At 44.3% G+C, this 70,720-nt stretch overlaps 6 protein-coding genes across 7 annotated transcripts; 2 read left to right on the plus strand and 4 right to left on the minus strand.

The window, feature by feature from the left end:
• The first annotated feature begins 16,117 nt into the window (after positions 1-16,117).
• LOC127293278 (uncharacterized) lies at positions 16,118-19,994 on the plus strand. The gene is made up of 4 exons (XM_051322859.2): positions 16,118-16,790; positions 18,176-18,290; positions 19,376-19,571; positions 19,702-19,994. The coding sequence occupies exons 1-4, from the start codon at positions 16,207-16,209 to the stop codon at positions 19,854-19,856; spliced, it is 1,050 nt and encodes a 349-aa protein (XP_051178819.1). The 5' UTR covers positions 16,118-16,206; the 3' UTR covers positions 19,857-19,994.
• A 3,561-nt stretch (positions 19,995-23,555) lies between these two features.
• Positions 23,556-24,683, minus strand: LOC127293302 (MAPK kinase substrate protein At1g80180-like). The gene has a single exon (XM_051322886.2). The coding sequence runs from the start codon at positions 24,333-24,335 to the stop codon at positions 23,961-23,963; it is 375 nt and encodes a 124-aa protein (XP_051178846.1). The 5' UTR covers positions 24,336-24,683; the 3' UTR covers positions 23,556-23,960.
• A 1,547-nt stretch (positions 24,684-26,230) lies between these two features.
• On the minus strand, positions 26,231-29,346 carry LOC127293267 (zinc finger CCCH domain-containing protein 34). Its single transcript, XM_051322852.1, has 3 exons — positions 29,098-29,346; positions 28,844-28,954; positions 26,231-27,944 (listed from the first exon to the last, which is right to left on the minus strand). The coding sequence occupies exons 1-3, from the start codon at positions 29,200-29,202 to the stop codon at positions 26,655-26,657; spliced, it is 1,506 nt and encodes a 501-aa protein (XP_051178812.1). The 5' UTR covers positions 29,203-29,346; the 3' UTR covers positions 26,231-26,654.
• Positions 29,347-31,704: 2,358 nt separating this feature from the next.
• On the minus strand, positions 31,705-35,222 carry LOC127293286 (uncharacterized). 2 transcript variants are annotated; one of them, XM_051322871.2, is made up of 7 exons: positions 35,049-35,222; positions 34,878-34,936; positions 34,704-34,767; positions 34,403-34,600; positions 32,869-32,940; positions 32,169-32,329; positions 31,705-32,080 (listed from the first exon to the last, which is right to left on the minus strand). In XM_051322871.2, exons 1-7 carry the CDS (start codon positions 35,184-35,186, stop codon positions 31,963-31,965), a joined length of 810 nt encoding a protein of 269 aa, XP_051178831.1. In that variant the 5' UTR covers positions 35,187-35,222; the 3' UTR covers positions 31,705-31,962. The 2 variants fall into 2 exon arrangements, with proteins under 2 accessions (XP_051178831.1, XP_051178838.1); XM_051322878.2 differs by having other exon boundaries at positions 34,704-34,772; positions 35,049-35,219.
• Positions 35,223-35,351: 129 nt separating this feature from the next.
• On the plus strand, positions 35,352-38,905 carry LOC127293322 (uncharacterized). The gene is made up of 4 exons (XM_051322907.2): positions 35,352-35,503; positions 35,588-35,682; positions 35,777-35,867; positions 38,630-38,905. Exons 1-4 carry the CDS (start codon positions 35,469-35,471, stop codon positions 38,658-38,660), a joined length of 252 nt encoding a protein of 83 aa, XP_051178867.1. The 5' UTR covers positions 35,352-35,468; the 3' UTR covers positions 38,661-38,905.
• Positions 38,906-39,368: 463 nt separating this feature from the next.
• On the minus strand, positions 39,369-42,750 carry LOC127293312 (BTB/POZ domain-containing protein At5g41330). Its single transcript, XM_051322897.2, has 2 exons — positions 41,285-42,750; positions 39,369-40,042 (listed from the first exon to the last, which is right to left on the minus strand). The coding sequence occupies exon 1, from the start codon at positions 42,723-42,725 to the stop codon at positions 41,307-41,309; it is 1,419 nt and encodes a 472-aa protein (XP_051178857.1). The 5' UTR covers positions 42,726-42,750; the 3' UTR covers positions 39,369-40,042; positions 41,285-41,306.
• Positions 42,751-70,720: the final 27,970 nt, after the last annotated feature.

Raw genomic sequence — 70,720 nt, forward strand, 5'->3', positions numbered from 1 at the left:
CTCCTTGACCTGGTTTCATCAAAGAAAACATCGGCTGGCCCAAGTTTATCGACCCAGACTCAAGCCCCTTGATTGTTGTAACAAACTTTATTTTGAATTGGTGTGAAACATTATTCTGTCACAAAACTTGTGATTGTAATAAATCCCGTACTAGCAATGTTTGCTAGTGTATCCTTGCTATGACTTTTATGCTTGCATTCTCCCGATGGGAGGTTATTTCTGCTGCTGAAGCGATACGATCCGTCATGCCTTTGACGCTGTTCTTTGCAGATTTTCCCAGTGCCTGCGTTTGTCGATGATTCTTCGGGTGCTCTTTCTGAAGGCGATCGGATCCAGCGTATGAAGGATCGGATTGCACAGATGGAAAAGGATCTGCGCAGTACCTATGCCTTGGCTGCCATTGTGAGGAAGAAGGGCGAAATTGCAGCCGACGTAGAGCGCTATGCTCTTACTGAACAGCATAAGGCCACTGAAAGTTTGAACTGTAAGTTTCTTGGTCCTTGTGCTTATTATTCTTTGTCAAACATATTGCCTGATCTTTCCATTAATTCCTTTGCTAGTCATAGCCCTGAACCGTGCTGAAGAGAACAAGCGGATTCACGAGCGCGTGAACGCATTGACTCAACTGTCATTAGCCGAAGAAATTTTCTGGAGGGAGCACTCGAAAGCTTCGGCTGTCGTGCAATTCCAAGATCGGGTCCAGCAGGTCCATCATTTCTTCGACAATTGTTACAAAGCCCTGAGGGTTATTTGGAATACGATGTTCCCCTTGAACGCAGTCCCTCCTACGCTGTTGACTCTGATGTCTGAATTTGGGAACACCAAGAAAATTCGAGACTTGGTGCGAGCTCAGGTTTTTGCAGGGGCCAGGTTTACACTTGCCCTTGTCCTTGCACGGTATCCTTCGGTGAATCTGCTGTCTATCGCCAACGCAGTTGGTAATTTGAAGACGATGTACCCGAAGGTAGTGCTGCCCGCCAATATAATTGTTGACAAGTGATACGTCTCCGACGTATCGATAATTTCTTATGTTCCATGCCACATTATTGATGATATCTACATGTTTTATGCATACTTTATGTCATTATTATGCGTTTTCCGGAACTAACCTATTGACGAGATGCCGAAGGGCCAGTTGCTGTTTTTGGTTCCAGAAATCCTTGTAAGGAAATATTCTCGGAATCGGACGAAATCAATGCCCAGCATCCTATTTTTCCACGAAGCTTCCAGAACACCCGAGAGCCACCAGAGGGGAGCCCTGGTGGGCCCAGATGATAGGGCGGCGCGGCCAGGGCCTGGGCCGCGCCCCCTACTGTGTCACCACCCCGTCAGCCCTCCGACTCCGCCTCTTCGCCTATTTAAAGGTCCCTGACCTAAAACCTCGATACGGAAAAGCCACGGTACGAGAAACCTTCCAGAGCCGCCGCCATCGCGAAGCCAAGATCTGGGGGACAGGAGTCTCTGTTCCGGCACGCTGCCGGGACGGGGAAGTGCCCCCGGAAGGCTTCTCCATCGACACCACCGCCATCTTCATCACCGCTGCTGTCTCCCATGAGGAGGGAGTAGTTCTCCATCGAGGCTCGGGGCTGTACCGGTAGCTATGTGGTTCATCTCTCTCCTATGTACTTCAATACAATAATCTCATGAGCTGCCTTACATGATTGAGATTCATATGATGATGCTTGTAATCTAGATGTCATTATGCTAGTCAAGTGGATTTTACTTATGTGATCTCCGGAGACTCCTTGTCCCACGTGTGTAAAGGTGACAGTGTGTGCACCGTGTGGGTCTCTTAGGCTATATTTCACAGAATACTTATTCATTGTTATGAATGACATAGTGAAGTGCTTATTTATATCTCTTTATGATTGCAATGTGTTTTGTATCACAATTTATCTGTGTGCTACTCTAGTGATGTTATTAAAGTAGTTTATTCCTCCTGCACGGTGTAATGGTGACAGTGTGTGCATCGTGTAGTACTTGGCGTAGGCTATGATTGTGATCTCTTGTAGATTATGAAGTTAACTATTGCTATGATAGTATTGATGTGATCTATTCCTCCTTTCGTAGTGTGAAGGTGACAGTGTGCATGCTATGTTAGTACTTGGTTTGGTTATGTTGATCTGTCATGCACTCTAAGGTTATTTAAATATGAACATTGAATATTGTGGAGCTTGTTAACTCCGGCATTGAGGGTTCGTGTAATCCTACACAGTTAGTGGTGTTCATCATCCAACAAGAGGGTGTAGAGTATAGCATCTATCTATTTATTCTGTTATGTGATCAATGTTGAGAGTGTCCACTAGTGAAAGTATGATCCCTAGGCCTTGTTCCTAAATACTGCTATCGCTGCTTGTTTCTTGTTTCTTGCATCTTTACTTCCTGCAATATTACTACCATCATCTGCACACCAGCAAGCACTTTTCTGGCGCCGTTACTACTGCTCATATTTATTCATACCACCTGTATTTCACTATCTCTTCGCTGAACTAGTGCACCTATTAGGTGTGTTGGGGACACAAGAGACTTCTTGCTTTTTGGTTGCAGGGTTGCATGAGAGGGATATCTTTGACCTCTTCCTCCCTGAGTTCGATAAACCTTGGGTGATCCACTTAAGGGAAACTTGCTGCTGTTCTACAAACCTCTGCTCTTGGAGGCCCAACACTGTCTACAAGAATAGAAGCACCCATAGACATCAAGCACTTTTCTGGCGCCGTTGCCGGGGAGGAAAGGTAAAAGGCATTCATACTTCGGTCCCAGGTAACTAAGTACTTTTCTGTTGCCGTTGTGTGTGTGCTCGAAGCTATTTCCTTTAGATCCTGCAATTGCATCTTTTTGTTTCTTGTTTACACTAGTTAGGCATAATGGACAACAATGAGCTTCTTATTCTATTTCCTGATTTAAGACATGGATGGTTTGATGCGAAAATTAAAAACCTATGGAACATATTAGTATGAACGCTTTGAACACCATTGTTGCTAATGATATGGAAAATTCTAAGCTTGGGGAAGCTGGCTTTGATGAGCATGATATTTTTAGTCCCCCAAGCATTGAGGAGAAAATTTACTTTGATGATACTTTGCCTCCTATTTATGATGATTATAATGATATTGGTCTTTTAGTACCGCCTGTTATGCAGGACAAATTTGATTATGATTACGATATGCCTCCTATATTTGATAATGAGAATAATAATGATAGCTACTTTGTTGAATTTGCTCCCACTACAACTAATAAAATTGATTATGCTTATGTGGAGAGTAATGATACTTTTATGCATGTGAATAAGAATGCTTTATGTGATACTTATATTGTTGAGTTTGTTCATGATGCCTCTGAAAGTTATTATGAGAGAGGAAAATATGGTTGTAGAAATTTTCATGTTACTAAAACACCTCTCTATATGCTGAAATTTTTGAAGTTACTCGTGTTTTATCCTCTTATGCTTGTCACTTTGCTCTTCATGAATTCATTTGTGTACAAGATTCCTTTTCATAGGAAGCATGTTAGGCTTAAATTTGTTTTGAATTTGCTTCTTGATGCTCTCTCTTTTGCTTTATACTCTATTTTTCATGTGAGCATCATTGAAACTGCTGAGCCCATCTTAATGGCTATAAAGAAAGAACTTCTTGGGAGATAACCCATGTGTTTACTTTTCTACAGTACTTTTGTTTTATATTTGAGTCTTGGAAGTTGTTACTACTGTAGCAACCTCTCCTTATCTTATTTTATTGCATTGTTGTGCCAAGTAAAGTCTTTGATAGTAGAGTTGATACTAGATTTGGATTACTGCGCAGAAACAGATTTCTGTCTGTCACGAATCTGGGCAGAATTCTCTGTAGGTAACTCAAAAAAATCTGCCAATTTACGTGCGTAATCCTCAGATATGTACGCAACTTTCATTCAATTTGGGCATTTTCATCTGAGCAAGTCTGGTGCCACTTTAAAATTCGTATTTACGGACTGTTCTGTTTTGACAGATTCTGCCTTTTATTTCGCATTGCCTCTTTTGCTGTGTTGGATGGATTTCTTTGTTCCATTAACTTCCAGTAGCTTTGGGCAATGTCCAGAAGTGTTAAGAATGATTGTGTCACCTCCGAACATGTGAATTTTTGATTATGCACTAACCCTCTAATGAGTTTGTTTCGAGTTTGGTGTGGAGGAAGTTTTCAAGGGTCAAGAGAGGAGGATGATATACTATGATCAAGAAGAGTGAAGAGTCTAAGCTTGGGGATGCCCCGGTGGTTCATCCCTGCATATTTCAAGAAGACTCAAGCGTCTAAGCTTGGGGATGCCCAAGACATCCCCTTCTTCATCGACAACTTATCAGGTTTCTTTTCTTGAAACTATATTTTTATTCAGTCACATCTTATGTACTTTACTTGGAGCGTCTGTGTGCTTTTTTGTGTGTTTTTGTTTGAATAAATGCTTGTGTGGGAGAGAGACACGCTCCGCTGGTTCGTATGAACACATGTGTTCTTAGCTTTTAATGTTCATGGCGAAGGTTGAAACTGCTTCGTTCATTGTTATATGGTTGGAATCGGGAAATGCTACATGTAGTAATTGATAAAATGTCTTGGATAATTTGATACTTGGCAATTGTTGTGCTCATGTTTAAGCTCTTGCATCATATACTTTGCACCCATTAATGAAGAAATACATAGAGCTTGCTAAAATTTGGTTTGCATATTTGGTCTCTCTAAAGTCTAGATAATTTCTAGTATTGAGTTTTGAATAACAAGGAAGACGGTGTAGAGTCTTATAATGTTTACAATATGTCTTTTATGTGAGTTTTGCTGCACCGGTTCATCCTTGTGTTTGTTTCAAATAACTTTGCTAGCCTAAACCTTGTATCGAGAGGGAATACTTCTCATGCATCCAAAATCCTTGAGCCAACCACTATGCCATTTGTGTCCACCATACCTACCTACTACATGGTATTTCTCCGCCATTCCAAAGTAAATTGCTTGAGTGCTACCTTTAAATTTCCATCATTCGCCTTTGCAATATATAGCTCATGGGACAAAATAGCCTTAAAAACTATTGTGGTATTGAATATGTACTTATGCACTTTATCTCTTATTAAGTTACTTGTTGTGCGATAACCATATTCCTGGGGACGCCATCAACTTTTTACCTTTGTTGAATATCATGTGAGTTGCTATGCATGTTCGTCTTGTCTGAAGTAAGGGCGGTTTTCACAATCAAATGGTTTGAGTATGCATAATGTTAGAGAAGAACATTGGGCCGCTAACTAAAGCCATGAATCATGGTGGAAGTTTCAGTTTGGACATAAAACCTCAATCTCTTATGCGAATATTAACTGTTGAATGCTTAAGCATTAAAAGAGGAGTCCATTATCATTGTCTATGTTGTCCCGGTATGGGTGTCTAAGTTGAAGAATGATCAAAAGCGAGAAATCCAATGCGAACTTTCTCCTTAGACCCTTGTACAGGCGGCATAGAGGTACCCCTTTGTGACACTTGGTTGAAACATATGTTATGCAATGATAATCCGTGTTAACCCAAGCTAATTAGGACAAGGTGCGGGCACTACTAGTATACTATGCATGAAGCTTGCAACTTGTAAGATATAATTTACATGATACATATGCTTTATTACTACCGTTGACAAAAGTGTTTCATGTTTTCAAAATAAAAGCTCTAGCACAAATATAGCAATCGATGCTTTCCTCTTTGAAGGACCATTCTTTTACCTTTTATGTTGAGTCAGTTCACCTATTTCTCTCCATCTCAAGAAGCAAACACTTGTGTGAACTGTGCATTGATTCCTACATACTTGCATATTGCACTTGTTATATTACTTTACATTGACACTATCCATGAGATATACATGTTATAAGTTGAAAGCAACCGCTGAAACTTAATCTTCCTTTGTGTTGCTTCAATACCTTTACTTTGATTTATTGCTTTATGAGTTAACTCTTATGCAAGTCTTATTGATGCTTGTCTTGAAAGTACTATTCATGAAAAGTCTTTGCTTTATGATTCAGTTGTTTACTCATGTCATTACCATTGTTTTGATTGCTGCATTCATTACATATGCTTACAATAGTATGATTAAGGTTATGATGGCATGTCACTCCAGAAATTATCTTTGTTATCGTTTACCTGCTCGGGACGAGCAGGAACTAAGCTTGGGGATGCTGATACGTCTCCGACGTATCGATAATTTCTTATGTTCCATGCCACATTATTGATGATATCTACATGTTTTATGCATACTTTATGTCATTATTATGCGTTTTCCGGAACTAACCTATTGACGAGATGCCGAAGGGCCAGTTGCTGTTTTTGGTTCCAGAAATCCTAGTAAGGAAATATTCTCGGAATCGGACGAAATCAATGCCCAGCATCCTATTTTTCCACGAAGCTTCCAGAACACCTGAGAGCCACCAGAGGGGAGCCCTGGTGGGCCCAGATGATAGGGCGGCGCAGCTAGGGCCTGGGCCGCGCCCCCCTACTGTGTCACCACCCCGTCAGCCCTCCGACTCCGCCTCTTCGCCTATTTAAAGGTCCCTGACCTAAAACCTCGATACGGAAAAGCCACGGTACGAGAAACCTTCCAGAGCCGCCGCCATCGCGAAGCCAAGATCTGGGGGACAGAGTCTCTGTTCCGGCACGCTGCCGGACGGGGAAGTGCCCGGAAGGCTTCTCCATCGACACCACCGCCATCTTCATCACCGCTGCTGTCTCCCATGAGGAGGGAGTAGTTCTCCATCGAGGCTCGGGGCTGTACCGGTAGCTATGTGGTTCATCTCTCTCCTATGTACTTCAATACAATAATCTCATGAGCTGCCTTACATGATTGAGATTCATATGATGATGCTTGTAATCTAGATGTCATTATGCTAGTCAAGTGGATTTTACTTATGTGATCTCCGGAGACTCCTTGTCCCACGTGTGTAAAGGTGACAGTGTGTGCACCGTGTGGGTCTCTTAGGCTATATTTCACAGAATACTTATTCACTGTTATGAATGGCATAGTGAAGTGCTTATTTATATCTCTTTATGATTGCAATGTGTTTTGTATCACAATTTATCTGTGTGCTACTCTAGTGATGTTATTAAAGTAGTTTATTCCTCCTGCACGGTGTAATGGTGACAGTGTGTGCATCGTGTAGTACTTGGCGTAGGCTATGATTTTGATCTCTTGTAGATTATGAAGTTAACTATTGCTATGATAGTATTGATGTGATCTATTCCTCCTTTCGTAGTGTGAAGGTGACAGTGTGCATGCTATGTTAGTACTTGGTTTGGTTATGTTGATCTGTCATGCACTCTAAGGTTATTTAAATATGAACATTGAATATTGTGGAGCTTGTTAACTCCGGCATTGAGGGTTCGTGTAATCCTACACAGTTAGTGGTGTTCATCATCCAACAAGAGGGTGTAGAGTATAGCATCTATCTATTTATTCTGTTATGTGATCAATGTTGAGAGTGTCCACTAGTGAAAGTATGATCCCTAGGCCTTGTTCCTAAATCTCGCTATCGCTGCTTGTTTATCGTTTTCTGCATCTTTACTTCCTGCAATATTACTACCATCATCTGCACGCCAGCAAGCACTTTTCTGGCGCCGTTACTACTGCTCATATTTATTCATACCACCTGTATTTCACTATCTCTTCGCCGAACTAGTGCACCTATTAGGTGTGTTGGGGACACAAGAGACTTCTTGCTTTGTGGTTGCAGGGTTGCATGAGAGGGATATCTTTGACCTCTTCCTCCCTGAGGTCGATAAACCTTGGGTGATCCACTTAAGGGAAACTTGCTGCTGTTCTACAAACCTCTGCTCTTGGAGGCCCAACACTGTCTACAAGAATAGAAGCACCCGTAGACATCAAGCACTTTTCTGGCGCCGTTGCCGGGGAGGAAAGGTAAAAGGCATTCATACTTCGGTCCCAGGTAACTAAGTACTTTTCTGTTGCCGTTGTGTGTGTGCTCGAAGCTATTTCCTTTAGATCCTGCAATTGCATCTTTTTGTTTCTTGTTTACACTAGTTAGGCATAATGGACAACAATAAGCTTCTTATTCTATTTCCTGATTTAAGACATGGATGGTTTGATGCGAAAATTAAAAAACCTATGGAACATATTAGTATGAACGCTTTGAACACCATTGTTGCTAATGATATGGAAAATTCTAAGCTTGGGGAAGCTGGCTTTGATGAGCATGATATTTTTAGTCCCCCAAGCATTGAGGAGAAAATTTACTTTAATGATACTTTGCCTCCTATTTATGATGATTATAATGATATTGGTCTTTTAGTACCGCCTGTTATGGAGGATAAATTTGATTATGATTACAATATGCCTCCTATATTTGATAATGAGAATAATAATGATAGCTACTTTGTTGAATTTGCTCCCACTACAACTAATAAAATTGATTATGCTTATGTGGAGAGTAATGATACTTTTATGCATGTGAATAAGAATGCTTTATGTGATACTTATATTGTTGAGTTTGTTCATGATGCCTCTGAAAGTTATTATGAGAGAGGAAAATATGGTTGTAGAAATTTTCATGTTACTAAAACACCTCTCTATATGCTGAAATTTTTGAAGTTACTCGTGTTTTATCCTCTTATGCTTGTCACTTTGTTCTTCATGAATTCATTTGTGTACAAGATTCCTTTTCATAGGAAGCATGTTAGGCTTAAATTTGTTTTGAATTTGCTTCTTGATGCTCTCTCTTTTGCTTTATACTCTATTTTTCATGTGAGCATCATTGAAACTGCTGAGCCCATCTTAATGGCTATAAAGAAAGAACTTCTTGGGAGATAACCCATGTGTTTATTTTTCTACAGTACTTTTGTTTTATATTTGAGTCTTGGAAGTTGTTACTACTGTAGCAACCTCTCCTTATCTTATTTTATTGCATTGTTGTGCCAAGTAAAGTCTTTGATAGTAGAGTTGATACTAGATTTGGATTACTGCGCAGAAACAGATTTCTGTCTGTCACGAATCTGGGCAGAATTCTCTGTAGGTAACTCAAAAAAATCTGCCAATTTACGTGCGTGATCCTCAGATATGTACGCAACTTTCATTCAATTTGGGCATTTTCATCTGAGCAAGTCTGGTGCCACTTTAAAATTCGTATTTACGGACTGTTCTGTTTTGACAGATTCTGCCTTTTATTTCGCATTGCCTCTTTTGCTGTGTTGGATGGATTTCTTTGTTCCATTAACTTCCAGTAGCTTTGGGCAATGTCCAGAAGTGTTAAGAATGATTGTGTCACCTCTGAACATGTGAATTTTTGATTATGCACTAACCCTCTAATGAGTTTGTTTCGAGTTTGGTGTGGAGGAAGTTTTCAAGGGTCAAGAGAGGAGGATGATATACTATGATCAAGAAGAGTGAAGAGTCTAAGCTTGGGGATGCCCCGGTGGTTCATCCCTGCATATTTCAAGAAGACTCAAGCGTCTAAGCTTGGGGATGCCGAAGACATCCCCTTCTTCATCGACAACTTATCAGGTTTCTTTTCTTGAAACTATATTTTTATTCAGTCACATCTTATGTACTTTACTTGGAGCGTCTGTGTGCTTTTTTGTGTGTTTTTGTTTGAATAAATGCTTGTGTGGGAGAGAGACACGCTCCGCTGGTTCGTATGAACACATGTGTTCTTAGCTTTTAATGTTCATGGCGAAGGTTGAAACTGCTTCGTTCATTGTTATATGGTTGGAATCGGGAAATGCTACATGTAGTAATTGATAAAATGTCTTGGATAATTTGATACTTGGCAATTGTTGTGCTCATGTTTAAGCTCTTGCATCATATACTTTGCACCCATTAATGAAGAAATACATAGAGCTTGCTAAAATTTGGTTTGCATATTTGGTCTCTCTAAAGTCTAGATAATTTCTAGTATTGAGTTTTGAATAACAAGGAAGACGGTGTAGAGTCTTATAATGTTTACAATATGTCTTTTATGTGAGTTTTGCTGCACCGGTTCATCCTTGTGTTTGTTTCAAATAACTTTGCTAGCCTAAACCTTGTATCGAGAGGGAATACTTCTCATGCATCCAAAATCCTTGAGCCAACCACTATACCATTTGTGTCCACCATACCTACCTACTACATGGTATTTCTCCGCCATTCCAAAGTAAATTGCTTGAGTGCTACCTTTAAATTTCCATCATTCGCCTTTGCAATATATAGCTCATGGGACAAAATAGCCTTAAAAACTATTGTGGTATTGAATATGTACTTATGCACTTTATCTCTTATTAAGTTGCTTGCTGTGCGATAACCATATTCCTGGGGACGCCATCAACTTTTTACCTTTGTTGAATATCATGTGAGTTGCTATGCATGTTCGTCTTGTCTGAAGTAAGGGCGGTTTTCACAATCAAATGGTTTGAGTATGCATAATGTTAGAGAAGAACATTGGGCCGCTAACTAAAGCCATGAATCATGGTGGAAGTTTCAGTTTGGACATAAAACCTCAATCTCTTATGCGAATATTAACTGTTGAATGCTTAAGCATTAAAAGAGGAGTCCATTATCTGTTGTCTATGTTGTCCCGGTATGGGTGTCTAAGTTGAAGAATGATCAAAAGCGAGAAATCCAATGCGAACTTTCTCCTTAGACCCTTGTACAGGCGGCATAGAGGTACCCATTTGTGACACTTGGTTGAAACATATGTTATGCAATGATAATCCATGTTAACCCAAGCTAATTAGGACAAGGTGCGGGCACTACTAGTATACTATGCATGAAGCTTGCAACTTGTAAGATATAATTTACATGATACATATGCTTTATTACTACCGTTGACAAAAGTGTTTCATGTTTTCAAAATAAAAGCTCTAGCACAAATATAGCAATCGATGCTTTCCTCTTTGAAGGACCATTCTTTTACCTTTTATGTTGAGTCAGTTCACCTATTTCTCTCCATCTCAAGAAGCAAACACTTGTGTGAACTGTGCATTGATTCCTACATACTTGCATATTGCACTTGTTATATTACTTTACATTGACACTATCCATGAGATATACATGTTATAAGTTGAAAGCAACCGCTGAAACTTAATCTTCCTTTGTGTTGCTTCAATACCTTTACTTTGATTTATTGCTTTATGAGTTAACTCTTATGCAAGTCTTATTGATGCTTGTCTTGAAAGTACTATTCATGAAAAGTCTTTGCTTTATGATTCAGTTGTTTACTCATGTCATTACCATTGTTTTGATTGCTGCATTCATTACATATGCTTACAATAGTATGATCAAGGTTATGATGGCATGTCACTCCAGAAATTATCTTTGTTATCGTTTACCTGCTCGGGACGAGCAGGAACTAAGCTTGGGGATGCTGATACGTCTCCGACGTATCGATAATTTCTTATGTTCCATGCCACATTATTGATGATATCTACATGTTTTATGCATACTTTATGTCATTATTATGCGTTTTTCCGGAACTAACCTATTGATGAGATGCCGAAGGGCCAGTTGCTGTTTTTGGTTCCAGAAATCCTAGTAAGGAAATATTCTCGGAATCGGACGAAATCAATGCCCAGTATCCTATTTTTCCACGAAGCTTCCAGAACACCCGAGAGCCACCAGAGGGGAGCCCTGGTGGGCCCAGATGATAGGGCGGCGCGACTAGGGCCTGGGCCGCGCCCCCCCTACTGTGTCACCACCCCGTCAGCCCTCCGACTCCGCCTCTTCGCCTATTTAAAGGTCCCTGACCTAAAACCTCGATACGGAAAAGCCACGGTACGAGAAACCTTCCAGAGCCGCCGCCATCGCGAAGCCAAGATCTGGGGGACAGGAGTCTCTGTTCCGGCACGCTGCCGGGACGGGGAAGTGCCCCCGGAAGGCTTCTCCATCGACACCACCGCCATCTTCATCACCGCTGCTGTCTCCCATGAGGAGGGAGTAGTTCTCCATCGAGGCTCGGGGCTGTACCGGTAGCTATGTGGTTCATCTCTCTCCTATGTACTTCAACACAATAATCTCATGAGCTGCCTTACATGATTGAGATTCATATGATGATGCTTGTAATCTAGATGTCATTATGCTAGTCAAGTGGATTTTACTTATGTGATCTCCGGAGACTCCTTGTCCCACATGTGTAAAGGTGACAGTGTGTGCACCGTGTGGGTCTCTTAGGCTATATTTCACAGAATACTTATTCACTGTTATGAATGGCATAGTGAAGTGCTTATTTATATCTCTTTATGATTGCAATGTGTTTTGTATCACAATTTATCTGTGTGCTACTCTAGTGATGTTATTAAAGTAGTTTATTCCTCCTGCACGGTGTAATGGTGACAGTGTGTGCATCGTGTAGTACTTGGCGCAGGCTATGATTGTGATCTCTTGTAGATTATGAAGTTAACTATTGCTATGATAGTATTGATGTGATCTATTCCTCCTTTCGTAGTGTGAAGGTGACAGTGTGCATGCTATGTTAGTACTTGGTTTGGTTATGTTGATCTGTCATGCACTCTAAGGTTATTTAAATATGAACATTGAATATTGTGGAGCTTGTTAACTCCGGCATTGAGGGTTCGTGTAATCCTACACAGTTAGTGGTGTTCATCATCCAACAAGAGGGTGTAGAGTATAGCATCTATCTATTTATTCTGTTATGTGATCAATGTTGAGAGTGTCCACTAGTGAAAGTATGATCCTAGGCCTTGTTCCTAAATCGCTATCGCTGCTTGTTTACTATTTCTTGCATCTTTACTTCCTGCAATATTACTACCATCATCTGCACGCCAGCAAGCACTTTTCTGGCGCCGTTACTACTGCTCATATTTATTCATACCACCTGTATTTCACTATCTCTTCGCCGAACTAGTGCACCTATTAGGTGTGTTGGGGACACAAGAGACTTCTTGCTTTGTGGTTGCAGGGTTGCATGAGAGGGATATCTTTGACCTCTTCCTCCCTGAGTTCGATAAACCTTGGGTGATCCACTTAAGGGAAACTTGCTGCTGTTCTACAAACCTCTGCTCTTGGAGGCCCAACACTGTCTACAAGAATAGAAGCACCCGTAGACATCAAGCACTTTTAGGCGCCGTTCTTGCGGGAGGAAAGGTAAAAGGCATTCATACTTCGGTCCCAGGTAACTAAGTACTTTTCTGTTGCCGTTGTGTGTGTGCTCGAAGCTATTTCCTTTAGATCCTGCAATTGCATCTTTTTGTTTCTTGTTTACACTAGTTAGGCATAATGGACAACAATGAGCTTCTTATTCTATTTCCTGATTTAAGACATGGATGGTTTGATGCGAAAATTAAAAAACCTATGGAACATATTAGTATGAACGCTTTGAACACCATTGTTGCTAATGATATGGAAAATTCTAAGCTTGGGGAAGCTGGCTTTGATGAGCATGATATTTTTAGTCCCCCAAGCATTGAGGAGAAAATTTTCTTTAATGATACTTTGCCTCCTATTTATGATGATTATAATGATATTGGTATGTAGTGGAGAAGGGAGCTTGAAGGATATTATCGCTGAAAGATTTATTAATAGCAGATTGTAGAAGATCTGCAGCAAGAACAAAGAGGAGGGGAGACAGAGGATCCCCTTGCCTGACTCCACATTTACAGAAAATTGTCTCCCAGGCACTCCATTAAGCAGAACAACAGATTTTCCAGTGCCAAAAATAGCTTGTATCCAAGTTATCCATTTCTCATCAAATCCCATTTGCTGCATGATCTTGATCATAGCACTGTGATCAATAGTATCAAAAGCTTTTGCACAGTCTAGTTTAATTAAAAGAATTTCTTGACTAGATTTTTCACATTGATATAAGAACTCAAATGCCCAAGCTAGGCAATCCTGGATTGTTCTCCCTTTCATAAATCCATATTGATTTTTGTGTACAATTCTAAGGACAATCTTCTGTAATCTGTTTGCCAACAGTTTAGTTATAAATTTTAGTACACAATTTAGTAGGGTAATTGGCCTATAATCATTGACTCCTTCTGGATTTGCCAATTTTGGGATGAGTGTGATGTATCCCATATTAATGCTCTCAAGGTTCAAGTTCCCTTCATAGAAACTGAAGCATAGTGCATAAATGTCCTCCTTGATAGTAGGCCAACAATTCTTCAGGAAGAGCCCATTGAAGCCATCAGGACCTGGTGCTTTGTCCACTGGCATATGTTTTATTACATCATCTATTTCTTGTTTAGTGAAAGGAGCAGATAATTCTTCTAGGCTAGGAATAGGTGTAATCAAGGATGGCAGGTGAAATTCCATTTGGGGTGTAGAGCAAGAACCAAGTCTGGCTTTATATGTTTGAAAAATGATTTCGTCTTTATCCTTATGTTCGGTGACAATATTTCCATCGGGCAGTAAGAGGGAAGCCACATAATTTCTCATGTGTCTCTCAGTAGCAATTGCCTGGATTTTTTTTTGAATTTTCATCTCCAAACTTAGTCCATCTGATAGTACATCTCTTCTTCTAGTAGTCCAAATTTTGAATTTTCATCTCCAAACTTAGTCAGTAGCATTTGTCTTTCTTGGTTCACATCTTGTTTCTTTGCATGGTTTAATATTTTGAGGAAACTCTAGTGGGCTTTGATTGCCTTTCTTGGTCGTACTATCAAGATTGCTCTCGAGTGAGTAATTCGGTCGCATCGTTCGAGGAGAGATCAAGCATTTGCATCCTTGCATCATCTTCTTGGGTTGTTTTTGCATCCTTGCATCATCTTCCTGGTTTTTTTTGCATCCTTGCATCATCTTCGTGGGTTGTTATTTGAATTTTATCCATACGGTGTTTTAGATCTCGTGCTTATTCTCATGACAATCTCGAGTTCATCGAAAATGGATTTCACATGAAATACTTGTTGCGTTTTCGATATTGGAGTTTTTTTCCGGTTTTTCGTATTGAGAGGTTTAACCTCTAAAATTGTAGAAAAATCTAATCCACTTGTTTTTTTATATTTTTACTCTTTTTGGGTATCTCTTATTATCTTCTTTCCAACAAAATTGGTTTGACCTAAATCAGAGTTTCCTAATTCAAGTTGTTGTGTTTTCAAAATTGAAACGAGTAAATATCAAGATAATATGTACTTGAAAATTTTATTTCATTTTTTCTGAAACTTTCAATAGTATATTTTTTTTATCTTTTTTGAGTGCGCCTACACCTATATCCACCAAATTCATGTTGGGCCCATTAGACTATTATATTGGGAGGTGTTGGGATTTCTTTCCCGGGAAAAACAATTATGGGTGGTTGCTTATAAGCACCGAAGAGCAAACGCACACACATAACGACAACGAACACGGTTCCTCCACAGAGACTCGGAACCGCTCCCAGAAAAGAGGATCAGGCGGCGATACCATATGCCGCCGAACTACAACGGCCAACTGCTGGTCCCTGCATCCTCCGTCGGCAGCTCTGGCAATGGTGGGGGGGGGGGGGGGGGGGTGGGGTACCCCGGAGTACCGACTCCGTTCAATAGTTAGGGTTGGCCACGTGTTTCCTTGGGGTCTGTTCTATGGAGAATACTGCGCCACGCCAGCATAAATTTGCCTATACTCTTTCTCCATCTCGCCGCCGCTCCAACCGGTGGCGTCGGGGGGCAGGTGGCCTGATCTTCTCGCCGGCCTCCAGATCCGGTGAGATTTCTGTCGGGTGGTTGGCGTTCGGCACTCTCGCGGGTGACGGTTGCACTGGTTGTTGCTGTTATGTGTGTCGTCTTGTAGTTGGGTCTGATGATGATGGCAGGCAGCGACATTTCTCTTCTTCGACTGAGTCGGGGGAGGATGACAGGCGTTGGGATGTGGTGACCATGGGGAAAATCCTTAACCGGCGTGCCATAAAGTCTCAGGCTCGTCGCTTGCGACAACACGGTTCATCGGCTCAAAAAGCATCGTTGAATGCGATGATGCTCTCTAAGATCCAGGTGTGGCGGTTGTTCGCCTCTTTTTCCAGCGCTACCATGATGATGATGAAGGATGATGGCCGATGTTTCGGCGAGGCACAAGTTTCTCAAGAATGGAATTGTAGTTTTACTTCTTATGGATTTTCTTGTGCAAAGTTGCTTGACACGCACGGTAATCTCACGTTGTCTCACGAAATGCTACATAAAAAAAACGCGGAGCAAACGCAGCCGTAATGCTGTATCAACCAGCACACCGCTGTACCCAAAATCCCCCCAATTCGACAGGTCTGCGAGAAGGTGAATCGAATCCAGAATCCGATTGCTGGGCGGAACAATGGCATCGCAGCAGGAGCCAAGACCAGCCCGTCGTACTTCGCAGCCCTCAACCATGGATTCCGTTCGATCTTCGTTTCCCAGGAACCCTAATCGATTTAGCAACCCAGTGTCCGTCTTCTATCGAAGGCGTTCTCAGCGTTCGACTCAGCAGCAGTTACCAAAACAGCCATCCGTCAATGCCGTGGAGGGCGTCATGGATTGTACGGAACATCGACCCTCCATGATTGCCGATGAGAAGGAGACGGAGAAGGAGCCTGCTCCCTTCAGCGACGCCCCGTCTTCAGTGCGCGCCGTGCTCGACCGTCCCTGGCCATCCCCGATCGTGATCGCGGCGGAGGACCATCCGTCCGGCAAGGTACGCACCTTGTTGGCCACCGCTCACGACATCGGGGACCCGATCTCGCCGGAGGAGCTAGCTGCGCTGGAGGACAAGGACGACGACGACGAAAGCACACGCTTCTACAAGGCCATTGGCCGGGCCGACGCCGTTATGCGGAATTACATCCATGAACACGGCAGCCTGTTCCTGGATGAGAAGTTCAATTACATAGTCGACAACTCCGCCCAAGCTGAGGAAATACGGTAACTTTCGTTCGCGTTCCCTACCAGTCCAGAACACTATCTTCTGCTCAATTTCCTCTTCGGTGGGCTGATAAATAGGTTGGAATTTCCCTTTGGCAATATTTGTTCTTCACAAAGTCATTTACTGGTAAATTAGCAGCCTTCCCATATCCCACGGCTTCACGAAATGCACATATCCATGGGTTGTTTGATCTTGTACTAGGAGCCATTGACTACAACTCCTCGATATGTCGAAACTAATTCCTCCAGCTTTGGTTGTACCTCTAAAGGCAGTTAGAAACTGCAAATTGTGAGCCATATTTGAAGCTTCCTCGTGAGTCAGTTAGTGCAACTCTTTTGAATTGAACAATGCAGCTTAATAATGGCAAAATTGTTCAGCTTTATATGAATGCTCTGCTGCAACTTGACATGAGCTCAAGGTGTGGTAGCTGGAGCTCATATTTCGAGAACATCCAGGAGGGCTGCATGTATAAATTATAACAAGTAGCTGGATTCGATCTGGTTCGAAGTCCTCTCGTGGATTCGATCCACCTCGGGACCTCCTTCGGAGGGCGACTTCGCGGAGTGGTGGTCGTTGGCGGTGCGTACTACCCCTCGCCAGTTGCGCAAGGGTACCTCGTCGATCATCATGCTCTCGGTTTGGTGGATCTGGAAGCATCGAAACGCTGTGATCTTCGACAATGCACAGCCCTCGGTGCCCTCCTTATTCGACGACATCAGGACTGAGGCGCGGCAATGGGCGGACGCGGGAGCCCGGGGTGTTCGCCTTCTGCTCCCCTAGAATAGGGTCTCTTTTCTTGGGTTGAGTTGTAGCGCGGGGTGTTGCCCCCCCACCCCACCCCACCCCCCCCCCCCCCCCCCCCCCACGGGGGGCATGTACATATAACCTTCTTTTTCTATCAATGCATCGAAACGCAAATCTTTTGCGTTTTCGCGAAAAAAAATAACAAGTAGCTGGAGCTCCGGATGGGGAGGGGAGGCAACAACAATAGTGGTGTACCAGTTCACCGAGGTGATGGACGGTGTCTGTGGTGAAAGTGTGGATCGAGAAGGGAGCTTCACCTTTTGATGGGTAGTTCTTTCAGTGGAATATCTTTGAAATATTACCAGCGAATGGTACTTGGCAAGTTTGCTGCTTTGCAGAGTGTTTGTCTGAATGCTGAAAAATATTGTTGTCCATTAGCCGATTTTGTCTTTCCTTTCCTATAACTATATTTGCACTTGACTTCCTTTTCCGGCGGAGTTTGACACCTCAATGTGGGTGCAAACTCTTAAGGAAGGGAAATGAGATCGTAATCTGCTGCCGTACAAACTTATTTACTGTAATCCAGAAATTCTTTTCTTTTGTTAGCTTAATGTTCTAATATTTGTTTCTCCTACTGTAGTTGCAAGAATGTTACAGTAGAGGAAATGGAAGACAAGCTAATGGAGCGAAAGGTGACTAAGGAGCAAGCTTATTTATCGGAACTGGCCTTAGCAAGTTTCAACAAGAAGAGAGAGGTATATACATTTTCTTATCTTCCATTTGCTATTTGGTTTCTGGTTGTAAATTATACCCAAGTCGATGTTGAGTTACCGTGCAAAGAAAAAATAATACTTGAAAGAAATCACTCTTGAGTTGCCTGCCAGTATTTAGTCTTATACTCCCTCCGTCCCAGTTCGCAAGGCAAAGTTTTCAAATATCTTGGCCCAAGGTGATTTCTCATTGGCTCTAAATTTTCATGTAAAAACGTTAGCATCGGCGCTGCAATTAATTGGGAAATCAAAAAAACTTTATTTTCTACCCTTTGATTCACACATGGTGCATGCAAAGTACTAATGAGCCTAGTTTTACACGGTGGGATACGAAAAGAGGAGTCTTTTGCATGCAATAATGAATCAGTTTTACTCCCACATTAAATGCAAATGTGCCTAGAAAGTGAGGCATTTTGGGACAAATATTTTTTGGAACTTTGCCTTGCGAACTGGGACGGAGGGAGTAGCAAAAAAAATTGTAACATAACTGTACATGAAACCCTGACAGTTTGAATAGGAACCCAAATTTTCATGAACCCGTGTTGTGGGGTTGTACATCCATTCTCTCAACAAAGAGCTGCGCTTACTTCCTGTAAATATTGAATTAGGATCACTAGCTAGTATCAAGAGCCACACAGATTGAGTGTTTCATCTGCTTTACTAATTTTTTTATTGGTAAGAGATTGTGTGTTTCACTTATAAAGACTTAGGGAACCTTTTCAATTAGATTACAGAATTCTATATTCCACTTGTAGCAACTGTTAGTGCTACTGATAATCCATGTTAATCTTGTTGGAAGAATTAGCTGCCAACTACGTCGAAAACTTCGATACAGTCATTTCATTTAGCTTTATCTAGTTTTGGTTGATCCAACTTTGTTTTCTGGCATTTGAATGTAAACATACCAACCATGGCTTTCACCTTCTTGCTTCTACATCTTTTCTTCTTCTACTATCGTTTCTTTGTTTGGATTATCTGACTTCTCCGTAGATCTGTATATTTTGTTGCACAATGCTCAACAGAGCTTATTTCTATTAACCTGAATTTTCTCACCTTTGCCTGAACTGCAGGTAAAGTTTGAGTTATGTGAGCCATTGATTTCTAGAACTTTCTGGGAGTACAGAGGTTTGTTCGTGCACATAAATTTTGTTGCGAATTGCAATGGCAAGAAGACGCTCTTTTTCGCCGAGATAGAGGAACGTGGACAGGGTCGCAAGGAGATGTTGGAAGTGCGCTGTTGCATTCCTCTGGAATCATTATGTCAAGGTAAGCCATACATGTTGTAAGAATTCTGTCCATATATGGGCATGGGCCAACATGAATGAGTAGTTTCTATGTTTAATGCATTTTAACCAGTTCTTGCTATACATATGTTGATTTTATATTTGTACTGCAGGTGGTTATTATTATGACCGTACTGTTCCTAGCCATGACCGGGAATGCCTTGACTTCAGGAGGTGCTACGCCTGCACTGAGTTATTGAAACATCCGGCTGACGGGTCAACTTACTCAGGAGGCCATGACTGTCGGAGGAAGATATATCTAGTTTAGAAAGCCTTTCATTTATCAGCGCTAGAGTTTCATCTGCAAGGAGGAAGAGAATCTAGTTTAGAAAGCCTTTCATTTATCAGGGGTAGAGCTTCATCAGCAAGCTCAATTGTATTTTTTGCGAAAACGAAAAAATCATTGCGTTTCGATGTTTTGATAGAAAAATTTCGATGTATTGATAGAAAAGGAGTTTATACACGAGTCCAAAGAAACAGCTCGCCTACTCAACCAACGGAAACTAGTCTAGGGGAGCAGCACGCGAATTCCCCGGCCCCTGCGTGTGCCCACTACCTAGCCTCGGCCTTGATCGTGTCCAGCAGGGAAGCCACTGAGGGCTGCATGTTGTCAAAGATGGCCGCGTTGCGGTGCTTCCAGATCCACCATGTCGTGAGCATGATCACTGACGAGGTGCCCCTACGAAGCATGCTAGGGGTGGATCGTAGCATAGTTGCCCACCAGCCCACGAAGTCGATCGAGGGACTGAGGTAGATCAGATCCAGAATAGCACATCATACCAAATCGTCCTGACGAAGGGGCAATCTGTAAGGAGGTATGCCATCGTCACATAGAGGGCAGCCTGCGGCATGGGGTAGTCCCCGACGCGCAAGCCGCTCAATCGTCCAACACCTATCCTGCCAAGCAAGCCAGATGAAGAACTTTACCCTGGGTGACCAAGACTTCTAGTTGAGCTTCCAAAAATTTGAGACAAGGCTCCCTCGAAAAGGATGTTGTAGCAAGTTTTGGATGTCTACAAAGTGTCTACGAGCACATGCTAAAGATAGCTCTTGCATTAGAGTCCACTTAGAGCAAGTATAATAGCATAGCCGACTGTTAGCTATAAGCGTGATGCCATGTCATCTATAGCCAATCTATAGGCACTATGTGTAATAGTTAGCTATAGAAATATACTAATTTATCAATATATGGTCAATCTTTTATACTCCTAAAGTGCCAAGAACAACGTGTTAGAGCTGGCTCTTGCATGATCCACTTAACTTCTCTCTCCACTCTTCTTTTCTCCAACTAAGCGTAAATGTAATATTGAAATTCTTATAGCATGCTCACTAGGTCTTATTGTACTTGCTCTTACTTTCTCTTCTTTTCTCTTTCTTCCAACTAAGTACAAATAGAATATTTAAATTTTTATAGCCTGCTGACTAGTTTTTATTATACTTACTTTTATGACGATAGTTGGCGCCTGCTATTAATTATTTGATCATAGTTTCGTACACGGTGACACATTATCTGCTGTGGTAATCAGCTACTGGTTGGGAAAATGTTGCGTTGCTCTGAGAGGCATTTGATCCGGGCAGGTGCCCATATTTCATTGATCCACCCAGAAGTGGATCAATGACAACACTATGTTATTTTCCACACAATAATAAAGTTCAATAGTATAGTCAATTGCTGGCTATAGGAAAATGCCATGCCATTATATAGTAAGCATATAACCATCATATACAATAGTTAGCAATAAGAATGTACTAGTTTATTACTACATAGCCCACCTTTCACTTTCATAGTGTCTAAGAGCACACGTTAGAGTTGGCTCTTGCATAGGAGCCCACCTACATGCTCTCTTTGATTCTCTCTTCTCCAACTAAACATAAATATAATATTTTAATACTTATAGATTGCGGGCGTACTTTCTCACTCGGACTTTATTATCAGTGTGATCGTAGGATCATACATGATTTTGCAAGATAAACTCTGACTAGGATTACACCTCTAGGGTGGCTAGATATTCAGGTATTCGAAGGGGATATGCGAGGAACGCAAAGAACACAACAAAGAACACGAGGGGAATGGAAGATACAAATGCAATGCCATAGACACACCCTCGTTGACTCAATTCACCAACTCAATAGAATCCATGAGCAAAACACACAAAGGTAGAATTGCAAGTGAAAAAATTGCCAAGCAAGTAGAGTTATAAGAGCAAAGAGATTGACAATTGATAGAGTTGCAAAGCAAGAGATCAATTTCAATAGAGTTCACTAATGAAAGAGATCCACTCACAAGGAGAAGCCTTGGATACAACTCAAAAAATTTGTGTCTAAGGGAGGAGGGAGTTCCCACATGGGAGAGAGGCATAAGCGTTGGATACACTAAAAGATTTAGTGTCTAAGGAATCGTGCTGTTTTTTACAAAGTATATCATAGTAGTCATCGTGGTATGGTTAGCAATATATCGTACTAGATATCATTGGGGTTATTTGTAGCAGTTAAACGACGGGCAAACTCAGGTCAGCGCAGCAGTTATCTAGAGTGGCGAATGAAGTCTTCCGTGGGCGCCATGGAGAAAAACGCTCGATAATGGCTGAATTGTGGTACTGGACCTGATGTGGACTGCTCTAGAGCATGGTTGGGAACAAAAAGAGTTGTAATTTGGTAGTAGTTTTTGAACCGGTTCCGGAATCCCTGTTTTGAAATAATGGTGGAGGGTTTTAAGACAATTGCTACCCTACTAGTCTAGGTTGCTGCAAAACGTTCTGTGATAGAAGTTGGTCTGATGGAGAGTTGTGTTCACAAAAAACTGATGGAGAAACGTTGTAATTATCGGCATTTTTAACGAAATCGGGGGCAGTAGGCCTATCAATTCGGGAAAAAAAGTTCAAAAAAATCTTGAAACGAAATCCAAAAAATAGCTAATGATGTATCCCATAAACATGCTTCACCTCGAAATGTTCTGTATTTTAAGGGACACAAAAATAACAAAAGTGTGAATGTAGGTATAATGATTCAAATCTATAAAAAAAAATCAGACTTTGTATTTTTTTTATGTAGCGCAGAACCTAAAACACTTAAAACTAAGATTTTATACGTTGTGGGATAAAACATGAGCTACTTTTAGGATTTTGTTTCACATTTTTTAAAACTTGTAAATATAATTTTATATTTTTTAAATATGAAAAGAGCATAGGAGACCAGGAGCCAAAAGGATCCTAGATGCATAGGCGAGTTATGATTTTCTGATGGTATTTTTTTTGTATCGACCCTATGTCATCATTGAGATGTACCTGATAAATTCTAAAACTTTGCAATAAAAGGCTGCATGCATCAGTCTGGCTTATGGTCTTTCCCCTTTTCGAAAAAAGGAGCTCGGGAGCCAAAAGGGCTTTCCAGGAAGATTTCCTTCTCGGTAGTAAGATGGAACTGCAAACGATCATACACAACACTCAGAGATTACACTAAAATATTTTAGTTTGAAAAGTGCAATCACTGGAAAGTTTCCAGTGTGCATGAGCTCAAAAGTCGACACGATGACCGAAGGTCGGGATTTCATAAAGATATCTCAACTAAGGATTAAGAACTAATGAAGTGGGCTCAATGGTCCATAGACATAGACACAGTACCTACATCACATGATAGCATTATAACTATTGTCATGTATTGCTCAACATAAGTAGTTGGGGTTGATAAGACAAAAAAATACAACTAGAAACTAGAAAGGTATGCACTGTTCAAATGTTGACTTCGACTCGGTCATCCTTGCAAACGGAAAGTTCAAGCTTCCCAAGAGTGCATGTTGGTCCAATCCAAGAACATTTCTACAAAGTGGTGTTCGATATCTAACAGATTTTCTTTTGCTTGTATATTTTAAGAAAATGGTTCTCAACCAAGCACCCATATGTCAGGAAACAAATAAACTGTAACATCAAATTCATTAACAACTGAAAAGCAGTACACAGTGCACTAAGAATATAATAGAAATAGTAGAGGTAGATAATCGTATAAGAGAACTCGTTACATGAAGAAATGAACTCAGAATGCAGCTTAAGTAGCTGAATTCGCTGGCTGACCAAGGTTATGAACATAGACCACGGTCAGCATTCAGGACTCTTAAGCTTTAGCCTTGCAATGTATCACCTCTGAAATATAAGACGTTTTGGTAGGCTAACCTACCAAAACGTATTATATTTTAGGATGGAGGTAGTAACATACATAGTAGGATGAGGAAAATCATCATCTGCACATAATGTACAAGGACCTGTGATTCTGTGAACGACTTCTAAGATATACTGAAGAACAAAAAGAAAGGTAACAACGGCACACAAGGAAGCATGCAAACCTAGCCGCAAATTACTCAGGAAATACATACAGCAGCCTAGTACCTTCTGGGCTTGGATGGCTGTGAGGGTTCTTCCTTCCTAAAAATTCCACAAAACATGCAGCTAGGAAACTTGGGTGAAGGTGGATCAAGAGCAGGCGGAACATGCCGAGTACGGAAGGCCTGGTTGTTGACGCTGGATGACATGCCGCCGCGCTCCGACCTGTCGCGGCCCCTATGCTGGACAGCTCCCGTAGACCCAACGCTACGGGAGTGCCTTAGCTCCTTGGGTTCTAAGCTGCTGACATCTGTCTCCCCAGTTGCCCCTTGATCCTTCTGGTTCTGGTCTTCAGCCATGAACCTCTCCTCCCAGATCAGACCAGATGAACCAGACCTCCGAAATGTTTGGGAAGATCTCTGCAGCTCTGCCATCTTCCTCTCCACTTAATTCGATACCTCCCTACCGGTGTTCGTGAGTGATTGTTTCAGTGTCTGCACCTAGGAAATCCTATGGTGCATAATGAGGACTGCAGCTAGTAGGGAAGTCTGTATTGACCAAACCTAATGATACACATGCACATCAAGGAAGGGTGACCATAAGAAAATTCAGGATGAATCACATGATGGCGACAACTTGAGAAGACTCACAAGATTAAGGGATAATGTAAGGTACGTCTACACAATGAATTGACACCAAGTCAAGTATTAAATAAACTGGACCGTCTGCGTGCCTACGTAAGTAGTACTATTACTAGTTGAAACACCGTCTTATATGTTGTGATGCATTCAATAGCTAACAGAATATTATCATTAAGTAGCTTAGCACTAAATGCAGAATCAACAGCGAATTTCATACCCCTTTCTCTTTTGTTCTAAAATTCACTACACACAAATCTTAATACCCACCATGATCCTTACCAGTATAAACCCTTCCACAGAAAACATATCAATGTAACATTGTAAAAATTTACCCACTTTGACTAGCATCCTGTGGAGCTTCCCGCAGCTCAATCAAATTAAATCGGAAAAGAAAAATATAGCAATCCACATTTTCAACAAAACAAGGCCACGTCACTCATACAAAATGTGTTCTACATCTACTCACTTTCAACATTACAACTAGCTGGCAGAAGATCTCTCTACCACTGTATCATTTTCTAATAGGGCATGGCATCTTAGTTTGTTAGCTTAGCCTAGAAAACCAACTGATACACTAATATCTGAACTAATGCATATAATCTCTGACAGCACAAAATCTCCATATCCAATTTTTCAAATTGGATTCTGAAATCAGAGGCATCTTATGGTACTAATCTGATTTCAAACTATCTAGAAACTTCCATATCTTTGGCCTGATCCGATTTGAGCAAGAAATCCTGACGTAATACATCTCCATGATGGAAATGGAGTGGAAACACCAGAAAACGGAGGCTAAGCCAAAGGGATAACCTACACCCTTTAGTTTTGAAACAACATGTAACTTTCAGCCTCTAGCTGCCACTTCTGGTTTGTTTACCAGGAGAGAATGGTGATATGGTTCTTTTTATATATGAGGCTCCTGGTTATTTCTCAGTAGGGGTGTTCAAACACAGGTATTATAACGGCCTCAACCCTTAAGTTGTATTAGGAAAAAAAAATATAGATGAGGGTGTCAGTTTTTGTGTTCAATCTGCTCTCTGCCGTATACTGTGGACCCTCTCTAAACCACCCTGAACACCCCTATTTCTTGGTATGTCATCTAACTATTGCTTGAAAGTTCTCTCCTCTTATCGCCACATGTTATATAATAGTAGAACAGGACACTAATATGGCAGAAACAGAGAGAGATTGAAGAAACCAATGTAAATCGTGTAATGATGCAGAAACATGCCGTAGTGCTAGATATTAAGAAACAAAAGATGCCCTGTTCAAGCAATTCTGAATTATTGTTCTATGCACCGATATAGGATTAGGTAATATCAATAAATATGGAAAATTTCCCTATGCCGCGCCGTCAGTACTAGTTTGTTCCAGTTACCTAATAAGATATAATCACCGAGTGGCTAAGTCACCAACATATTAACCCTCATTAAATTTACCAAGTTAAGTTATGGGAATATTCTTCACCGCAAAATGATTTCTCACCCAACAGGTCAAAGGCAAATATGAATCACTCGTTTGCAGCAACACACAATTCTTTTTATTTTACAGAGTAGACATAAATCAATGAGATATGGTTGCTAGTTGCGCTTACTTGTCACCATCAGAAAAATTCAAGAGCGTGAATATTACATGTCTGCTAACAATTTCATGCATGCAAGCCTCACATATATTAGAAATATGATATCTTAAGCAAACTATCATATAATTTATAGTATAATGCACAAAGGTAGATATTGTTTAATCTGTTCAAAGGACATAAACTGGGCAGACTTACAGAAGTGCCACAATGTTAATTGATGGTCTGCAAGACTTAACAAAAGTATATCTCCAGCGGGCCCTAACTTAGTTAAGAACGTAGCAACATGAAATAACAAGTTAATTAAGATCATTTACCAACTATAGGAGCTAGTGGATCCTGAATTTTGACTCGTTCCTCCTAAAATTGACCAGAATGTTAATAGTTTGCCTGCAGAAAAGTGACACTGCGTGTTCCATTCTATTCGACAGAAGTGCTCCCAAGTTGCTAAATAGCTGCCATAGACATCATTCAGACAAAGTTGAGCAGAAAACTGACATCACAGTTTATTTGCTCTTGCTGCAGTAGTTGGGCTAGCCAATGGAAATTCCACCCTTGGTCTTGAGAAGCTCAGTCAAAGATTTGGGGCCCTCGAAATCATTTGCGAAGGATCTGCCATGGGGCATGCGAGCAGCACAATGGCTAAAACTTGACTTGGATACACAATTCTCTTCTTTTATCTGAGCTAGGGTTTTTGGCCCAGTAAAATCTGCTGTAGGATGTTCAGAAGATCTAGCAGAAATAATATTGTGTTGTTTTCCTCTAAGTTTTTTCTTCTGTCCCCTGAAGGTAGCGCAGACAACAGACTGAGGACATTCTTCCATCAAGAAATCTTGCCTGCGTTGAGTGAATCTTGATTCAGTCTCTTGGGAATCATTCACGGGTTGAAGACCCCGCTGCCTCTTAGTGCGACGCTTCCTGCCCTTGGCACCTTTTCTCTTCTCAAGTCTTCTCTTTGAAGAGTGTCTTGTCTCAATATGCTGATGAGAAAAAGCAACATCTGCTGCAGAGCTGATGAAGTTTCTGGAATTGAAGAACCTTTTGCCATACTCATCAGAACTTGACCTTACAAGATTTCTACCATTGTGCGGTACATGTCCCGAAGTGGTCCCAGTGTCATGGCCTTGAACTGCTTCAAGATGACTAAAATACAAATAACTATGTTGATTGTCAAAGCCACAAAATGCTTGCCCATAGGATTGTGAATCATAATAATCCTGATCATAACAAACTGGATCTCCAAAATCATATTTCGCATGAAGCACTTGGGCATCTCTTTTCTGTGCCAACTGTTGCTCAAGGTCACTCTTGTTGGAGAGCCCATCATCCACGAGCACATCAAATCCGGGGGATGAATCACGACTTTCATCTTGCTCTGTATCTTCCAGTGTTGAATCTCCTGACCTCTGATCTGAGTGGGTGAAACATTTCATGTGTTCACCCGTATCAATTGATGTTTTAGCTGCAATGGAAATAGCACCATCAACTTCGGGATATCTAGACTCATGAACTTCTTCCGAGTGGCATTTTTTTATGTAGCAAGGGGTGTCTTGACAAGGATTTGCGTGATCATCCTTCGATACCACAGCCATCTCATCTCCCGCAGATTTTTCATTGACATCAGGATTAAAAGCTGTAGCTTGAGAAGTAATCCCCACATCATTGTTAGGAGTTCGAGGCTCGTGTAGGAACGGGCAATTGTCAGCTTTTATGCAGGATGAGCTGTAGTAGAAATAACAAGGCTTGGCTTCCTTGGAAGAAACAGAACCATATGATGAGGGCGGGACTGACAAGGACTTGGTTCTGTTAAAATTTTCCATTGGCTGCAACAGGAGAAGCTAATCAGATAACAAGTACCAATAAAATGATGTTCCAAAATAACATAGGCAGGAAAATTAATAAGAAGCTATGATTCAGAGAGGTGTGGTTGTACACATCCTCCATCCATGTCCAAGAACACTTTGGCTTGGGTTTGGGTGTCTATTATTATTCTTAATTAAAGCAATACCTATTTCATCCAAGGTATCTATGAAGAGAAGGTTTAACAAACAATTCGAGTCAATTACAAGAGCATAAAGGATGAAGCTTCAATCAATAAACTCATGAATTGCTTAACAAAGGGAGCACTATCAGGGTAACTCGCTGAAACAGTAAAACCTGATATCCTTTGTAGATTTGGTAACATGAGCACAGACAAAGACAAATAAATTAACTGCTGGGTGAAGTGACCTCCCCCCTCCTCTTTCTCATACATACATGATTTCATGACTATAATAAATATCTACACACAAAACACCTGAGCGCAAACTGAACATGTGATTGTTTTCTGTCACAGACTCACAATGCAGAGAAACAAAACTGTCTCCACAAAATTGTCACTAACTTCGAGTAACAGTAGCTGGGGCCGTTGCTCATGGTGGAATCAAAGAATTGGGGCCAATGTAAGCCTAGAATTAGCTGAAGGGTGTTTGTGAATTTTCTGTATAGCAAATGCCCACAAGGAGTCTGATCTATTCGCTAAGACAGATCCAATGTGATAAGGACACCAACAAGTTAGCTTAGCACATGCGTAATAATGGCGCACCCATCACTAACTACCAATGCAAGCCTCCTAGGCACGGACGCACCCACGTTTTTTCCATGATTACAGAAGCGCGCACACACAGATATCAATTCAAAGGTGGTACTGAACACAGTGGGTGCGGAAGTACGGATTACGCACAGGGTGGCGGAAGGTGCAGCTCGGGTTGACGCAGTTGCCGTGGAACCAGTACCAGCAGTTCCTGGGGTTGAACCGCGCCGCCTCGCAGTGGCGATACTCGCACTTGGACCCCTGCGACCAAAACCCCACACGAGGTACGATCAGCAAATCAATCAACGGCGGAAGCACATGGTACCATTCGCCGGCAAAGATGCGCCGCGGAAACCCGACGAATCGACGGATTTGGGCTAGGGTTTTGCGAGGTAGTACGGTACCTTGGTGCAGCTGACGCGGGAGACGAGGAAGAAGACGCAGTCGGTGTCGCTCCTCCTCCGGCGCGGGTCCTCGCCCTCCTCCGCCGCCGCCGCCGCGGACGCCATCGCGGGTCCTCGACCTCCGCCGCTGCGTCGTCGGTGGAGGAGTTGCCGGCGGTGGCGGCGTGGGAAATGGAAGCCAGCGGGGCCCGCGACGTTTCGGGAAGAAGGGAAAAGGAGGTTTTGAACTTTTTTGCGCGTTGGGTCTGGGTCTGGGAACGAATCGCCTTCTTTTCTTCAAATGTGCATCCCAGTTCCTCAAAGTTGGAGTATTTACATCTGTACTCCCTCCAGCCCTAAATGGTTGTGTCAGTTCAATAAATCTAAGGAGTCGTTTGGAAGCCAGGCTTTTATTTTATTTGTAGCATTTTGAAATGAATACATGCATTCATTTCATTTACATTGTAATTCCAGAAATGGACACTTGTTTGGTTGTCACATGAATTGCAAATGACAACATAATTCAATATTGAATTTGTATATGGCTTTCACAAGAATTGCAAATGACAGGTCTCAGCTTGGAATTGTATTTACCCATGGTGTCATTTTGCTGGATTTCCTAAATAAAATGATGACCCAATTCTGTGACAACCAAACAGCCCACCTATGGAATTCCAAAATGAATTCCAGAATTCCAGGCCCAAATGATGGATACCAAACGACCTCTAACTCATTTTAGTCTATATTTTGCTTAAATATACGATAAGTACTTATGGCCGGAGTGAATAATTGTTTTCATATACACCACCCATTGAACATAATGACTCTCTTTTGCGCTTGTCGAAATGAAAGTGAAACTGTGACACTCCCTCCAGAACGGTTTACACGGGTAATAAGCGTCCAAGAAAATACTTTAACAACTAATTTGGTCAACAAAATATAAGATATATCAAAAAATTATATTATTCGAATTTTTTTTAAATATGAATCCAATGGTATAATTTCTGTGAAATATATCTTATATTTTATCGGCTAAATTTGTAATTAAACTTATTTCTTCAAATGGATAATACCCCTATAAATCGGTATGGAGGTAGTACTATTACCTCTGTCCCACGAAATATGTGATAAACCTTCGACATGTTTCGTGGAACGGAGGGAGTAGTATACTTCCTTTCCCAATAGTAGTTGGCATTTTTTTCATGTAATTTGTTGCCTAAATAGGCAACATATTTATGGTCAAATGAATCTTTCAGAATAGGCACAAAGAAAGGTGAAAAAATGTTCGAAAGTTTGTGAAAATCCACAAGAGAAAGATAACACGCCTCAACCAAGTTAAATACATCAAAAAGAGGCTAGAACCTATAGTGAAAGATGAGTACCTAAAATAATGGGCAAATAGATTGTTTTGATGTGTTGTTCGGTGGTGGGAAGGGAAACACAATGCTTGCGGTGGATGACTCCTTTAATGACACCAACAACCAGCACACGGTTTGATCCAAGAGTTTGAGGTTGACAAGACTTCAAAAAAGGATGAAAGGAAACAAAGACATTGTGTACCAATTTTATTCTCATTTAGGTGTGGAGATGCGTTGGAAACAAGTCATAGGTATGACTAAGCTATTCATACCATGACTTCCAGTCAACCAAGATGCTAGAACATAATGGTGTTAGCCGAGTAGGAAGATATGCATGCTTAAAGTGGATGTGTGACCATACAAGAAAAGTTTTAATCAAAAATGAGGTAATACATGAGACATGAATCAAGGAGAAGCTACTTTAACACCGATTAAGGTTGTTTAAGCATATCCAATAGGGCCCTTCTATAGCACCAATAAATTGTTGGATTTAAAAGGCCAGAGTAAATACCAAGAAAAGGCAGGGCGAAGTGGCCACAATATAGGAGGGTTATAATGTGCCTAGAGATTTGGCACTTGATAGGACTACATGAAAATCGGAAAAATCATATGTTGGAACCTTAATTTATTCTCTTGTATCTTGCTTTCTCTTCCTCTCCCTCACTCACTCCCTCTCTCTCTCTCCCTCCCTCACTCTCCCTCTCTCTCTACCTCCCTCCCTCTCCCTCTCTCTCTCTACCTCAGCCTTTGCACCAGCCGATGCACACTACGGCCTTTATACTTAGTTTATCATCGTAGCAATGGTCACAACATTATATAAGATGGATATTATTGGAAGGGTGTCTTATCAACTAATTGAACTCCTCCTGGAAACAGAGTGCTCGTCCCTTCTCCCATTTGGAAAGAACTGGACTACAGAAATATCATTTTTTTTTTTTTTTTTTGACTCGCACAAGACCTTTCCAAGTTATTGAAAGCAGTGGCAAGGCTTGAATGGAAGTTAAGCAGGTATAAAGTATCAAATCATTTGTAAAGAGGTAATCCATGGCTAGTTAACCAATATGGTTACGACGACGTGTAACAGCATTAGCTCCAGCACATATTCCAAGCACAGATGTCTAAACCGGCAGATACAAACGCCTTACGAAACAAAGAGCTGTCTACAACCCCAAATATACTTTGACACGAAGCGGTTGTTGTGTTACCAGGTTCCAGTAACATACATTTTGCTTTACTATGCTAAATGCAGAACATGCAATATCCAAGCAACTTCAAATCGCTGAAGTGAGTATTTGAGTTTAATTATTTCAGGTGCATTCAATTCATGCAGAGGATCCACGCTGTTACACGATGTGACAGTATGGCGATAAACAAGGCTGCCAATCCAAAAGTGTGCTATCTTCCTATCTGTCAGAAAGGTACCGTCACTCGTTAACATGCAGGAAAGAACGGAAAACAGCCCAGAAACCACGATTAAACAAAATTTCTCCAATCAAAGATGGTAAATATTCCAGAAGCAGTTCTAATTTCATTTTTCATCTAACAATATGGAGGTACACGTTGTTAGCGATGACAACTCTTCCTGTGTCGCAGTTCCAAAGCCTTGCCATCTTATCCTCCCCAGGCGATCAACCAGGTATATGTACCTGCAGTACCAGAGTTGAACTACCTTGTCATAACCAGAACCTCTGCTTCTAGTTTATTGACTGGTTTTAAGGATGGGAGAAACATTACCCAGTAAGAAGGTTTACAATTTGAAGCTCTTTCCTGAAGTCATAGTGGTCTCCAAAGGCATATACGACATTTCTCTGTGGATTATTTGATTTCCTCGTCACCTTGAGAAATGCACGCCTCATGGGACTTGATGACAACAACCATGAATCTATAAATGAGACCTGAAACACAAATCTTCCTTCAGCTAGCAGCCTCGCATGGTGTAAGGCATTTTTCTTCAGCATAATTGAAATCTCTTAAGTCAATTATTGCCAATACATCAGGTACTACCAATATTTATTTTCCAATAGTGATTCATAATAAGAGTTCTATCGCAGATACCGTGATGTAAGATCGGAAACTGATAGACAAACACATCTGACTCCAGGAACAGAGATCAAATCAGAAGGAAACCAGTAATCCAAGACAAGTAATGTGCATTATAAACTATAGAACATATTTTCTCACACCCAACACATACACAAAGGAAGAGACACATATTTAACATTCAAGATCAATCCAAAGGAAATGAGGGTAATTTTCTCTATCCACTAAGTGTTAGATTACACAAAGTTTAGAGAAAATAACTGAAGTACCATCTAACATAGATCGAAATAAAAAGGCCAATAGTAATTTGCATGGCTTTGCATCATAAACATACTTTGCACTGTGTAACAAATTGACAATAATTATGTAAGAATACCTAATTATGTAAGAATACCTCATACACTTGAACTTTGCCAGAAGCACCAAATGCATCAAGAAAAGGTAGACTCCACGATTCTGCCATTTTCTGTTGAGCAAAAAGCTATTGAGCCACTCATTGGACACCCTACATATTCACTAAAAAAACATATATCGATGTTGGCAATGCAATAGAACACGAAACCAGAGCTCAATATGCCAAGTATGGCTTCCAGACTTGTAGGTAACCGTTGAATCATTGATGGATTTGTCTTAAGTGCATACAAATAGCTTCTTTGGGCAGATCAATTGGAAGAAGTTGAAGTTGTGTGTCATGCACCTGTCTATAATTCAACTAGGAGCAATTGAATGTTGTTGTCTGAGTTTTAGGAACTTGACATGGTAATTTGTAACAAAGGAGACACATGAGAGTTAAATGGGAGGCTCCACATTTTTGGAGCTTGGTGAAAATGGAACAGTTGACTTTGTTGGCACATCCTAATATTTGTACATGATAGGATGCAGGATAAGCAACTTTCGGAAATATATCATAAAGGAGCTGATTGTTCTGATTTCCATACTGTATTAGGCTCAGACAGTAATCTTAGTACCTATAGACTACTCCCTCCGTTCCATAACTCTTGTCGTGGTTTTAGTTCAACAAGAATTATGGAACGGAGGGAGTATTAGTTACCAAAAAAAAAGAATCATATATAATAATCATATATAATGACCAGTATACCACTACTGGAAACAAAAGTTGGGTATACTCAATTTTGTAAGACGAATTTGTGGCTTTTCAAGGCAAAAAAAAAAAACAGAGGACAAACAAGCAAGTAGAAACTTATTTGGAGTGTATGGATGGATGATACCATGGTACCATCTAATAAAGTTCTAAACATACTTTGGAATACACGGATGAAGCACAAGCAACATGACTGCAGAAAAGGGACACACGTCAGACACCATTTCAGTATGTTCTAGTTTATTGATCCGAGGTGGGCAAGACAAACCAAAATAAGTTACACCCTTTTCTGGACGAGCTGAAGCCTGAATTGGCTCAGGAAATGCTAGAGGCCCACGTGAACTACAAGTCGAGCTACAACATCCTTAGGGTACATATGCTTCGATTATCACTAAAATTTCAAATCATAACAGCCATAAACAACAGCATTCAATTGGTTATTGTCAAAACACCATGCTGGACGTATAACATCTAACAGCATTTCTCTTTTCAATTTGGACCTGGCAAGTAAGAAAATGCATTTTTTGCACTTGTCATGCTCAATGGTCATCATTTATTCTACCATTTTCTTTTGAGAAGCTTGACTACAACTCAAAGACACGTGGTAATATCAAAGTCGTGGAAAACTTCTAACTGAAACTGTGAAATAGTTGAAGCATTGAAAGCATGACTATGGCCACGGTGCTCTAACTTCTAAAAGAGACCTGTTCCTATCAAATATGGAGGAACCATCCAGGTTCAACAGGGAAGGCATACATATTTACTAACTTAAGTGCAGAATATGTAGCAGTACAACAGTCACAAAATGTACTGCGGCTGCTCATACCTGCGAGCTTGCACGGAAGGAAAGGCACACCAGTGATGCATCAGGAACCACGGCGCCAGCCGCCTCAGGACTACTGTATTCCGGTGGAGGAGCAACAAACGGTAGTCGCAATGCCCCGCCACCAGGGGACTCCAAAGGAAGATCAGGGAACTTCACAGCAGCAACCTCCGGTATGATGACCTTAGTCGCCATGGCAATCTACAGTTACTGCGTGAGTACCCCGGTCTCACCGATCATCCAGCCTCATGAACTGTAAAGAGTCAAATACCACACAGAATACCAAATTAATCATGACATATACCTTGCCCCCGTTCTTGCGGATCTCCGAGATGTCCTCGAAGTACCCCCTGCTCATCTCCTCAGAACTGCACTAGACCAACCAATCAGAGGTTCAGAACTAAGCAATCACACAATGCACCCACACGGTAGGGTAGAGCGATAATCAGTAGGACTGATGTGAGGAGAAGAGCCTTACAGCCTGGCCTTCGCCTTCGCCTTGGCCTGAGCGTCCTCGGCGGCCTCCTTTTCCCCTTTCTGATCATCCGTCCAACCCAACACAACGAGAAAACCATGTGACTAAATCGTCTACCGGATTGCAGCTGCAGAGAGGAGGAGCAGGAGGAGACGACGCAAGCAAGGCGCCTACCTTGAAGAAATCGAAGAAACCACGGGTGAACACCGCGGGCGTGGACGGGGCGCCACCGCGTATCCTCTCGCCGACAGCGCCGGCGCCGGAGAAGCGCAGAAGCGGCCCCGCCGCTCGCGCCGCCGCCCTCAGCATCATCGCCGCCGCCGCCGATCTAAGCCGGTGAGGACTAGTGTCAAAACAGGAAACCAACGTGCCGGGCCGGCCCAGGAAACGACTTCTCTCTCGACACGTTAGCGCAACAGGAAGACGTAATTCCATTTTACGTGAACGATGCTGCTCTGACGTAGTACCACGGCCGCTAGACAGACAGGCGCCAACTGAAACCGCGGAGTCCCAAAACCAGCGGCGCCGAACGGAGGAAGCAAAACCCGCTTCCCCTCCGGCTCGACTCGATTCGATTCTTCTCCGTCTCCGATCATGGCGTCCTCCTCCTCCGCCGCGTCGCAGTTCGAGTAAGTCCCCCGGTTCCCGCTCCCCCACTCCCTAGTTCACCTGCTCGCCGATCGATCTCACGTATCCGTGCCGTCTCGGAGCAGCGATCCGTCGTCGGTGAGGCGCCCGCCGCCGCCGCAGAGGAAGCCGCCGTTGCTGATGCTGCTGCCGCTCATCTACGCCCCGGCTCTGCCCCTCAGTACGTATTCCATCCGTGCGCCTCCCCGCCGTGATTCATTGGTCGGATCGTGTTGCTAACTAGGGTTGCTGTTTGGCCCGTGTGTGGGGAACAGTCAGGATCGGGCTCAGGCACAACCCGGTGTGGAGGGACCGCCTCTTCTACGGCGTCCTCGCCGGCGCGTTCGCCCACGGCACCTACCTCATGTACGTCCTCTGTCCGTATGTTATTTGCTTCTCGTAGCTGTGATGATCTATGATAGGTGAGCATTGGCGTCTGCGGTGATTGCTCTCTTGCTGGTTTTATTAGCTGCTCGATATGTATTCTGAATGCAGGACGTGTCCATGCCTAGTCCATGTCAGTGAACCTACTAGGAGAGGCTGTAGTTTCGTAAGGATATGCCATGGATTTGAAGCTATTAGAGCGTTCAACCATGTGTAATATACGCCTATGATGATTATGCAGTCTGTTATTCTCTATTTTCCACAATATGAAGTGTTACGCCCATCTGCATCTGACAGTTGTAGTATGGCATTTTGATTTCAGCCCCGGCTCGTGTTTGCTGTTAAACTGCATCATGGACACCGTATACATAAATGTTAATAATGCTTTGACCATGATTAAAAAAAACTGAGAAGATAATATTGTACATAAGCGCAAATTTTTAGATCGTCTTGAGTATAACTGAAAGGGATGTGATTGGATGACTTGGGGAACCAACCATTGCTGATTCAGCATAATGCACATGAACCATCAGTTCAGCAAAGAGCACGAGCTTGATAATCTCCTGTAACAGTTTGCTATGAGCATAACTGCCATCTGCCGTGGTTGTTCTCTTGCTGGTTTTATTAGCTGGTTGATATGTATTTTGACTACACGAATCCTACTTGAGATCGGTGAGCCTACTATGAGAGGCCGTAGTTTTGCAAGGATATGACATGGATTGGAAAATTTTAGAGTGTTCAAGGTTTATGATAATCATGCAGTATGTTATTCTCTATTTCCACCATGGAAAATCTACGTGCATCTGCATCTGACAGTTGTAGTGTCATATTTTGGTTTCTGCCTGTCTAGTATTTGCTAAGGAGGTGCATCATAGACACAGTATACATATATTAATTGGGCGAGTCTAGGTCTCAGGCGACTGAGACATAATATGTCTCAGTCGCCTATGTCATGTGACAAATCTCAGTTTCAATATAGTTGTAACTTATAAAAATAGTATTAATTATCAGTTTCAACCTAGTTGAAACTCATTAAATTCTTAGTTTCAACCTAGTGGAAACTCACTATGTTCTCACACTGCACAAATCGCGAGGCAAAATCCAAAGGCTAAAAGCGTCGACTGATACATGCTAAAAATCAGGCGCCTGATTTCTAGCCATTCCGAGGGCGAGTCTAGGTCTCGAGCGGCGAGACATAATATGTCTCGATCGCCTATGTCATGTGACAAATCTCAGTTTCAATATAGTTGTAACTTATAAAAATGGTATTAATTATCAGTTTCAACCTAGTTGAAACTCATTAAATTCTTAGTTTCAACCTAGTGGAAACTCACTATGTTCTCACACTGCACAAATCGCGAGGCAAAATCCAAAGGCTAAAAGCGTCGACTGATACATACTAAAAATCAGGCGCCTGATTTCTAGCCATTCCGAGGGCGAGTCTAGGTCTCAGGCGACTGAGACATAATATGTCTCAGTCGCCTATGTCATGTGACAAATCTCAGTTTCAATATAGTTGTAACTTATAAAAATGGTATTAATTATCAGTTTCAACCTAGTTGAAACTCATTAAATTCTTAGTTTCAACCTAGTGGAAACTCACTATGTTCTCACACTGCACAAATCGCGAGGCAAAATCCAAAGGCTAAAAGCGTCGACTGATACATACTAAAAATCAGGCGCCTGATTTCTAGCCATTCCGATATTAATTATGCCTTGACCATTATTATCATAAAAAATTGTGAATATAGATAGAGTAACGCAAATCTTCAGATCACCTTGAGTATATTGAAAGGGATATGATTGGAGGGCTTGGGGAACCAACTGTTGCTGATTAAGCATAATATACATGAAGCATTGGTTCTGCAAAGAACATGAGTTTGATAATCTTCTGTTATAGTTTGCTATGATCATAACTGTCTTCTGTTATGTTTTTTTTTCTAACTCATGTCAGTGAGTGACGCATTCATGACTGCATGCGAAATTGCATGAAAGCTAGGAATGTATGCATGTGTCATGTATATGTACGAAATTGCATGAAAGCTAGGAATGTGTGCATGTGGCATGTATATTTCTGCGGAGTGTTGGAGTTTTGTCTTGCAGTGTATTTGGTGAAGAGCTGTGTCCATGTGCGGCATATTAGACATGGATGAATCAAACGAGAATCCAATTCCATCTCTGTCTTTTTTAATTTACCTCAGATTCAAATGAATATCGTATAGTACGAGTGATGTTACTTACTAATATATGCACTAAACAAGTGTCATGAACTCCTCTTCTATGAAATGATCCCGTTGTAATATATTTACATGCTCTAAGTTTGGTTTAGTCTTTGTTATACATACATCTGTGAGAAAATAATTTCGCTCAAAACTACAATGGTTGTCATGGTTTTTACGTGTGTGAAAATGGCGCTGCTGTCCTTCTTATTCTTGCTTGTGCAAACTGGTTTGCAGTAACTACCTCCACTACACTGGATCTTTTTAGCGTCCACTAATCTAATTTTTGTTATCTGCGAGTGCTTTGATTTCTGAACAACAACATTTTTCCAAATGTACTATTCAAAAATAGTTGGCCACTTCATTAAATACATCTGTCATTCCTTATGGAAATGCATTTTTTTTTATCAAACTAGTTCATGCCTTTGCCAGGTTTCATGAATATTGTGTGTTCCTTCACAGAGTTCACAGATATAGTTTCTTCGCCAAGATAATCTTATGTTGTTATCGTTGATGTTCTTTCAGATCGGAACTGTATGACTCTGAGAGCAAGTGAACCATGCCTCCAAAGATCCTGCTATGAGTTCTCCGGCAGTAAATTTTGATTTGATTGCAAGTCTACAATTGATGAGGGATGACTAATTTTTTGTATTAGCAAATTTGCTCACTACCTGTTTTTCTTAATCGCTTTTAAGGTCTGTGTTTGCTATAATGATTGAACTTTGAGCGCACAAAATAATTCTTGCTATGTGAGCAACAGCAACAGTTGTCTATTCTTCTATATTCTCCTTCCCACTGTCAGTTTCTGCCTTTCTGGTATATTTTGTGCTGGTGTGTACTGTGTAGCCATTATTAAGTAGAGAAGCAAAATATGGAGTATATATGTAATGCTTTTTTTCTGAAAGCAAAAGACCTTCAAGACCAATGGGTTGCCTTGTTCTGGAGGGTTGTCAACGATTTTTGTTATGGGAATTTTGGATCGTAATGAGATTGTTTGACCGAGGCTACACCTGTTCTGTTTGACTTGTCTATCGCGCAGGGTGTTGTCACCAGAAGCAAAACAAAGAGAAGAAGTCAAACTTAATGCACAGACATATATAGTTCCTTTCCATCGAATAAAAAGTCTGTGCTCCACTTTTCTTACAAACTAACCATGGAAAAAAAAAATTTGGCATTCACAATCTCATTTGTAGATGTAGATGTAGATGTAGATAGGAGTGGTGCCGCAGAAGAGGGAAATGAAAAAGTAACTAATAGAAAAACAAAAATAGAAGACTGAATCTATAGAGAAATACCGCATACATGGATACCATCATACCAAGGAGGGAAGGCAAAGAACACGACATGTAGGAGATTGGGCGCTATTTTAACAGATCCTACCTGCTCATTCCATGCAGGTTGTCTATAATTAATTTCTCACAATCGATCTAGAGAGATTATGGATGGAGCTGTTTCTAGGAGGAGGACAACCTGCCTACCTATATATATGCCCCGTGACTACAGCAAACAGCAGCTGCGAGAGGGTGGATGTTGCCTTGTGCTTCACTGATAACTTGTAGGCTTGTAGGATCTGGGTGTGTTTTCCACACCTAAACAAGCTATAAACGTTGTAACACAGCACATCAACGTTACACAAAGTTATATGGTCCCTCGTCATCCTGGATCGCGGTCTTCCTTCTCAGCAACCCGATTAAGGTGCTGCTATATATAACAGTGAACACACCTTAGTTCCTATTTAGATAGTACAAGCTAGGATATCCTGCAGAGTGTGAAGCAGCTCTTCTCTCAACATGGAAGTCCTCAATTTTTTTTTTTTTTGTCAATCTTCCCGTTCCAATAGAATTCAGCTATGAGATAGTGATACCGGAGGATTCAGCGATAGACATTAAGAAAGCATCTGATTGGAACACAACCGGTAGGGAACTGGAACCTGCAGATCTGCGAAGGCAGGATGTAAGCTTGTGCACAAGCAGATACACAAAAGCAGGCTATATCAGAACCACTGTAAAGATATTGGGCAATGCAGTTTAGGTAAAAATACAAAAGTGGAAAGCCTTTTTGCTTTCTAGCAGGAAACAACTTCCCCTACTACATGTAATCTATCATCCAAGAAAAACAGAAGTTCAATGTATTGAGTTCTCCAAATGCTTTGCCCGGGAAATAGTGAGCTAAATAGTAACTAAACCAGCTACTCATATTCATAAAACATAATGTATGGAACTCGGGATACTTACTGGTAGTTCAAGAGGTCAATTAACACATTTTAGTGGTGTTTCACTTGTTGAACCGTGTCCTCAAATCCATTAAGTTTATATATTTGGTTACATGTAATCTCCAACTTATGAAATTTGATAGTTTCTCTCAGAATTGGTGACCAATATGAAATTTTTGTATCTATAAGATCAACCTCCATCAGCAAATACCAGAAAAGCAAACAATATGCATTGTCAATTTGAGATTCTAGCCCCTGACCAAGGAGAGTTGAGTAACCCATGCATGACTATTTGTAACCATCAAATCTTACACATGTTACTCAAACCGAAACCTTGAATGTGTGAGCTCTGGTGCAGGACACAACTGCAGCAAACACAATTGAGAGCAGGAACATGAATTGTATGATAAAGTTTTCAGCGCGACATCATACAGTTGGCTGCTTTTCAGCATATAAGATGTGCTCATTGAGCTAACACATGGGACACTAATATGCAGAACAACAAGCAATTAACATGCACTACTACTGTAACTTGCTGTAAAACAGATAACTGCAAAGTGTGTTGTAACCGATTTGCAAGTCATGCTGGAATGGTGATGAGCTTCCAGAAGCTTTTTTTTCTCGAACATGAGCTTCTAGAAGTTGTCAATCTAATGTCCAGATAAGATGGTTAACGATTAGATGAACATGTTTACTTTTGTGAATTTGATACATTAACCAAAGTGACTACCTCAGTAATATAAGCATACAAATCAATTCTGATTAGGAATTAATTCTACTTGTTTTTTTGCTTACAGATATGTGCTTGATGATGCTATTTTTGCTGTTCTAGTGGGTAATCACGAATTTAGGAAGATTACAACCTAGATTGTGCTCAACTTTAATGCAACATCATACAAGTACAACAAACACATAAACTACATTTGTAGAGGTGAACAAGAACATCAACCGAATCTGAGATCTCTTACATGTTTAATCTTGCTCCTTTATTCAGAGGTTTACTGACATTGCACCTGAAGCACTATCCCACACCTCGATAGACCGTTGATCGGCTCTAGCCAATGCCATCCTGCTGCCTCCGAAGGCCCAGCTCACGATCTTGGCCTTCTCCATCACCCCCTCCTCGCTGCCTGCAGTACTCATGGATGGGCCATTCCCTACCCAGTTCCTCCTCATCGCCTTTTTCGTACCAGCCTCAGATGTCAACTCCACCTGCGACCAAACCTCAACATCTGCCCCGCGTGCCACAAACACCCAATCGCGGTAGCACTCAACCCTACAATTGTTCCCATCCTTTCTGCGAGATGCTGTGGCTGCACTTGCCCTTTTCTCGTCCCCGATGCACACCCAGGGCTCGACGCCAACACCATCACCACCAAGTCTCCTCAAATCAGCCATGAAAACCTCACCGGACGCAGCCCCCACCTTGAACAACGCCGACAGCGAGTCCGACGCAGCCACATCTGCGAAGCAGTCCTCCTTCTCCCTGACCTCCCACACGGGCACCGTGGAACTCGCCCGGACATCCCACAGGCGTATGTCGCCGACCATGCCAGCCGGCCCAGAGTGTGACCCGGCGGCGAGCAAGAGACTGTGCCCGGCCAGCCATCCGAGCTTGGTCGGCGGTATAGCTGCCTCCACGTCCGCGCCGAACACCTCCTTCCGCCCGATCTCGGCCACGGGTGTGAGGGAGTTCAGATCGAACGCCACGACGGCGCTCGAGTTCCGTCGCGCTGACTCGAAGCTGGCGAAGAGGCACTGTGGCGCCGCTTGTGAGGCGGCGAGGGAGAGCACGGAGGCAGAAGGCGAGTCCGGCCAGGAAAGCGCTTCGGAAGCTGTGGCCGGGGTGTCTCGTGGGAACCGGCAGAGGTGGACGCCGGGGAAGTCGCGCGCGCCAGCGAGGGCGAGGGCTGGGGACACGGCGACGAGCGAGTCGACGGCGGGGAGCGGCGTGAGGACGCTGGTGCGGGAGGCGAGCGCGGCGTCGAAGCTGGTAACAACCCCGCCGTGCGCGGCGAGGAGGGAGGCTGTGCTCGGGGAAGGGGAGATGGCCACTGCGGAGGGAGCGACGCGGCCGGTTAGGGGGAGGAGGGCGGCGGGGCGCAGGGAGAGAGGGGAGAAGGCGGACGCGGGGGAAAGGGAGGCGAGGAGGGCGCCGTCGAGTGCGAAGTGGCGCGCCTCGGCGAGGAGGGCCGGAGAGGGAGGAGGGGACGCGAGGCGGCCGCGGCGGAGGAAGGAGAGGATGAGGGCGAAGAGGCGCGGGTCGCGATCGAGGAAGTGTGGCGCGGTTGGGGGCGAAGGGGCGAGGGAGGCGAGTGGGGAGGATGCGCCGGCGCGGGAGAGGGTGGCGGCGGTGGTCTGGAAGAGCTCGCCGCCGACGTTGAGGGTGACGACGGATGTGGACGCCATGGCTGGGGGTGGGGAATTCTGCGTAGGACTGTACGAGTGGTGTTGACTTCGAGTGACACTTTAGCAGCGGCCAGGCTGGGGAAGAAAGGAGGCCGGGGAAACACTATTTTGTTTGGGCCGAAAAACATTAACAGGCTGGATACTCGGCCCGCAAAAGAGTACGGTTTTGACCTGCATTCTTTTGGCTTCGAGCAACAACAAAAAAAAAAGCTGCGTTATCATGTTTAATCAGTTTTCGTGCTTGAGACAGTTCAAAAAAAAGTTTTTCGTGCTTGATACAGTTCACAAAAAAGTTTCGCTGCTTGAGATGTTGGTCTCACGGTGCATTTTCCATTTCAAAACATGTGTGACTCGTCCGGTCCAATCGATTCTACTAGTTGTGGTTTATATATTCTTATTATGCCGCAAGGGAGAACCAACCTCACACCAAAGGTTAAACCTCAAATTATGGTAGCATTCCTATCAATAACAATTATGGTAACTCCATCAATCTTAAAGGCACGCCGGTTTAGTCCTTCAAAGGTACTCCTAGGACTGAGGTGTGAACATTTTGTGGCAAGGCTGTAACTTCAAGGTTGTTAAGTACAATAGTCCCTTTGAAACCAGTAGCCACAACCTATCAATTTCTTGATTTGCATTGTAATATCATTTAGTTGTGTCACTATTTACATATGCGCAGGATTGAAATTGTTAAGCAGCAACATAACCTAGGACATCTTAATCCCATGATCCTTGACCTACAAACTGAAAATAATCCCGCTGTCTACCTTGGCTCGTGACCAGCCTTCGCCGCTTCGAGATCCTACTACTGCGCCTCCCCTGGCCATGCCAGATGTGCAATCTACTTTGGCTGAGCTAGCCATGTTGCTTATCTTCTAGCTGCACGGCAGCCTTGCGAGGGTTGGGAGATTTTTGGTGAGATCAGATGCTTCTCTTGGCACGTCCATAGTTGCGCCCAAAGCTTCTCCTCCGGCTGAGCTCAATGTCGGTTTAGTTGACGTTGGGGAAGAAGGCCTATGTGGCGGTTTGTCCCCTGTGCCATGTCATGCCCGCTGTCGCAGCCCCGTGTGCAGTCAGCCTCTGAAAGCGGGGACATCGGTGGGGCTAGGGGCCAATGATGTTGATCTTGCCCAAGTTGCAAGAATTGTGGGGGAAATTCGGCCCCTCCTTTGTCGATGGTGCATCTCGAGATGGAATCATTTGGGACCTCGGTGAAGGCTTCCGCAGCACCATCACTTGAGCCCAGCCAACTGCTTGTCTCCGAGGCCCTCTTTGTTAAAGAGCTTTGCGACTTGCTCATTTGTTTGGAGGTGGCTAGCCCTGCTTCCGGCAAAGAGATTGCTTGCCTCCCGTCGGAGAAGGTTACGGAGGACAAAATCAAGAAGATGAAGGAATATCTCAGGAGCGAAAGCAAGAAGAGTGGTGTCACAAGAAAGTCGTTTGCAGCTACTTGATGTATGGATTTCTTCATGTCCGTGTGTTTTTGGTTGGCTTTCTCTGATGTGGTGGTGAACGTGTCGAGAGTACAATTGTTTCATGTTGGGTTGTGTTGGTTGGTCTGCCTAGCTAGGAGGCGAAGAGTTGCATGTTTAGGGGCTAGTTGGTTACTTGGCTTGTGGTTTTCTTGTAACCCCTGATCTATTAGATTCTGGCCATCTTAGCTGTTTTCGATGCTCGCTCTGGGTTCAGTTGACATGGCAATGCATTGGTGTAGGGAATCGAGTGCCAATTACTTGAACAGACCGGTGGGCTCATTAACTTGATCAGTGCATCCCTTTCTTCTTTATCGCCTTCTCTATCTCGCCGCTATCGCAAGGCTCCTGCCACTATTGTCGTCCCTTTCCTTTTGGCACAATGGCAATGGCGACCAAACTCTGACCGCGGCGGCGGATAGCCGATCACGATGGACCGCCACAGCTTCCTCCTCGTCTCTCCATTCTGTTGAGTGTTGAGCGCCTCCTCGCAGTCTTTGGGGGAATTATATTTTTTTGTCCCTCTTTACTTCGTACCTTGATGATTTTCCCTCAATTACTTTGCAATCTATTTTTGGCCCCTCTTTATTTAGTACTTTAACAATTTTCTCTTTCCCAAATTATTTTGTTTTGTTGTAGGATCATGCTAAAAATGGTGGACCAAAATAACCCAATCTACGTCCCTTGTATTGTACTCCCCTCTTGTTTGTTCGCCTGGCGGCGCCGCCAACGCCTGACCTTTTCTCTCTGGCCGCCACCTCCAATGTACGGCCGTCGAGCCGCTCCATGTCATCTGAGGTAGAATGGGAGACCCGGGGAGCACCTGTACCATAGTTTAAAATACCCGGTTACCTCGTTTAGCCGCGATTTTTTTGGAGGCTATAGAAGGCTATAGCGGGCTATTCCATTTAGCATTTTTTTTAATTTAGAATATTTCAGTCATATCTTACCAAAAGAAGAGGAAACCTATGACTCAAATACGATTTGTGATAAAACTTATACAACTATTCAATGCAAATTATTCAACTCACAAGTTTTATCTAATTATATTGAACGCAAATTTGAAAAACAAGAAATAAAAAAAGATGAGAAGAGAAATTCAAAATGCAGGAGGTTTAGCAACGAAATTAGAGACTAAATAGGGGCTAAATAAGGCTATAGCCGGCTATTAGCAGTTTTTTCTCATTTAGCTGCAGCGGCTGAAAGGGCTCGCTATTTAAAACTTGGACACGTCTAGCAAGCGGCTGCATGCCCGTTGGTTATTCTGAGCGGTCATCCAAATATAGAAAGTTGTCAAAGAAATGGTAGGCTAGCTGATATCACTTTATCTTTTTTTTAAATTGTAACTTTTAAACCGTGCAGCGAAATTACAATCCGTTTTCACTTTCAGAATCCGAACAACGAGAGCTTCGAAACTAGACCACATTTTCATATATTTCAACGTAATTTTTTAACAAGCAACTTTGATGCGGGACAGAGCAACTTTGTTGTGCAGGAAAACAATTTTGATGTGCGGCAAAGCAACTTTGGTGTGCAACGAAAACACTTGATTCACAATTTTTTTAAAAAAAACACTTGATTCACAACGATGGTAGGCTTCACAATAGCTGCAGCAATAACTCCTAATGTTGCTCTGCATGACACTAAAATTGCTCGGTCGAGTATAAAAGTTGCTCTGCAGAACACTAAAAATTGCTCGATCGGGCGCCAAAGTTGCTCTGCAGGGTTCAAAAACTCCGTCGCCGGGCACCAAAGTAGCTCTGCAGGGCACTTAAGTTGCTTCGTAACACATTGAAATTGCTTCTATGGACACTAAAATTGTTGTCGGGCACCAAAGTTGTGCCTTCGTGTACCAAAAAATGTACATGTTCGTTCCACACTAAAGTTGTTTTGTACGTACATGAAAGTTATTTTGTTGCACAATAAAGTTGCTTTGTCGCACATCAAATTTGCTTGTTAAAAAAATTCGTCGAAACATATGAAAATGTGGTCTAGTTTTGAAACTCTCATCATGGGGATTTTAGTAGTGAAAACGAATTGTAATTTCACCTCACGATTTAAAAATTACAGTTTTTTAAAAAATAACACCTGATATCAGCTAGTTTACTATTTCTTTGCGTAAATAGTTGTTCCCTAGTGCGTGTACCCTGGCGCCCTGTTCCCTAGTGCGTGTGTCCGGGACGTCCATTCGGCACGCGTCCGTCCGTAAGATTTCAGGTTAAAACTTTGACTTGTACATGAAGAGCACGCCGCCGTTTGAAATAAAACCCCTTATCTTGCAAAAAAAAAAAATCCCTTGTACTGTACTCCCTTCCTGTTTGTTTGCCTGGCGGCGCCGCCAACACCTGACCTTTTCTCTCCGGCCGCCGCCTCAAATGTCCGGCCGTCGAGCCGCTCCGTGTCATCTGAGGTCGAATGGGAGACCCGCAGAGCACCTGTACCTGAAGAGCACGCCGCCGCTACGCGTCAGCTGGCCGTGCTCCTGGACACCAGAATCGTCCCGCGCGGCGCCACCTTCCGGCCAGACCTTCGCGAGCTCGTCCGCGGATGCGGGCTGTAGGTTTTAGAAGATTGTAGTCATACACGTGAAGCTCGTCAGAGCTTCAATCACAATCGCACCTAGCTACTGATTAACAGCTTGATTGATTCTTGACTAGTATGTGAAGAAGGTAGCCCTTGCTTTGATCGACACTAGCGACGGAAGGGAACCACACCGGCGGAGGACAGGATCACAACCAAAAGAGAAGTCCAAACTCCACACGGAAATAGTCCAGGCAAAAATAGAGTTCAATTCAGTGATCAGATTCGGCGAAGCGCGTAGCCGGAGAGGGTCCGGAGACGATGCCGGCGAAATAGACGAAACGGGCGGCGCGCGGGGTGGGTCGACCAGCGGCCGACTAGGCTACAGACTCCTTTTCCAAACTTACGCTATTTAGGTTTCCGTCTCCGAACCTAGCTCAAACGACTGACAATATCTACATATATGTTTCTCCTGTACTAGCAACATCGACTGGGACGTCGACTTCTGGTGTTCAGAAAACAAGAGGAAGATGGAGTCGACGATTTCCCCATGGTCTCAACTCCATCAAGACCTTTTAGGCCTAGTCATCGCCCGCCTGCTGTTCCCTGACGACCGCGCTCGCTTCTGGGCGGTGTGCCGATCCTGGCACATGGCCGTGTTCGAGCATGCTCCTGCTCGTCGACAGATGCCGTGGGTTGTCCTTTCGGATGGCTCGTTCTTGACGCCCTCTGACCGCAGCAACTTCTACGGAGATCTGCCTTTGCTCCCGGACGGCTCTGTTTTGACAACTCCTGAGAACAGCGTCTTAGGGCATCTCCAACCGGGCGACCCATCCCGCGCCTGCGCGTTCGGATGGGTCGAAACGGACAAAAACGCGGCCCAGCGCGCGGACCCATCCCTAAAACGGATGGCCGCGGCGTCCGGGACGACCCAAACCCGGCCCAAATCTTGGACGAGTTTGCGTGGCCGCGGACGCGAAAGGCTGGTCGCTCGCGTCCTCCCCTAGTCCGCCCCTGGCCCGCCTGTCTGCCTCCCAAAACAGAAACACTCCACTGTACTCCCAAAACCTAGAGATGGCCGACGAAGCGACTGCCGCCGCCACCGCCACCACCGCCACCATCCGAGAGGACGCACTGCCCGCGGCCGTTGCCGCTCCTGCCGTGGAGGCGGCTCCTGAACTGGACGCTCCGGTGGTCGTGGAGCCCGGGCCGCCGACGAAGAAGGCGAAGCCCGACCTCACCGCGGAGCAGAGGGCGATGGAGAGCAAGAAGCGGGGGGTGCGGCGCAGGGCGTGTGATCTGCGGAAGAAGGCCGCCGCCGCCGAGGAGGAGCGGGTGCGGGCAGCGGAGCAGCTCCTCGAACTCCAAACGCTCGCGAAGACCACTCTCCTTCAAGAGCAGCAGGCGCAGACCATGCTCTTTTACGGCCACGCAGCGCTCGGCCAGCACATGATCATCCCCGGCACCGGCGCGGCCTCGGGGGGGAGCTCGGCCTCGTCCGTGACCCGGCCCCTTCCTCCAAGGTCAACTGCCCCACCGACTGCCCCGTTTGGGCACGAAATGGGGGCGCATTCAGGGCGGCAGGCGTACCAGTCACGGGATGGGTCACCGGAGGTGGGCGAGTCCATGACGGGGCCGTCACCTTCGTCCATTGACCTGAACCGTGCGCCGGCGAACTCCAAAGGCCCCAAGAACCTGGAAGCAGCTGCGATGGCCGGTGCACGCAACCTGTTCGACGATATGTCGGCCGCGCGCGCAGTCACCGTCCACCGTGCAGGCCCCTCCGTCTTTCGCGCAGACAATGCCGACGACCCTGCCATATCCTTCGACACAGCAGGCTCCCCAGCCACCTCCCATTGACACACAGGAGGGCACAACTGCCGGTCCCGGCAGCATAAACATCGCGGAGGAGCCGTTGTTCGGTGAGTGCCTCACACAAGCCGCAGCTGCACAAGCTCGAGCCCGCCGGTAAGCAAACGAACCGGCAACTACACGGAGAAGGAGGACAAGGTGCTCGTCGATGGATGGTTGACCATCGGGCAAGATGCGTTGACGGGTGCCGAGCAGAAGGGGACCGCATTCTGGCGCCGGATCTATGAATACTTCCATGAACATCGCAAATATGGACAGGAGCCATTTGAGAGCGACCGCAGCGAAATATCGCTCCAAAAGAGGTGGGGAGCAATTCAAACGGAATGCAACAAGTTCCAGGCGGCGTATGATCACGCGAAGCGGGTCCCCGTTAGTGGCATGGGTGTGAAGGACTTGGTATGATTCTTAACCTCAACTTATTCATCCGATGTTTGCACATCTGTTTATCGTTGTTGTCTCACTTTGCTCTAGGTGTGGCGAGCTTTGGAATTCTACAAAGTCAACAATGGAGAGAAGACCTTTGCCTTCCCTCATTGTTGGAAGGAACTCCACGGAACCCCAAAGTTCCAGGAGGGGTACGAGGGGTACATGGCGACCTTGACTGGCAACAATCCCGCCAAAGATGCCACTGTCATTGACCTTGATGGTGGGCAGCCTTGCGGTAGCTCCGCTTCTCGTGCAAGTCGTCCACGCGGCCACAAGTCAACCAAAGCCGACATGAAGCGTGATGCTTCGTCCATGCTATTGTACGACACTTTGAAGGAGATGCATGCGGACAGAGAGGTGTCCACGGACAAGAGGGATGAGAGGAGGCGCCGGGAGAAAGAAGAGGACAGGAAGAAATTCTTTGATGTCCAGCAGAAGAAGCTTGAGATTGAAGAGGTCAAGGCCAAGACCAAAACTAAAGAACTTGAGCTCAAAGAGAGAGAACTTGAGCTCATAGCAATGGCAAGGGCCAAAGAGGTGGAGCTGAAGGCGAAGGAAGTTGAGCTCAAACGCCAAGCCGAGGACAACCTCATCATGAACGCCGACTTGACCAACATGAGCGAGGCAAAGAGAGCTTGGTTCGAGAAGAGACAGAAGGAGATCCTCGAGCGCCCAAATTGAGTTAGACAATCTCAATTGTAATTTTTATATTTTTCTCAAACTATGGCACATTTTATTTGATTTATCATGGTACATTTGATAATATTTTATGTTTATTATATATTCTTCTATGTTTACGAGATATTATTCTATATTTGTTAGACATTGTTTATAAGGATCTGTGGCCAGAGGACCTATTTTCCAAAGAAATAGGCCAAATGGCCAAATGGGTGGCCGCTGCGTTGGGCGCAGTGTGCGACCCAAACGGACGCGCGGATGCGGGGCTCCGTCCGCGCGTCCGCTCGGGTACGCAAACGGCCCAAAACGGACGGCCCAGCGCGTCCGTTTGGGTCGCCCGGTTGGAGATGCCCTTAGGGCGTCTCCCTTCGTTGCCCGAGAACGCGAGCTGCGTTGGCTCCACCGACAATTGGCTCGCTCTTGACTGCATTGATGCAACGAAAAGGCATAGCTATTTCTTGCACGATCCTTTCTCCGGCAAGACCGTGCCGCTCCATGAGCTAGAGACTGTTATCGGCAATGTGTCTGAGCTTTTCGAGATCCGTAAGGTGCTCATGCGATCAACTCAGTCGCTGTCATGACCAACAATTATAATTACCCCATCATCCTCATCCTGCCCAGAAAGGGTATTTGGTTGCCCAAGCCAAGAGAGCCTCCCTTCGTCTACATCATTGTGTTGCGGTCAAAACCCACCGGCGAGCAGCGACGGGCAACACAGTAGAGCCGGGAACAACTTAGGGCTGCGGCTGGCCCTGGTCCCTCCGAGCGACGGCCCGCAAAGCCTCTGGTACACACGTCCGATGCTGATGCAAGGGCGTGCCACCTGACCTATACCTGGTCAGGAAGGTGATGGAGATGCCTCGCTTAGTTTCCTGCATGGCATACACGTAAACATTAAATATGAGCCTCGATCGGCTCTCAGGTTATCCTGTGAATCGGCTCAAGGAGCCGATCCACCCATGATTCGTACGAGGTGCACGAATATATGGTGGTCCTGCTTGATCAAGATAAAGCTAAAATGATCTACGACGATTTAGGGTTTTCACCGCATAATCGGATCATCCTACTCACGATTGGGTCTCGCGGCCACGCACGGTGATCGTAAGCCGGTCCTAGACAAGGCCTAAAAACCAACACGAGGTTGATCCCCGGAACATCCTGTCTAGGACTAGCAAACGACACCCTACGTGCCGCTGGATCCTCCAACCCTTTGTAAGGCCTAACTATTGCAGATATTAAACTAATCCTTGAAGAACAAGGAGCAACCGTAACGGATCGGATCTACTAAATAATGATCAAGCGGGGTGCCGCCCCTACACCTGAGATAGGTGTAAGGGCGGCTAGATATGCAAGGGTTGCACTACGATAGCATGTTATACGAAGAACAATGCTAACCCTAACATATCTAAGATAACTACGTTGCTCGCCATCAAAAAGGCTTCAGTACGAGCAACGCATGAACAACATAAAGCTTGTGCTGCCTAGATCGCAAGATGCGATCTAGGCAGCATGATGCTTACCGGTAGAAACCCTCGAGACGAAGGAGTTGGCGATGCGCCGAGATTGATTTGTTGGTTGAACGTTGGTTGTTGTTTATTCCATAAACCCTAGATACATATTTATAGTCCAGGGGACTTTCTAATTTAGGCGTGCACCTAACCGTGCACGGGTAAAACTCTATCTAAGATGCGATCTACTATATTACAGATATATGGGCAATCTAGCCCAACTTTGCATATAAGGCCGATCCACGCATTTCTTCCGTATATAATCTTTAAGCCCATCTCGATCGCAGCCCTCCTCTGACTTGGCCAAATTCTGGTGATAACACATGCCCCCCTGGTTTTGGAATTGATAATTCCAAAATCACTCTATTTTTTCTTCGTCGGGTCATGTCATGGCAGAGCAGAACCGTCGCAGCATTCTTCATCATGATGCCCTGTCTTCTCAACTATTCCGCGTGATTTGACCGTTGTCTTTGGGCACCGCCTCCTCGGAAACTGCTGTGGCATTGAATTTCTACTATAGCCCCTTTATTTAACCGCTCTGAGCAGTTTGCCACTTCATCACCTTGCTCTGTTCTGGCCATCGGCACCCAAAAAACCCCCAATCTCCCATAGCCATGTCTTCCTCTTCTTCCTCTTCCACCTCGTCGGTCTTCTCTGACTCCTCCTCATCCCGCGAGCCGACGCCGGAGTGGGGCTCGTTGGCGGCGCACGACATTCTCGCCCCAACGACGTGGGACAAGGAGGAACACGATTCCTCCATCTGGTCTGAGGATGACAAATCTCTGACCGACGGAGAGGGCGACCTTCAATTCCTCGTCGAAGGGGAAGAGGAGGCGGAGAGCGAGGACGACCGCTTCTCCTGGGACGATTTCACCTCCTCCGAGGAAGAGGCGGAGGAGGAGGACGACGACGACGACTCCCTCGAAGGTTACCCACCAGCGAAGCGCCTCCGCACCTGGTGGGACGACGACAGCGATGACGACGATGAGGAAGATGAGGCTCCCGTAGAAGGCTACGGAAGCTCTGATGAGGAGCCTCTCAGCAGCTGCGCCGGAGGCAGCGACGACGAGGGCAGCAACGGCCCCTAGATTAGGGATCAGTAGTAGTAGTTGGCTTTTGCCCTCTTCTTCCCTGAGCAATCGGCTCTTTCTTTGTAAGAAATCCCCCTATTAATGAAGAAAATATCCCTCAATTAATTTCGCTTCCTTGTCAACCTTGCCGATCGTCGAATGGGGCTGCCGTACAGAGAGCCGATAGCAGAACATCGGCTCGCATTGCGATCTGAGGCCAAGCTGTTGCTTGAACACGCAGCCCAACAGGCCTCAATAGGCCTAATTCTCGTCCAAACCATCAGCTTGAACTCCTCAACAACCCACTAGGAGATTCGTCTCACACATCATGATTTCTGGTCTGAACCGATTCCGTTAACTTGCTAATTTGAGCTTATTCCTCTAGAGTTGATATCAGCATATCGGCTTTGTTATTCTGAAGTCGATGTCCGTGCATCGGCTGTATTTGCATACTGTTACCTCCGTATGTTTTCTCAAGTCGATGTCTGCGCATCGGCTGTGATTTTTTTTTTACTGGCCGATTAAAATCGGCCCCCATATCTTACTGCCCATCATCCCACATGCTTGGGAAATACTTCTTGAGGTGTTGACCATTGACAGCTACTGGGAACTTCTCGCCGTCCAACTCTTCCAACATGTATGCATTACCCTTCAAGGCCTGGACAACTTTGTACGGACCGTGCCAATTGGGAGACCATTTGCCATATGCCTTGTCCCTGGTTCCTAACGGCAACACAGCTTCCCATACTAAATCACCAACTTGAAACTCCTTTGGTCTAACCTTCTTATTGTAGGCACGAGCCACCCTGGCTTTGTTCTCCTTAATCTTCTCCAACGACCAAAGCCTAAGTTCTGTTGCGTCCTCAATAGTGTCACTCATCAAGGCTGCATATTCTTCAGCTGTCAGATCATTCTGAAACGTGACACGTCTTGATCCAGCCGTAATTTCCCAAGGTAATACGGCTTCCTGTCCATAGACAAGCTGGTACGGCGAAGTCTTTATAGCTCCATGGCACGACATGCGGTAGGCCCATAACGCTTCTGATAACTTCTCATGCCAATCCCTAGGGTTTTCGTCAATTTTCCTCTTGATCAGCTTGATTAGGCTCTGATTGGACGCTTCAGCTTGCCCATTAGCTTGAGCATAGTACGGAGATGATCGGATCAGTTTAATCCCCATGTCATCGCAGAACTTCCTGAATTCTTTAGAAACAAAGACCGAACCTCCATCGGTCGTGATAGTTTGGGGAATCCCGAACCTATGAATGACGTGTTCTTTCACAAACTTGATCACATCTTCTGATTTCACCTTCTTCATAGGGACGGCTTCCACCCACTTGGTGAAGTAATCTGTGATAACCAAAATCCATTCATGTTTTTTGCTCGACGCCGGATGGATTTTGCCGATCATATCCATGCCCCACCCCAAACGGCCAAGGCTTGATGATAGGGTTCATCGGCGATGCTGGTACCATCCGAATCTTCCCGAACATCTGGCACGCTTGGCACCCCTTGTAATAATTGAAGCAATCTTCAAGCATGGTGGGCCAATAAAACCCTGATCGCCTGATTAGCCACTTCATCTTATGAGCCGACTGATGAGTTCCACAGGCGCCTTCGTGCACCTCATGTAAGAGCCGATTAGACTCAGTTGGTCCCAGGCACTTGAGTAGTAACCCTTCCAACGTCCTGTAGAACATATCGTCTCCTATGAGGACATACTTCATGGCTTTGTATCTTATCCGTTTAGGTGCCCCCCGAGCCGAATCTTTTAAATAATTGAAGATTTCGGCTCTCCAATCATCCTGTTCCAGAATTGTACCCGAACTTCCGACCCGTCAGATATATCTATATAGCCTGACGCCATTTGTGCGAGATTGTTGGCCTCGGTATTTTGGGATCTTGGGACCCAATTAAAATTGATGTACCGAAACTGTGTCATCAACTCACGGCATTCCATCCAATATGGGAAAAGCGATTCACTTTCGCACTTATATTCATCCGTGAGCTGGTTAATCACCAACTTGGAGTCTCCAAAAAACTCTACCGCTTCTGCCCCGGCTTCCAGTAGCAACTCCATTCCCTTACGTATTGCCTCATATTCTGCTACGTTGTTGGTGCAAGGGGTAGATAATCTGATGGAGAAGGAGTATTACGCCCCCGAGGCGACACGAGCAGAATGCCGATGCCACAACCATCGTCGCAAGCCGATCCATCGAAGAACATAGCCCATGCACGTATAGATAGTGCTGCTATATTGGTACTGATCCGTTCAGCGATAAGATCGGCCAACGCTTGTCCCTTGACTGCTTTCGCAGGCTGATACCGGAGATCGAACTCTGACAGCGCAAACATCCACTTACCAAGTCGGCCTTTCAAAACAGGGGCCGACAACATGTGCTTGACAACATCTGACTTGCATATGACGATGATCTCTGCCGTCAAAAGGATGTGATGAAGCTTGGTGCAGGTAAAGAACAGGCAGAGGCAAAGTTTCTCGACCTCAGGATATCTTGTCTCTGCGTCCAGCATCCTTCTGCTGAGGTAGAAAACGACCTTTTCAACGCCCTCGTAGAGTTGCACCACTACCGAAGCGATGGATGTGTCAGCTACTGACAAGTAGATGTAGAACGGCCTGTCTTGCTGGGGCGGAACTAGCACGAGCGGCGTCGTCGAGATACCGCTTAATCTCATCAAACGCTTTATTCTTTGTTACGCCCCCAGTGAAACTCGTCATCAGATTTAGTTTTCACCAGCGCCATGAACGGCTCGATTCGCCCTGACAGATTAGAGATGAATCGTCGGACAAAATTGATCTTGCCGATGAGACGTTGGAGCTCCTTCTTCGTGGTTGGCGGTTGCATGGTACGCACCGCCTCCTGACTTTTCAGGCCGATCTCAATTCCCCGTTCATGAACCAAAAATCCTAGGAATTGACCAGCCGTCACGCCAAAGGCACACTTCTTCGGATTCATTCTCAGTCCGAATTTCCGAGTTCGGTCTAGGACGCGCCGTAAATCATCCAAGTGTCCCTCCATGGAGACAGATTTGACTACCACGTCGTCGATATAGATCTCCACCAACTTACCGATTAGATCATGAAATATATAATTCATGGCTCGTTGGTACGTTGCACGGCATTCTTCAACCCGAAGGTCATGACCACATATTCAAACAAGCCTATCGCCCCGGTACTCTGAATGCGGTCTTGTGTATATCTTCCGGAGCCATGAAGATCTGGTTATAGCTGGCGTTGCCATCCATGAAGCTCAACACCTTGTCGCCAGCAGCGGCATTTATCAACGTTTCTGCCACAGGCATCGGATACTCGTCCTTTGGAGTGGCTCTATTGAGATCCCGGAAATCGATGGCCACACGCCATCGGCCGTCCTTCTTCTCTACAGGAACGATACTAGAGATCCACTCAGCATACCTGCATGGCCTGATGAACCCGGCGGCCAACATTTTCTCGATCTCTTTTTTGACTTCTTCCAGAATTTCGGCCCTCATCTGACGTGCTCGTTGTTGGAACGGCCGAAATCCTTTCTTAAGGGGGAGCCGATGTTCAATGATGCTCCTGTCCAACCCAGGCATCTCCGTGTAATCCCATGCAAAGCAATCTGGGTATTCTTTTAACAGAGCTATCATCTGTCCCCTGAGCTGTGGATCTAACTTCTTGCTGATAAAAGTCGGTCGCGGCTTATCCCCAGGACCAATGTCGACTTCCTCTAGCTCATCAGCCGATGTAAACCCATACCCTAGCTTTCCGTCACCTGTGAGGTCGACGCCACATACTGGGAGAGCAGGTGGTACGGATAATACGGGCCGATCGCTAGAATCGGCTTCCATCTTGATCATCACCAAGACCTTTTGGCAGTGTCGGGGCCGATCGCTTGGAGCAGCTTCTTCCTTATCTTCGCTATGAGAGCAGCTGCCCTCGTCTCTACCCTCATCAGGGCGGTGCCCCAGTTCTACCATGTTGATGTTGAACGAGTATCTTGGCTGGCACCTCCCAGGGTAAGTGTCCTCAACCCTATCAACGGCGCATGACGGTGAATTAGGCACTTCTGGTGCCGCCAATGCGAATGACGACGGTGGACAGGACTGAAGTGGCACTTCTCCTTGGTAGGTCCCGAGAGCTGGTCTTAATAGAGGGTGCTGATGCTTCATGACCTCCTGGATCATCCGAAAGGCGACATGCTCCAAAGTATTCACCAGGCTCTCAGAATGGCGATGCAGCGAGTGAGTCACCATGCAGCTAATCTCCTGGCGCAGGGACCTGGTACGTTCTTCTGACGGGGCGGATAGGTCCACTCCATCGAGCGCGCCTTCCGGTGAGAACCCCTTCCACCTGATGCCATGTGAACGGGTTCTGTGAAACGAGCCGATGAGGTCGGCTTCGAGGATGGCTTTGACCTCGTCATACTTCTTCTTGAGCTCGTCGGTCAGATCCTCGTACGTGACTGGAGTGCCGTCCGCCATCTCAGATGTAGATGGCGATGTGGTTGATGACGAAGCTTGTCCCACCGGGCGTGCCAGAATGTGTTGCGGTCAAAACCCACCGGCGAGCAGCGACGGGCAACACAGTAGAGCCGGGAACAACTTAGGGCTGCGGCTGGCCCTGGTCCCTCCGAGCGACGGCCCGCAAAGCCTCTGGTACACACGTCCGATGCTGATGCAAGGGCGTGCCACCTGACCTATACCTGGTCAGGAAGGTGATGGAGATGCCTCGCTTAGTTTCCTGCATGGCATACACGTAAACATTAAATACGAGCCTCGATCGGTTCTCAGGTTATCCTGTGAATCGGCTCAAGGAGCCGATCCACCCATGATTCGTACGAGGTGCACGAATATATGGTGGTCCTGCTTGATCAAGATAAAGCTAAAACGATCTATGACGATTTAGGGTTTTCACCGCATAATCGGATCATCCTACTCATGATTGGGCCTCGCGGCCACGCACGGTGATCGTAAGCCGATCCTAGACAAGGCCTAAAAACCAACACGAGGTTGATCCCCGGAACATCCTGTCTAGGACTAGCAAACGACACCCTACGTGCCGCTGGATCCTCCAACCCTTTGTAAGGCCTAACTATTGCAGATATTAAACTAATCCTTGAAGAACAAGGAGCAACCGTAACGGATCGGATCTACTAAATAATGATCAAGCGGGGTGCCGCCCCTACACCTGAGATAGGTGTAAGGGCGGCTAGATATGCAAGGGTTGCACTACGATAGCATGTTATACGAAAAACAATGCTAACCCTAACATATCTAAGATAACTACGTTGCTCGCCATCAAAAAGGGTTCAGTACGAGCAACGCATGAACAACATAAAGCTTGTGCTGCCTAGATCGCAAGATGCGATCTAGGCAGCATGATGCTTACCGGTAGAAACCCTCGAGACGAAGGAGTTGACGATGCGCCGAGATTGATTTGTTGGTTGAACGTTGGTTGTTGTTTATTCCATAAACCCTAGATACATATTTATAGTCCAGGGGACTTTCTAATTTAGGCGTGCACCTAACCGTGCACGGGTAAAACTCTATCTAAGATGCGATCTACTATATTACAGATATATGGGCAATCTAGCCCAACTTTGCATATAAGGCCGATCCACGTATTTCTTCCGTATATAATCTTTAAGCCCATCTCGATCGCGGCCCTCCTCTGACTTGGCCAAATTCTGGTGATAACACATTGATATTGTGTTTCTCGGAGACAAACTATATGGGATCACCTATAGCGAGGAACTTGTCTCCATCACTATCTCCTTTGACGACAACAACATACCCACAGTCATCGATACCGAGCGAGTTATCAAGCACCCAACTGTGAGTGATGGTGATTCCAATACATGGAGCAGCATCGATGTGATGCGCGTCCTGAGTAACGAGGCACTAAGTGGTCGAGAGGGTGATAATGATGACGAGCTTGCGGAATACGAACTGATGAAGAGCACCGGCGACGGCATGATTTTTGAAGCAGTCCACTACGGAGAAGAAGATAAGGTTCCCTACGAACTCCCTGATCTCATAATCACCATCTGGTACTTTGTCAAGTCTGGTGAGAAGTTGCTCATGGTGAGGCGGCAGTTGCAAGGGCCTACCTATGATGTTAACTTTACTCGCAATGTGAAGGTTTTCGAGGCCGATATCATCGCAGCCACTTGGGTGCCCGTGACTGATGAGCTAGCTGGGACGCACTTTTTGTCAGCAAATATTTCTCCAAGTCTGTTTCGGCCTATGGAAAAATAGAGAAGGGTGCTATATATTTCATCGACACAGGCGAAGTATTTATCATGAGATACAAGACTATAAGTATGCCTCAGCGAGAGCTTAATTTCCGTACGTCAATGTGGATCTTTCCTCCAAAGGTAGCGGCTTAAAGTTGGAAAACGCATGTAATCGGGCGACCGATCTCGCGACTTGATCGGTCGCTCCCACACCCGCGTGCACACTTCGCTTTCACATGTACTGGCGGGTTAAATTTTGCCTTCCCACAGGTCTACATGCATGACTGCACACCTAGCTAGCTTCCTTGCCTCATCCGAGTTGCCCGCAGTCCACCTTCTCTTCTTGCCATGCAAATATTCTCTCACATGGGTTGGACCACAACTGTACTACTACCTCTGTCTATTTTTAGATGTCAAAAGTTTATCTAAATTCGAATGTATCTAAACATTTTTTAAACATAGATACATCTAAATGTATATGAACCACTGGACATCTATTAATGGACGGAGGGAGTACTATAAATTGCTACTCTACTAGCCGTTGTATCCTACCGGTGGTAGAGTGCAAAACACATGTAGCTAAAGAAACAATGTTATGAAACTTAACTGTTCATTAAAGTTGTTCTACACCGTATTATGCACACGAAGAAAATGTTAATTGCGACGCCCATTTAGTACTACAATTTTTATTTATTTCCTATAACAGTAATATATTAGTGATGTAATTGTTGTTTCTTGTTAAAATCATTGTTGGCATTTTGTTGTAAACACCAAACTTATTTGTAGTTTTTGTTCTCAATTATTTGTTGTAAATATGGTGTTGATTTGTTGTTAAAACTAGAACAATACCCCGCGCTTTGCAGCGGATATCTCTTTAAGAAATCTAATAAAACACATAAAACTTGGTTTATAGAATATAAAATATTTAGTTGGCCATAGGAGTTGAGACACTAAATTTAATAGCCATGAAATGGATATGTATTTGAAAATTTAAAGATCATCGTATTCCATAGGTGTACGTGATTGATTTAGATAAGGTAAAGAATAAAATAATATTGATGGCTTGCATGAAAAATGCATACACATTGCCGCATGTTTTTAAAAATATCATATGTGGTTACATATAAGAGCACATAATTAACATTGAGATTGAGTTTAATTTGCGAAGAGTTCTTTTCGTTGTCAAACTATTTCGATTTTCAAGTTGAACATGACTTAACTATGTAATGATATAACATGAGGGTGCGATATTATCAATAGCGGAAAATAAAAGATGACATTGCTAGTTTAATGGTTAAAAATAGATAATATAAATATCTTGCATGTAGAGATAGATAATAAATAAGAACTATTAGTGGGATGAGGTGGACAAATGATTGGCTAAGAGAATAGGTGATGTGGATAGCTTGCATGTTGAGATAGAAAAATATTAATTGCACTTAGTGGGGTTTTGTTTTATAAGAAGTATAGATATTATTGGCATGTGATTTTTTTAGTGATAGAATTGTTGTTTTCTGTTAAAATAGTTGCTACCTATTTGTTGTAAACACCCAAATTATTTGGAGTTTTTGTTGTTAATTGTCATTGTAAATATGGTGCTGATTGCTCTATTCTCATCGTGCATTTTCTTTTCTTAAAGATTTTCACGATTTTATTTCTCCGGGACCATCGATGTTACTGTGTTGTCACGTTCATCTTTTACAATCCGTTTACTCGCTGGTTATTGGATCTTTCTGGTTGTCCAGCTATACAATTTTACTACGCTGGTAAAGGCAAAGCATCCAGGGTTTTCCAGGCCGTTAATTCCAATTGCTCCTGACGATACCAAAGCTACCGGTTACTAGGATGGTGATCCGCATCGTAATATCATATAGGATCCGCATCGTAATATAGTTGTGCAACTGTTTGCATCGATCACACATAGTAGGACAGTAACAGCAATAATAGGTAATGCTATAAGTGAGATAGGACAAATACCCGTGCGTTGCAGCGGAAGAAAAAAAACTTATAAGTACACACATTCGGAAAGAATAACTGACCAGAGCAAGAACATTCAACAACTTTAGACATGTCTAAACTCCGTTGGCAATTGAACTTAGTATACATCACACAACTCAATATATTTTATGCATGCCTAACGGAACTTGGATTGCTTGAAGGATTAGAAGATTTGTCCATCAAATCTACAAAAACAAAATCATATATGTACACGAGTTGGAGTCCTTTGACAGACTCGATTTAATTTTCCGTTTAATTTGAAAAAAGTAAACTTAACACGAAGTAAGAAATATGTAGACATAACCTGATTTGCTTCCATGTAAGAACATGGATTGAGCAATTAAGGAGTGCAATTTCCATGGTCGATGCATGTCTTTTTCGGCCGGTCTGACGTGGTTTTGCATTTGGGCTGGGCTATTCCACGAATGGTCCATGCCATGCTCGTATTATTAGGCAAGCTCCCGTCGGTTGCTCCTTTCTGTTTAAATTCAAGCTCACGATTTATTTCCGTTCCGCTGAGACTCTCAAGCTCATGATTCCATTCCGTTTTACTGCGATTGCCCAGTTGCTTGCTGATAGGGATTTGCGAACGAATATAAACAGGTGAGGCTAGTTGTAAACGAGCAAGGTGGGACTAAATGTGACTATTTGTCTTTTGTGTTTTCTGATAGTAACGTGACCCATGTAGTAATGTTACGTAAAGATATAAGAGGCCAACAGGCCCATCCAAGCTAGTTCAGAACAGGCCCAGCTAGCAGCTGCCGTCGATCGAACCAGCTGCACGTCAGCGCCTGTGGGCGACGTGAACTGCTGCCAGCGTGATGCGGACCAACCCAACGAACCGGTTTTTCAGTTTTAAGATATACTAGGAAATATACCCGTGCGTTGCACCGGGAGAAAATATTATGGTAAGCTGTGTAGCCTAAGATGCTTGGCCCAAGGATACCCATATCATGAAGTTCTCTCTTTCAATACAGAGGCGGTCCATCCTCTTTCCAGCCCTTGCTAACGGTGGCCACGACGTGTCTAGACATGATACATGCGGGCGGTTATGGTGGGGGGAGGAGAGTTGGGTGGAACTATTCTGTCAAACGAAAAAAAGAGAGTAAACTTTGTTCTCATGAAAATTTTCTTTTAGTAAACTTTCGGAAGACCAAAACTGATCTCGGGTGCAGTGCACCCGGTATGTATAAAACATATTTGAAAAATGAAAAAAATTTAGGATTTTCTTTAGCATGTAGAGGGACATGTTCTATGTGTGCACGTAAAGTTTCACATAAAACAGACAATTTTTGTATCCTGTGTAAAAAAATACAAATAATACCTCGAGAAATAGACTATTTTAGCACCAAAAATTTGTCTTTTTTGCACAGGGCATAAAATATATCATTTTTTGCTGAAACAACTTTGTGAGCATGTAATATATACACGAGAATTTTTATTAGTATGTTTTTGACATTTGTAAATATGTTTAATATGTACAAATAAAGGGTGCATATGCACCCAGGTGCAGAAACACACTGTCCCGCTCTTAATATTTTTTTTGGTTTTTGTACACTTATCTAAACCTCGTGCGTGAGTTATAAAGTTCAATGGACGAAGCTTCAATTGAGAAAAAAATGAAGCAGTACAAGCTTATTTATATGGGTTATGCGAATGTTAAAGTATTTTATAAGTGTGCAACACGGGTAATACGAAGGTAGCCTGGGTCCCTAGGAATTGAGACAGACTTCTTTGGCTTTATCGGTTTCTCTATCCCTTAGCCATGCCTTCCATTATACTTTCCCGTGTAGCAGTTTTCTGTTGTAAGTGGTGTTCTTTGAGAACATAATATCTCCAATAACTTGTTCTTTTGAAGCTGCTGATGCATTCTTCCCATGGTTTCGAAATGATGGGAGTTGTTTGCTTGGCTGGACTACTCCAGTTTAATCATGAGGTGTCGGTTATAGAGAGGACCAGTGGCAGTAGCAGCTCGTGGATAACAACATCCGCACAGGAACAAAGCCGGGCCAAAAGAAAAACACAGAGCAGCAGCTCTTTTTACCTCCATCGACGCAGTCCAGAGCATGTCGTGCAGCCTCGGCAAAGTCGCGGCTCGCAGGTGCTCGGGGGCGGCCTGAGCTTCGGCATTGAGGCGGCCGGCGGCAACACTGAACAGCTCGAGGGCACAGAGCAGGTGCTCCGTGCTCGGGGCAGCGTCATCTCGGCCGTCGCGGAGCAGCTCACGGGAGACAGGTCGGGACACGATGGGCTCGAGGCGTGGAGCTTGAGGCTGCAGCTGTCGGCCGATGGATGCATGCAGATGCGCAGTTGCTGGCCGCTGTTGGTGGACGGGTGCGGCGTGCAGCGCGCGAGGTGTAGCAGCCAAGGCAGCTGCATGCATGTGCGCGCGACAGAAAGGCGTCGAGTGGCTGCTGGAGGCGCGCGGGAGAGAGCTAAGGCGGGCGGCGATGGCGCTTGAGGGGAGATCGACAGAGGAGGACGCGGGGATGTGAAGGCGAAGTAGGACGGTCAGAGCAGCGGTTTCCGGTGCGGCGATTGCGCGTGGCCAACATGAGAGAGAGAGAGAGGAGGGTCAGGGTCGTGCGCGGCCAGAGAGAGAATAGAACCGTTTTATTTCACTCAGCGGTGGCAATGGGCTGTAATTTAGACGAAAATCAGGGGCAATAAAAAACGGACCAACAAGAAGCCTTATTTTCTTTATTATTAGGTATAGACTAGCAAAAGTGCCCGTGCGTTGCACCGGGAGAAAAATCTCAAGACATATCAAGCAAGTTTTCAGGAAGAAAAAATATATCCAACTTTGATAGTGATACATTGTGAGGTGCGTTACAAATGTAAAGTTCAATATTTTTGTAAAACTAACTCTTTATACCGAACTATGATATATTATGATTTCTATAACTACCAAGCATCTCTCTTTCTCAAACGCAAAGTGAAATACAAGCTCGATACAACACAAATATTAAAACAGTTTTTCTTAATGATCAAAAAGAAAGCACATGGATCAAAGATTTTGAAATATAAAGGAAATTTTCTTCCCTATGCAATTTCAACAATAAAAACTTGATCCGACAATGATAACGATAAATTGTGAGTTGTTTTAGACCTAAAATTCTAGTTGGTTCAAAGAAATCTATATTCATGATTTGCAACAGACAAAAAATTGTACCTAGACCCAATTGGTGGAGAAAAGTTTTAAAAATACATACATGCATGTATACAATCCGATGTATGGTCACATCTTGTTCACAAACAATAAAAAACGAAACAGAAGACGCATGCCATGGAGTTCACCTAGCAGACTGTCCTAATTCTCACAGTCTAAGAATGATAATGAAGGATGCGTGTTTCTCCAAGAAACAAAAACGATGGAAAGCAACGCGTATCTAGGCTGACGGTCCTCACGGTGCTCGGCTGCTCAAACACCTTAAGGAACACCACCATTGGCCCCTCCTCACTGTCCTCGCTATTGAAGAAAGGCATAGCGTTGGAAGAACCATCAAGCTCACCGACGACCGCTTGGAGAGGTCATCCATGCCTCCATGGTATACATGGCGAGCCGGCGCTGCTCGTGCCCCTACGACGACTCCAAGATTGCCGGTACGTTGCGGCTACCGAAGCATGCGAGAACGCGGGGCCTATCTTCGAGCTTGGCGGCGCATGCTAAGTGAGCAAACGCCGCGACCTCCTATATCTTCGACCTTGGCGTGTCCACAACCAACCATTGTTGCCATCATCCACAACTTGCTATTCGCCACATCGATGCTGGAGAATAGAAACGGTCCACGTGGCCACGAGTAACACATGATCCTCGGTCTCGCACGCCGGAGGAGATGAAGTTGTCGCGCCGCACGAACAGCACATGATCCAAAGGGACGGCGATATGAAAATTCGATCAGACTCAGATTCCTGCGCGTTTCAGAATAATTACGAAAAAGAGGTGGGGGCATCAGTACTTCCGGAGCTGCACTGCGCCATCGACCACATCGCGTGTGCTGCGCCGTCGACCACATCGCGTTTGCAGCGCTTGGCATGCACAAGCGGTAGAGCACACCATGCACGCGCCACCCTCTCGTCTCCGGCCTCTAGCCGATCAAAGCAGACCACACGTACCGGTAGGATGGTACGCCGCCATCACGCTTATCGTTACTCGCCGGATTGATTGATTTGCAGTCAATATCTCTTGCATCATAGCGTCACGTTTCTTGCCGGATTGATTGACATTGATTGACTGGCAATCTATTTCCTTTACTTTTGCATCGTAGCCGCCTGAGTTCCTCACCAATATACACGGGGGCGACCCGCCGAGCCCCAAACGAATCTGATGACCGAGGCAAGCTCTGAGAATCGTGGCTGGGTGTCCTGCTTCCGGCGTCCCCTGCAAGGAGTTTTTTATAGGTTGAGGAAGAAAAGAAAAGGTTAGGAGAAGCAGAGGTAGGCTTCTACAGACCTGCACCTGCCGGTTTCCGGACAGTACACGATGGAAACTTGGAAGACAATCGGTTTCCAAACTGTGCACGATGGAAACAAAGAGTTTAGAGGAAAAGAAACAGCGCACGATGGAACAGCGACGGACGAAACCACAGGCTGACACTGGTAGAAAAACAGGCTTCCGGTGAGCCCCATAAGTCGCGAAGCTGTAGGAACCGCGACTAATGGGACCTTTAGTCGCGGTTCGGGAGGCGAACCGCGACCAAAGGCCTGGGCCCAGGGCGCTCGGTGGCCAGCCGGTGCACGTGGGGGGCTTTAGTCGCGGTTGGCCAGGCCAACCGGGACTAAAGCCCCTCCCCTATATATACCCATCCAGCAGCCAACACTTAGCCATTTGGTGCCATTCTCTTCACAAACTTCACAAGTGGGTGTTAGGTTTGCTTTTGGTTCCTCTTATGCACATAAGGTGTTTGATGAAATGCCCCAAGAGCATGAAACAAACATGATATGAAGTGTTGGAGCCACACTTGAGCTTTCTCATTTATTTTTTCCTCCTTGATCGCGGTTAGCAACTTGAACCTTTGATGTGTCGTTGATAAAATGTGCATGTGTGTGTAGTTCATTGTTTAATTTATATTGTTTGTAGCTAGTTAGTTTAACAAATGCATGATGGTTAATTATATATTTTATATTATAATAATGCAGATGAATCGACAATGGATGTACGGTAACCGACTCTCGGCGAGTTCAAGACGGGTTTGAAAGATTTCCTCGTAGTGGCTAATGCGAACAAGCAGGGGGGTTTTGTTATCTGTCCATGTGTTAAATGTAAGAATCAGAATGGTTACTCTTCCTCAAGAGATGTTCACATGCACCTGCTTCGGCACGGTTTCATGCCAAGCTATAATTGTTGGACCAAGCATGGAGAAAGAGGGGTTATAATGGAAGAAGATGAAGAAGGGGATGATTTCATCGATGAAAGCTATCTTGCTCATTTCGGTGATACTTTCATGGAGGATGCTGAAGGTGAAGGGGAAGGTGAAGGGGAAGGTGAAGAAGAGGCACGTGATGATCCCGTTGATGATCTTGGTCGGACCATTGGCCGATGCACGGAGACGCTGAAACCGAAAAAGAGAGGGAGAATTTGGATCGCATGTTAGAGGATCACAGGAAGGCGCCGTACCCCGGATGCGATGATGGTCCGAAAAAGCTGGGCTGCACACCGGATTTGCTGAAATGGAAGGCACAGGCAGGTGTAATGACTCGGCATTTGAAAACTTGCTGAAAATGTTGAAGAATATGTTTCCAAAGAATAACGAGTTGCCCGCCACTACGTACGAAGCAAAGAAGGTTGTCTGCCCTCTAGGTTTAGAGGTTCGAAGATACATGCATGCATCAACGATCGCATCCTCTACCGCGGTGAATACGAGAATTTGAATGAATGCCCGGTATGCACCGCATTGCGTTATAAGATCAGAGGCGATGACCCCGGTGACGACGATGTTGAGGGCCGTAAAACCCAGGAAGAGGGTTCCCGCCAAGGTGATGTGGTATGCTCCTATAATACCACGGTTGAAACGTCTGTTCAGAACAAAGAGCATGCCAAGTTGTTGCGATGGCACAAAGAGGACCGTAAGTCGGACGGGGAGTTGAGACACCCCGCAGATGGAACGCAATGGAGAAAGATCGACAGAGAGTTCAAAGATTTTGCAGTGACGCAAGGAACATAAGATTTGGTCTAAGTACGGATGGCATGAATCCTTTTGGCGAGCAGAGCTCCAGCCATAGTACCTGGCCCGTGACTCTATGCATCTACAACCTTCCTCCTTGGTTGTGCATGAAGCGGAAGTTTATTATGATGCCGTGCTCATCCAAGGTCCGAAGCAACCCGGCAACAACATCGATGTGTACCTAAGGCCATTAGTTGATGAACTTTTACAGCTGTGGGGCAGACCTGGTGTCCGTGTGTGGGATGAGCACAAAGAAGAGGAATTTGACCTACGAGCGTTGCTTGTCGTAACCATCAACGATTGGCCTGCTCTTAGTAACCTTTCGGAATTTGTCAAATAAGGGATACAATGCATGCACGCACCGCTTACATGAGACTGAAAGTGTACATTTGCCAAATTGTAAGAAGAACGTGTACCTTGGGCATCGTCGATTTCTTCCGAAAGGTCATCCAAGAAGAAAGAAAGGCAAGCATTACAACGGTAAGGCAGATCACCGGCCGAAGCTGCGGAACACACCTTGGTGCTGAGGTATTTGATATGGTCAAGGATTTGAAAGTCATCTTTGGAAAGGGTCTGGCGGACAATCAGTTCCGAAGGGAGCCGACGGGCACGTAGCCATGTGGAAGAAGAAATCTATATTGCGGGAGCTAGAATATTGGAAAGTCCTAGAAGTCCGCTCTGCAATCGACGTGATGCACGTTACGAAGAATATTTGCGTGAACATCCTAAGCTTCTTGGGCGTGTATGGGAAGTCAAATGATACAAAGGAAGCACGGCAGGACCAGCAAAGTTTGAAAGACCCTGATGACCGGCATCCGGAACGGTTTCAAGGTCGTGCCACTACGCTACGACCAAAGAAGAGAAGGTCATCTTTTTTGAATGCCTCGAGCGGTATGAAGGTCCCGTCAGGATTCTCGTCCAATATAAAGGGAATAATAAACATGGCGGAGAAAAAGTTCCAAAACCTGAAGTCTCACGATCGCCACGTGATTATGACGCAATTGCTTCCGATTGCTTTGAGGGGGCTCTGCCGGAAAATGTTCGATTGCCCATTGTGAAGCTATGTGCATTCCTCAATGCAATCTCTCGAAGGTAATCAATCCGAAGTTCTACCACGGTTACGAACGATGTGATCCAATGTCTTGTCAGTTTCGAGTTGGTGTTCCCGCCATCCTTCTTCAATATTATGACGCACCTCCTGGTTCACCTAGTCGATGAGATTTCCATTCTCGGTCCTGTATTTCTACACAATATGTTCCCCTTCGAGAGGTTCATGGGAGTATTAAAGAAATATGTTCGTAACCGTGCTAGGCCAGAAGGAAGCATCGCCAAGGGCTATGGAAATGAGGAGGTAATTGAGTTTTGTGTTGACTTTGTTCCTGACCTTAAGCCGATTGGTCTTCCTCAATCGCGGCACGAGGGGAGACTAAGTGGAAAAGGCACGATCGGAAGGAAATCAACGATATGTATGGATGGCCATTCTCTGATCGAAGCACACCACACGGTTACGACCAATTCCAGCTTGGTGGCTCCGTACTTTGAGAAACACAAGAATATTTTACGCTCGGACAACCCTGAGAAGCCTGAATCCTGGATTAGGAAGGCCCACATGGAGACTTTCGGCAGTTGGTTGAGAAAACATTTAATGAGTGACGATAAGGTTGTAGATCAGCTGTACATGTTGGCCAAGACACCATCTTCGACTATAACGACTTTCCAAGGGTACGAGATAAATGGGAATACATTTTACACGATCGCCCAAGATAAAAAGAGCACCAACCAAAATAGTGGTGTCCGCTTTGATGCAGCAACCGAGAATGGGCAAAAGGTCACATATTATGGTTACATAGAGGAGATATGGGAACTTGACTATGGACCCTCCTTTAGGGTCCCTTTGTTCCGGTGCAAATGGTTCAAGCTAACAGGAGGTGGGGTAAAGGTGGACCAGCAATACGGAATGACAATGGTGGATTTCAACAATCTTGGTTACCTTGACGAACCATTCGTCCTAGCGAAAGATGTCGCTCAGGTTTTCTATGTGAAGGACATGAGTAGCAAACCGAGGAAACGGAAAGATACGAAAACAATCAGTACATCATGCGATGATCCAAAGCGCCACATTGTTCTTTCAGGGAAAAGAAACATCGTGGGAGTGGAGGACAAGACAGACATGTCAGAAGATTATAATATGTTTGGTGAAATTCCGCCCTTCAAAGTGAACACCGACCCAAGCATTAAGTTAAATGATGAGGATGCTCCATGGATACGGCACAATCGTAAGCAAGCAGGGACACAAGGGAAGAAATGATGTGTAATAATTTATTGTACCAAACTTTGTTGAATGAATCATGTGAATTATATTACCCGTGATGTGTTTGGTGTCCATTTTCGAATGATTCAATTGACTCGAGATAGCACTGATGATACATGAAATTTGGAGTGACTCAGTCATACTCCTGCATACATGAAATTTGGAGTGACTAAGTCATACTCCTGCATACAGGAAATTTGGAGTGACTAAGTCATACTCCTGCATACATGAAATTTAGAGTGATTTAGTCATACTCCTGCCTAGGCGTATAATATGCATACTCGTAGTCTTCATAGCCGCTGCCGTTGTACTGGTAGTCGTCGCCTTCTAAGTTGCCGGCGTCATCGTACCGTCGTCATTGTCGCTGCCGGGCGGCGCTCGTGGCTCGAATCGAGGGTAGCGCAGGCGGGGATATCGCCGGCCGTGATGTAGTCCATGACGCTCTGCAGAGTCCGGCCGTACCACCATAGCCGACGGCCGGCCTCGTGGAAGTTTCCAGGAGGCAGACCGTCCTCCTCATACCTGGCGAGCGCCCTCTCACGCCGATTGATGAAGATGGCGTCCCAAGTATGCTGGTTATCGGGATGCCAACGGGGATTCATCCGCTGCTCCGGCGTGAGGTCGAGGTAGTAGTGGTTCGTGATGGCCGCCCGGCGCGCAGTACCCTGAGGGACGGGAGGGACCGGCACACCGCCGGCGCTTAGGCTCCGGTAACAAGGACGCGGTAGCCGGAGGGCAAGGGTAGTTCGAGGCGCAAAGCTCCTCCACTGGCAGTAGGTTAGAGTGGGTGCGGTGGAAGCCATGAGAGAGTGATGAGAGATTGTAGAGATGTGATAATGCTGGCCAAGCCGGGCTACCTATATGTAGTGACAAATGGCGGGAAAAATGGGAGCGGGAAGACAGGAGGCGGGAAGAAAGAGGCGGGGAGAAAGTGGCGGGAAGAAATTGGCGGGAAAAAATTGGCGGGAAGAAAGAGGCCGGAAGAAATTGGCGGGAAGAAAGTGGCGGGAAGAAATTGGCGGGAAACAATTGGCGGGAAGAAAGAGGCGGGAAGACAGGGAAGAAATGGCGGGAAGACGAGGAGGGAAGAGGGGGTCGGCGGAAAGAGGCGGGAAGAGGGGGCCAACGAACTTTTGAATTGAATTAGTTTTATTTTTATTAATTTTTGACAATTTGTATTTTTAAAATTTTGAATTGAATTAGTTTTATTTTTCTGAATTTTTTGATATATTATTTGTATTTTTAGGATTTTGAATTGAATTAGTTTTATTTTTATGAATTTTTTGATATATTATATGTATTTTAAATTTTTTGAATTGAATTAGTTTTATTTTTCTGAATTTTTTGATATATTATTTGTATTTTTAACATATTGAAATGAATTAGTTTTATTTTTATGATTTTTTTGATATATAATTTGTATTTTTAATATTTTGAATTGAATTAGTTTTATTTTCCTAATTTTTTTGATATAATATTTGTATTTTTAAGATTTTAAATTGAATTAGTTTTATTTTTCTGTTTTTTTGATATATTATTTGTATTTTAAAAAATTTGAAATGTATTAGTTTAATTTTTCTGAATTTATTGATATATCTCTGAAAAAAGAAAAGAAATTTGAAAAATAGCTTTAGTCGCGGTTGGCCTCGCCAACCGCGACTAAAGGGTATTTTCCGCGGGAAACTTAAACCCGCCGAAAATACCCTTTAGTCGCGGTTGGGGAGGCCAACCGCGATTAGC

This window comes from Lolium perenne, chromosome 1 (assembly GCF_019359855.2).
Source record: "Lolium perenne isolate Kyuss_39 chromosome 1, Kyuss_2.0, whole genome shotgun sequence".
NCBI lineage: Eukaryota > Viridiplantae > Streptophyta > Magnoliopsida > Poales > Poaceae > Lolium > Lolium perenne.

Bases quoted from the DNA above. Each gene is read 5' to 3' on its own strand.
- LOC127293322 (XM_051322907.2), top strand. From the start codon at position 35,469: ATGGCGTCCTCCTCCTCCGCCGCGTCGCAGTTCGA. The intron at 35,504-35,587 runs GTAAGTCCCCCG...GTCTCGGAGCAG, and splicing joins TCCGCCGCGTCGCAGTTCGA to CGATCCGTCGTCGGTGAGGC. The intron at 35,868-38,629 runs GTACGTCCTCTG...ATGTTCTTTCAG, and splicing joins GCCCACGGCACCTACCTCAT to ATCGGAACTGTATGACTCTG.
- LOC127293286 (XM_051322871.2), bottom strand. From the start codon at position 35,186: ATGATGCTGAGGGCGGCGGCGCGAGCGGCGGGGCCGCTTCTGCGCTTC. The intron at 32,330-32,868 runs GTATTCTTACAT...TTTGTGTTTCAG, and splicing joins GCAAAGTTCAAGTGTATGAG to GTCTCATTTATAGATTCATG. The intron at 32,081-32,168 runs GTAATGTTTCTC...CTGGTACTGCAG, and splicing joins ATTGTAAACCTTCTTACTGG to GTACATATACCTGGTTGATC.
- LOC127293302 (XM_051322886.2), bottom strand. From the start codon at position 24,335: ATGGCAGAGCTGCAGAGATCTTCCCAAACATTTCGGAGGTCTGGTTCA.
- LOC127293267 (XM_051322852.1), bottom strand. From the start codon at position 29,202: ATGGCGTCCGCGGCGGCGGCGGCGGAGGAGGGCGAGGACCCGCGCCGG. The intron at 28,955-29,097 runs GTACCGTACTAC...TTTTGGTCGCAG, and splicing joins CCCGCGTCAGCTGCACCAAG to GGGTCCAAGTGCGAGTATCG. The intron at 27,945-28,843 runs GTGCGTAATCCG...CTCCTGTTGCAG, and splicing joins GCTGCACCTTCCGCCACCCT to CCAATGGAAAATTTTAACAG.
- LOC127293312 (XM_051322897.2), bottom strand. From the start codon at position 42,725: ATGGCGTCCACATCCGTCGTCACCCTCAACGTCGGCGGCGAGCTCTTC.
- LOC127293278 (XM_051322859.2), top strand. From the start codon at position 16,207: ATGGCATCGCAGCAGGAGCCAAGACCAGCCCGTCGTACTTCGCAGCCC. The intron at 16,791-18,175 runs GTAACTTTCGTT...CTCCTACTGTAG, and splicing joins GCCCAAGCTGAGGAAATACG to TTGCAAGAATGTTACAGTAG. The intron at 18,291-19,375 runs GTATATACATTT...CCTGAACTGCAG, and splicing joins GTTTCAACAAGAAGAGAGAG to GTAAAGTTTGAGTTATGTGA.